This window comes from Mustela putorius, unplaced genomic scaffold (assembly GCF_011764305.1).
Source record: "Mustela putorius furo isolate JIRA1106 unplaced genomic scaffold, ASM1176430v1.1 tig00003983_pilon_pilon_pilon, whole genome shotgun sequence".
NCBI classification, from domain to species: domain Eukaryota; kingdom Metazoa; phylum Chordata; class Mammalia; order Carnivora; family Mustelidae; genus Mustela; species Mustela putorius.
Window position 1 is genome coordinate 7,305,441 of NW_025422123.1, and position 71,252 is coordinate 7,376,692.

Sequence of the window (71,252 nt, forward strand, 5' to 3'; positions counted from 1 at the left end):
GTCCTGGTCGTGGTCGCCTCTTTGTAAGAGACAGGCCCGGCTGGTCAGTTTTATTTTCGATGCTTGGCGTGAAATAAAGCTTTGCTTGACTTTCTCTTTGTGTCAATCTCGTTCCTTTGATCAAGGATCCTAACACAAGCAGCTGAACTAGAAAAGCTCATACTTCATGTAGAATTGTGTAGAGTACTCATAAGGATCTTGCCTCAAAGGTGGGGGATAATTAGACCTAGACTAAACACTGCTTTGGCTCTATCTAACAAATATTTATTGTAAAACCTGAAAGGACTGAACTCTTTCCAAGTAACCTAACTGTATCTCAGAACAAAGCCCAGGGACAAATACGCATTTAAATTCATAATGTCTGGCATCCAATGAAAAATTATCTGGCATGTAAAAAAGCAAGAAAATGTAACCTATAATGAGGAGGAAAGTCAATTAATTAAAACCAACCAGAACTGGACACAAAAGTTGGACTTAGCGGAGACATTAAGACAGTTATTATAACTGTAACCCATATGTTCAAAAAGTTAGTATATTGACAAAGAAGATGCAAAAAAGACCCAAATTGAATACCTACAGAGGAAAACTACAATGCTTGATGTGAAAGACTCACTGGATGGGACTAAGAACTCAGATAAGCATTGGAGAGGAAAAGATTAGTAAATTTAAGACACAGCAATAGAAACTAACCAAAGTGAAATATACGGGAAAAAAATAATAAAAAAGAAAATGAAAAGAACATCAGTGAGCAGTAGGACAACTTCATGCTGCCTATTATTCCTATAATTGGAGTCGCCAGAAGAGAGGATAGAAAAGGGAGATATTTTTTAAAAATTTGAAGAAATATTGGCTTAAAATACTTGAAACATGATAAAAGCTATTAGGTCACAGACTCAAAAAGATTAACAAACCCCAGGCACAGGAAACACAAAGAAAACCACTCTAAGCCAAATAATAAAATTACTGAAAACTAGTGATAAAGAGAAAACCATAAAAGCAGCCAATGGAAAAGACACCTTACATAAAGAAAAAAAAAAAAAAGACTAGGGCACTAGCAGATTTCTAGTCAGAAACAATGCAAGGAAGAAGATAGTGAAGCAACATTTTTAAAGTACTGAAAAAAATAAGCTATCAACCTAGAATTCAATATCCAGTGAAAGTATCTTTCAAAAACTAATGCAAATAAATAATTTGTTTAGACATTCAAAAGCAAGAAAAATTCATGCCTGCAGAGCCACACTACAAGGTTTGTTGAAGAAATCTTTCAGGCAGAGGAAAATGATACCAGCTGGAAATATAAAATTTCACAAAAGAATAAAGAGCACTGAAAATGAGAGCTATATGGGTAAACATGTAAGATTTTATTGTTATTATTTAAATCTCTTTAAAAATAGTTATATTTAAGAGAAAAACTTTGCCATGTAAAGATTATAATATATGTGGAAGTGAAATGTATGGCAGAGATAGCATAAAGGCTACTAGGAATTAAATGAAATACACTATGGAGAGGTTGCTTCCTATAATATAATGATGTAGTATAAAATCACTTGAAAGTAAATTGTGATAATTTAGTGATGTATACTATAAGTCCTGAAACAAAAACCAAAATGGCAAAACAAAGAATTATAGTTCATAAGCCAATAAAAGAGAGAAAATGGAGAAAAATGTTCAATTAATTTAAAAGAAAGCAAGATGAAAAGGAAATAAAAGTCAAGAATATAAGGGATGAATAAAAATCAATCTGTAAGGTGGTATACTTATATCTAACTATATAAATAATCTCATTAATGTAAATGGTCTAAACACCCAATAAAAAGACAGGGATTGTTAAAATGGATTTTTTTTTTAAAAAGCAATCCCTACTATCACTGCCTACACAAAATTCACTTTAAATATACAGACACAAATGGATTAAGACAAAGAAATGGGAAAAGCTAAACTGCTATGACTAATCAAAAGAAAACTGGAGTGGCTATACCAATATGAAACTAAGTAGATTTCAGGGGTAAAGAATGTAATTTCATATGATAATCAATCAATTGAGAGGCTGTAGCATAATTTAGAATCAGAATATAGGCTGTTGATTAGGTAATAGTATGTATAGATGTTAACTTTCCTAACTGATAACTATTCCATGCTTATATAAGAGAATTTCCTTATTCTTTGAAAATAGCTAATTATGAAGAAGTAAACAGGCACAATTTTATACAACTTACTATCAAATAAGACAGAGATAAAGCAATATAACAAAACTTTAATCTGCTTAAGCATATTTAGAAAATCATGTACTATTATTACAACTTTTCTACAAAATTTGCAATCAACACAAATATAAATGTTAAAAAATTATATTCACATCACTCCCATAGTAGTCCCTATTCAAATTAAGCGTCTCAATGTCTTTATTTCAAAGTACTTCTTAAGTTTTAATATGAAATATTTATTAAAGTTTATTATGAATCTGCCTCCAAAAAAATACAAGCTCTCAAGAACAGAAATATGCTATTTTGTACAGTGAGATGATCCTGCATTTCTAGAACTATACCTAGCACTTAGTAGATGTCAGAATTAATTTACTTGAATGAGAGAATAAATATCCAATAAACAATTGGATAAAACAGGCTCTAGAGTCAGATGATCTGTGTCCAAATCCTCATTCTTAGTGTTACTGGATGCAACATGGGCAAGTAACTAAGCTTCTCAGAAACTTAGCTCCTAACGAGTAGTTACCTATAAGAGAAATAGAGAGTGTGAAATCAGCAAAAAAAGGTGGAGTATGGAACTCCAAAAGTCTGTTCTTCCACAAGAGCAATGAATAAACTGACCAAAAAAAGAAAAAAAAAAAAAAAGAAAAGAAACTGTGAGAATCAACATTTACAGGACTCTGGAATCTAATCAATATAATACAGCAAGCATAGGAATGATGAACTGAGAAAAACACATATGAGACTCAATGAAATGTGACATTTTAACCTACCTGGTACTATCTCCCACTCCCCAGCTCAGCAGTGGCCTGACAACAGCAGCTGGTATTTCCAGTACGTACCTGGCACCAGAGGGAACAGAACAGACCCAGTTCCAAACAACTGTAGTTTTTGTTTTGACCTGTCTGGTGGCTTCTTGAAGAACTGTCTCAAAAAGCTTGTTCTATTTCACCTAACTCAGAACTATCCCAGGGTTGAAGTAGTACCCAGGGAGAATTTGTCAAAAATACTTAAAATCAAGTGTGTTAGCTGCTGCTTCCTCAGGCAAAGACTAACAGCTAGGAGAAACAATAGTCTAAACTAAAAAGCCTGGGAAGGAAAGGTTGGAAAATGAAATTCTTTAAAGAAAGAAATAGGAATTCTTTTAAGAATAAGGATTTTGGAATGCTGCCACATATCTCTGGGAATCTAGAAGGCAATACACATACTCAGGGCTGGGAACATGCTCAGAAAACACTTGAGGAAGCCCCAAGCTCTTGTCCCTGGCTGATCTCTGGGCTCTGCACAAGCAGGAAGTGAAGGCTAAAGTAAAGTTGTAAAATGTCTAGCTGAGTATTGAATGCATGTCCCAATGTGCGTGCACGCACACGTAGACACACACCACCCAGTAAAACTAGGAGGGTTTTTTATTTTGTTTTTGTTTTTGTTCTGTTTTAGTTCCAAGTATCTAAGGAAATTCCTGTGAAATCACTAGCTGACCATAAATCTAACAGAACAGAATTTAATGATCACACATTACGAAGGATACAAACTATACAAAACCAGTCGAAAAAAGTAGTGAAATAAACAACAAGGAAAATGCAAATCAAAACCACAATGCGATACCACATCACATCTACTAGAATGGCTATAACCTTTTTATTTTTAAAGATGAAAATAACAAGCATTGATAAGGAGAAACCAGAATCTTCATATGTTGTTGGTAGGAATGTAAAATGGTATAGCCACTGTGGAAAGCATTTTGGCTATTCCTCAAAAAGTTAAACACAGAACTGCCACATGACCCAACAATTCCATTCCTAGGTATATATCCAAAAAAAAAAAAAAATTAGAAACAAAAATTCAAACAAAAATGTGCCCACAAAGGTTGATAGTGGAATTATTCATAATAACCGAAAAGTAGAAACAACCCAAATGTCCACCAATGTGAATGGATGAACAAAATAAGGTATATGTATGCAATGGAATGTTATTTGGCCTTAAAAAGAATGAAGCACTGATACATGCTCCAGCATGGAGAAACCCTGAAAAAATTATGTTAGGTAAAAGAAGCCAGACACAAAAAAACACATGTTGTGTGATCTCATTTACACAAAGTGTCCAGAATAGATGAATCCATCAAAATGGAAAACAGATTAGTGTGTTGCTCTAGGCTAAAGAAAAGAATAGTGACGGTTTAGTATGTATGGGACTTCTTTTAAGGGCGTGGGGTGACAAAATGGTCTGGAAACCAGTAGTGGTAATGGTTGCACAAAGGTCATGAATATAGTAAAAGCCATCGAATTGTACACTTTAAAGTGGTTAAGATGGTGAACTTTACGTTATGTGCACTTTTGAAAGAGGCATGTGGGATGCTCAGATATGATGATGCATTCTGAATTTTCCAGGAGGGAGTCTTTCAAAATAAGTGCCCAGTAAATATTAACACCCGAGCCGCCTCCAACTAGCCTCTAAGGCATTGTCCTCCTCTCATCGGTCAGGGGCATTCTCATCAGCTCAGCAACCCTTTCCCCTTGGCTGGACTTGCTGCTAAGGGTCTGAGTGAGAACCCGGTTCCCCAGGCCCTGAAGCACGGGAGAAAGGAAACGGGGGAGGGGGGGGATGGCCAAGCTTTCTTTAGAGGTCTGGGGCCCCAGGAGCTGGGTGAGGCTGGTCAAGCATTTCTCTTTAATGAGAGGTTTTCGGTTAGCTGGAAAATGCGTGAAATGGACGTTAGGAGGGTGGGAATTGCAGCTCTGCCCCTAACTCTTGTGAGACGTCAGGCCAAGTGCCTTCTGGATGGTGCTTTCCTCCGAGGCAGGATGAAAAGGCAGCGAGGACTCTGGGAGCACACAGCCTGGTAACTATACAGCAAAGGACACTGCCCTCGGAGACTAGACCCAGGCGGACCCCCGTTCCGGCGTGCCTGGGGCTCCGTCCCCTCCCACCCGGTCACCCCCTTCACGAGAGCAGCGTTCCTCGGAAGCCCGCAGACCCCTCTGGAGTCAGCGATCGTGACTCAGGATGGTCGGCGGGGGCGCGCCGGGGGAGGAGCGCGGCCTCTGATTGGAAGAGGGACGCGGGGGCGGGGAGATGGGCGTGGCCAACGGCAGCAGCGCGAGCCGTTGGCGGTTACTTTTCGGCAGCGCCTTGCTTAGTATCTTCGAGATGGCTGTGAGTTGACTTCGTAGCTGACAGACCTGTTTAGGAGCACCCCCCCACCCCCCAAGGAAGATCAGAACTCCTTTAAGGATGCAGGAAACTCCCCGAGGCCCAGATGGTGGGGAACTGGGATCCCCCTCGCTTACCCCAGGTTAGTTGCAGATGTTGCAGCCTTTGTCCCCAAGGCCACCTCTGTCCTCCTGGGGACGCGGCCCCGGGCTGCCTGGCTGCCGGCCGGGGGGGCCGCTGGAAGCCCGTGCTGAGCCCCTCCCCTTGCCGCGGGCTCCCCCCCCCCCCCCACGTCGCATTTCCGTTTACCTGTGTATTCTGTCTCCCGTGGAAGGATGCTGTCCCCCCTTCCCGAGGGGTCGCCGCCTGCAGGTGGGGGGACAGCGCAGGACTTGGAGAAGCCAGAGGAGCCTGGCGGGGCTGCTGCCTGCCCGGCCCCCAGCCTGAGGCGCTGGGGTGGGGGTTTGCGGGACGTTCCTCCTCCTGCTTTTCGTCTCCCCTCCCTTCCCGCCTCGAGGGGAGGGGGCGTGGGTTGGACGGAAGCGCAGACCTGAGGCCAGGAGATCTCCTTTGCAAGGCCAGGGTCTCCCTCCTACGCTGAAGGGCGGGGGGCAGTGGCGTGGGGAAGACACCACCCCGTTGCCAGCGTGCCCTCTCACCTGAAACAGGACAGGATGGAAACACCGCCGAGGTCAGAGTCTCGGTAAGAAGGGGGATGAGGGGATGTCTTTTGAAAAAAAGTGGAATACAGATTGCCTTTGGTTTTAACTTGTGGTTTTAACGGTGTGGGCTTTGTCCCCACTGCGGTCTTTCCGTGTATTGAGTTTCTCCTGATGTCCTTTTACTTTCACAGGACGGGCCCCTGCCCATGATCGTCGGTCAAGCCATAACCAAGAGCATGGTGGCTGTTCGTGCACGTGGTCATCTTCTAGGAACTAGGAAGCCACCCTTCAGGAGTCCCCTCATAGCAGGACCATGCCTGGCTCCTCCTTTTGCAGACTTTACTGAAGTGTCTGTAAAAGATCCTCCGGAAAAGGATCTGCTAGTGGGACCTGGGGCTTTTGTTCTCTGTGCCACACTCCCCCTTCCCCCTCAAGATATCCAGTACTCTCTCTCCCTTCATGGAGGAGGTTTGAGCTTCCTTCAGGCAGCAGGAGAAGACCTAGCCCTCACGGGTCAGGGTTCCTTCAAAGGTCAGGGCTCACAGGACTCCTCAGTAGAGAGGGCTGGGCATGAGCAGGAGCCCCACTGTAGGCTTTGGTATCAGTACAGAGGGTGGGTCCCTTCCCCTCTTTCCCCCCTTTGTTCCAGAACTCCGCTCAGACCCAAAGACTCTTCCATTTACCATCAACATGGAAACTTGGCTCTTCACCGGGGTATATTCTCCCTCTTCTGTGCATTATCTTGTTCCTCAGAACTGTCCTTCCACGGAGGAGACCTGTAGAGTCAAGGGGCCTGGCCAGACACCCAGAGGTGACTGAGCCCCTCAGACCTCAGTTGCTTGGGTAGACCAACTTAATAAAGGCTTTGTGTCCTTGACTGCTGGGACTTGTGATTGGTGTCCTGAATCAGAAGACTGAATAGTCCTTTTCTTTCCATCCAAAACCAGTGGACAGTGTTCGTGCCACAGAGGGGGACACTGAGGGAAGGCAGGGAGGGCTGTTAATAAAGGGTATCCCTGGCTCTCCCCATCTCCCTCTTTAAACAATGCTTGTCACTATGAAAGACCAGACACCAGTTAGTTTGCTAGACACCTGACAGGGTTTTCTTTGAGCATCTGCCTTGTGATAAGGCAAGAACCAAAGGAACAAATTTCTCCATTGGAATGTCAGGTCACTGGGAAGGATGTAAAAGGGGGTAAATAGTGATTCATACTGAGGTCCTGGAATTTTATTAGTTACTATTTTTTAACTTAGTTCTCCAGGTCCTTGATTAAGGATAAAGGGAGAATTAATAAGGAAGCAATTCCTGGTGGGACAGGGTTGTTGATCAAAGAGTACAGGTACCCCATCAATGGACCTGTGCTGTGCACCTGGCAGGTGGTGGGCAGCTTTCCTGGGTCTCACAGTTGGTAATAAAAGTCCTCTCAGAAAACAAAGCGTTCACTCACTGGGGCTTCAGAGGTTGCCCAGTGCCCTGCCCCCCTCTTCCTTTCTTGTTTTGCCTGTGTGCCATGAAGACCAGAGCTGATTTGGCAAGAGAACAGATCTCCCTAAGACTGCCCACCTTGGGGGCCCTTGCTCTGTGTTTTTCCACTCCAGTGAGGACCATGGAATATTCTGTAATGACTCTGGGGTCTCCTAAGGAGCAGGAATGGTACAAAGCTGGAGCCACAGTCTTCAAGCATAGAGCTCATTGGAGCATAGGGAATGAGTAAATGCATTCTCTACCTTGGGGAACTTATAAAAATATAGAATCAATTGTAATCAGAATAATACCACCTGACAGGGATATTGATGAGCAGAGGTGAGTTTATTTGGAGATCTCTGATCTTTCCAGCCCTGAGACTCTGGGCTTAATACCCATATAATACTCATTAGTGTTCTGTAATTTATAACAATGTTATCATTGATCCATGATAATCATCATGAATTGGTGACTTCTCAAATGTTATGGGTTATTTGTGTAGCTATAAAGAGGTCTGTGATTTACAAACCAGGGATTCCTTGGAGGTAGAGGAATACCATGGCCATTTTACAGATGAGGATACTGAAAACAGGAAAAAGATTCAGCTCCCTTGAAGGAGAGGGTCTGCAGTGCACTTGACCTGTTGGGCCTACAGGCTTATTCCTCCTACCCCCACATTTTAGAAAACAAAAGCAAAAAAGCAAATACGGACTTGGGGCTTGTTAAATCCTCAGTTTTTCGGGATATTTAAGGCTTTTGGGGCAGTCTCTCACAGGCACTACTAGGACAGGCACAAAGAAGTCATTAAATATTTGTTCAATAGATCTCTCCATGTCTTCCAAATTTTAATGTTATATTTTTGTTTTTAACTCGCATCACTCACATGATTCTTTCCAGGTGATTCACGGGGAGTCCTTCACTGTTCTTAGGTAAACTTGGGGCAACTCCAATTATCAGGTGACTAATTACCCAGCTCTTCCCTGGGTAATTATATGACCTGCAGCAAGTTGTGTATCCTTTTCGTGTCTCAGTTTTCTCAGTGGTAAAATGGGTGCTCTAACCCTTGTGTCATAATCCTTGTAGGATTATAAGTAATAGCACATGAACTATGCAAGATGCTTACTGCACTGTTCACAAAATCACATGAGTTCCTCTTCCCTGCTTGGACAGCCCTTTGTATAACGGACTCCTCAACAAAGAGCTTTACTATTCATGTTGCCTCACAACCAAGAGAGGAGAGTCCTAAGTGTCCCCTTCCCTAGCTGCTTTATGGCCAACCCAGATTCCACAAAACTTTCTGAAAGACATATACTCTTCTGTGCAACAGCTCTCCCTCAATAAATTTACCCTGGAATAATCTGGAAGGTCAAGGGCTCATCACCCTCAGTCACTCTCCACTCATGTGGTGTCCAATCATGCCTTCATGGAGACCTAGAAGAGACAAGTGGATTTAATGGTGGGGCCATGCCCTAGAGCCTCCAGTATTCATGGAAAAGCCAGCCCTTTCCTCCTTTACTAAACCTTGATGTCCAGGTAGAGACATAGCCATGATTTCCCAATGAGCGTCTCTTCTTATATGGGGTCAGGAGTCTTTGCCTTCCCACAGGGAAGAAGAAGAGCCTCAAGACATATACAGTACAAACACCCAAATCCTGAAAACGACCTCGGTTTCTTGGTGGACCCACTTGTCTCCTGGCTTCACTATGTAGAGGGCCCACAAGGATGCTCCAGATGGAGCCCCATTGCAGACCTCTGCTTTCTTGCCCTCTTCTGGATGTAGGTGGCAGATGGGCTAGACCTATACCCTGGATTCACACAGCTGTCTCTTCCCAATTGTTCCTCTGATTCTACCTCTTACCTCTTGCCTGATCCCTCTCACCTCCCCCCTTCTTAACCAACAGTAGACCATGGTCTCTGACCCTGTTCCAGCTGACCTGGCACTGAAGGGCTGAGAGAACCTTATGCCATGGGGAATTCCTGGCAGAGTCACCCTTTTCAGCCCTATGCTGCAGCTATCCAGGGCCCCATATCCTTTTTCACCTCTTCCAGGCTTGATTGCCCTTCCACGATGTGGATATTTTCTTTCCTTCTTCTGGTTGCCTTGTGCGCCTTACTTGTATTTTGCTGTAGCAGTACAGCCATCACTGCAGTGGCTGGGGGCAGTGGGGGGTGTATGGGGGTTGGGAGTGTTGGGAACACATGTTCTGGGGTCTGAAGATTTCATTTGAGACCATCTTCTGCTCCATAAACTCTATAAGAACTTGGAAAATACAACTTGCTTTCTCATTGGTGGCAGCATTTAGGTCATTCCAGAGCCCAGCTGTTAGACTTTGGTTATTATGCCAGACCTGGAATGAGCTTAAAGGGTGAGCAGGGATGAGGGAAGTGATAAGCAAGGGAGCCCAGGGGTGCACTCAGGGATTTTCCAGGTCCTCCTTGCTGCTACTGGGACTGTAGATCTTGCAACATGAAGGAACATCAGGGACTGCAGAGGCTACCATGTGCTTTATGCCCCTTTCTGGCCTCCTTCCTTTTCTCAGTGTCATGGAGACCAACAGTGATTTGTCAAGGGAGCAGCGTCCTCCCCCATGGAGATTTTCTCAGCCAAGGTCCTGGCTCTGTACCTAGTTTCCCATCATGATTTTGGCCACAGCACTCTGAGAGCTGTTTTTTGTCTGGCCTCTAGATTTCTTGTGAAGGCAGAAATGATGGCTCCACATGGGCCCACCAGGAATATGGTGTTATAACCATCAGGCCTTGATCTGATTGGAGTACGGGGAGCCACTTCCTGCCTGGGATGAACTCTGAAATTCATCATGCACAATCTTGCTTGTAATAAGATTAATGACAGTTTTCATGGATATTGAACAGAAGATTCTAATCCCCATTGAGGGAGGCTAGAGGGGATGGCCCCTGATAGCTCAGGCAGCCCTAAGATTCTCTGAGTCTGAGATACCTAATATTGTCACTAATTCCCTGTAATTTATAATAATGTTTTCAATGATGCATATCATTAATAATAATGACTGTCATCACTCTGCCTTTTCCAGTCTGATGTGTGATCTATTGAACTACATGGTACTTCTCAGGCATACTTACCAAAGCTGATACTTACCGTTGATACTTTACCAGGAAGGAAAGCAGGGCCAAGAGATGACTCTGTACCCAGCTCTTCCCACTAAAGGGCCCCTCACCCATGGGAACAATTGTATTTGCCTTGGGTTACTCGGGACCACCCCCCCACACACACCAAGTTCTCTGCAACTGCCCTTCTTCCAGGACTCCTTGGCTCTCTCCTTCCTCCTTCCCACCACTCCTCCTCAAAAACTCCTGGGACAGCTAGTTGCCGCCATCTACCCCTGCTTGCCCAGGTGCAGGATTCCAGTCCTGCCTGGTTCCTGTTTGGCACAAACCTCATCAGTCCCCATGCCAGTTTCCTTTGGAACTTAAAATCTAGTGAATTCTTCCAACCAGAGGTGCCACCTGGGGCTTGTGGCCCTGACCAGTCCATCCATCCAGCCATCTCCTCCGGGATAGTAGGTTCCCCAGAGCTATACATTATCTTGAAATAAAAAACGAACCCATCTTTGCAAAATCAGAGATACAGAAACTAGCTCATGTCCCTGGCCATCCGGGAAACATGTAAGGCCCTCAAGGGCATGCACAGTGTCCTTCACTTTTATTTTGATTTCTTTTTAAAACCAGGCACAGTGTGGGGCACACAGCAGGTCAGCAAGTGCATGTTGAATGCCTACGGCGCTGATTTCTTCACCTCTCTCACTTTTTCTACTGGGCTGGGTCTTCTCAAATTCAAGGTTCACACACCAGGATTCAGGCCTTTGACATGAAACCCAGCAAACTGTTTCTATTCGCCTTTGCAGCTCTGCAGGTAACTCAGTGCAAATCCATTTATTGAATGTTTATCCAACTCTGCCACTCACTCACTGTGTGATGTGGGGCAAGTTATTTAACCCCTCTCTACCTTAGCTTCCCCAACGGGAATGTTAATAATACCTAGTCCATTGTGTTGTTTTGATAATAAAGTGAGATTACACCAAGCTCTTAGAATAGCGCGTGGCACATAGGAAAATTCTCAATAATGTCAGCTATTATTAGCAATTTAATTTTGAAGTTCAATGTCCACTGGAAAATGTTAATTTCATGTCAACCTAATGAGGGGATAAAACTTTCCCCGTATTGGTCTGGGTAAATAAGGCAACTAGCCCATCCTGGGTAGACAGGCAGAATCGTATCCTCGAGAGATCCCCGGAGGAATGGGTGGAATGTGATAGGGAACCCAGGAGGGAAACATTCAGAATTAGTAGGTATAACCCAAGTCTTCACTCTCTTCTTCTTCATAACATTCCTTTTCCAATAGCGAACGAGATACCTGCCTCTTGTCAGGATGTGCCGAGTCTGTGATGGGGGCGTGAGGCTCTGTGGTTTTTTCTTTGCGAGAAAGTGGGAACCATGTCAGGAAGTTCAGCTAACAGAGGTAAGTACAGTTTGGGGAACAGGAGACACCTCAAATACAGCATAAGAGGTGTCAAGGGAAAGCGAACTCACCCCTGGTCAAGCCGCTGCTGGGTGGCCAGGGAGCACCAATGAACACATGGTACAGAGGAGGTGGTGAAAGAAGAGGGGGTGTGCTCATCATCACTTAAGCAGATGGGCAGCTGGACAGAGCGACCTGAGGCCGTGGGAGGCTGGTCAGTGGGCTGATTGGCTGCAGACCAGATGGGTTTGGGGATCCCATGGAGATGGGTGCAATTCCAGTTTCACCCCCTCATCACTAAGAAACCAAGCGGGTGTCTGCAGGATGCACTGACATCTCAGAAAGGGATGAGATAATGAGATCTTCCTTGCCGCAGTCCCCCAGACACCAGTGCAAGATGCTGGGGGAGAATAGTGGCTCTCATTCACCGGCTGTTGGCTAAAAGAGCTAGAATCTCAAGGACCCCAACAAGAAGAGGAAAATAACCAGGCAAGAGCCTGTAGTCTGGGCCCATTCGCTTGGAGTCAGTGAGCTGAAGGAAGATGCCAAGAATCCAAAACGAGGACACCGGCAAGATGACTGGGTCCATCAGAAGATGCTATGTGGCTATGATGGGCATCACAGAATAGCTTGAGATGCAAGGGCCAGCTCCCCTCTTCGGTCTATTGGAGAGCATAGCAATTCCCTCTGCTAGAGACTGTAGGGAAGGGAAATCCTGAGCCCTGTAGTAAACACTGACTGGCTGTGATGTGGGAGACTTTAAATGAGATCGTGAAAGATCAGAAACGAAGATCTTGGGTTTAAAGCCTGAAAGCAAAAAAAAAAAAAAAAAAAAAAAAGTTATCTTTAAACTGTAAAGGCAGCAGTGTTCCATGTAGATGTTGGGAGAGCAACCTGGGTGGGTCCAATTCTATTCTGCAAAGGTAGAAACCTAAGGTATTTACCTGGGAGAAGCCTTGTCACAACAAGTTTCCTGCTGCCAACTGCATCACGGGAGTGGCTGGGTTTGAGAATTTAGGTGTGCTATTTAAAACTGTGTGGTAGGGATTTGACTGCTGACTGCCAAATCTTGTCTTTTGAGTAAGTGTGTCGATTTCAGCAGCAGCAGTTTGCAGAGACGGCAGTGGCTGTAAGAACAGAGGAAGTCCCGCCTCGCTGGCTCAAGCCCTGAAACCCTCACTGCAGACACACAGAGAACAGAAAATAGAAGACACGCAAATACCCAGGCTGTGCTTCAGAAAATCAGTACCCTAGATACCTGGGGAGAAAAAGGTACTACTTCTCTTGGGAGGGGGGAAGCCTGAAACAATGACCTTCCTTTTAACCACCTGGAAATTATATCCCTTAAAAAATGTGCATAAATTCTTTTGGACTTTCAGCAGTGTTATGATGGCAAAATGAAAAGCATCTCCTTTGAGGAGAAACTGAGGAATCTCATTATCAAGAATTTGGGGAAAGGGCGCTGGAGTATTTGTCAGGAAGCTTAATAATTTGGTTGGGCTCAGAGTGTATCAGCTACCTCTTCTCTGCAAAAGAGCAGAGAACGGAAGCTTCTCTCAATCGGGAGAGAGGATCTGGGTGGGCGAATGCTTCTCCTGATAGGGACGAGAGTTTAGGGACAGGAAGTGGTGGGAAGATGGGGTTGGTCATTGGAGGGAGCTGGCGTGAGGCTTTCTATCCTACAGGGATGAAGTTGCAGGCTTTCAGGGCACGGGGGACCAGATGAGGCTGGGCGTGAAAGGCTATTAAGCAAGGGATCTTCTAGAAGTCTCCAGGCCAGGAGAAGGGCTGATCACAAGGGTGGTCTGAACAGGACCTTCTGAAGCCTGGGGAAGTCTTTCCTGTCAGGGGAGGGAATGTGTTACACAGGCCAAGAAGGGCCAGAAAGGCCGGTGTTAGGTCAGAGGAAACCACTCAACCAAGGGGCCTTTACCTGGAGTCAACACTTGAGAATTTTACCAGACCTTCAGGCCAAACCAAGAGCTTCCAGATCGGGCTATAAATCTGAGGACTTCCACCAGTCTAAAATACAATCCATAGTGGGGTGAAGGGAGGAAGAAAGAATAGGGGGTGATGTTATGGAAAGAGCTGAGGCTCTGTGGCCAGACTTATTGCGTGACCTTGGGCTAGTTACTTAAGTTCTCTTGGGCCTCAGGCTCTTCGTCTGTGAAATCAGCATGAGAATATCTACTTTGAGAGGCTGCAGTGAGAAATGTCTAATTAATAGCAGCGCAGGACCTGGAAACTGTAGGTGCTCAGTAACTGTCAGCCTCCTTCCCCTTCCACAGGGTGTGCTGGCAAGTCAATCACTCTCTGTCTAGAGTTGCTCTGTCCCATACAGTGACCAGTAATGGCCACATGTGACTCTCAAGCACTTTCAACATAGCTAGTCTGGATTGAGAGCACACACTCGATTTCCAAAACTTAAGGAGGCAATAAAACTCCCCCTCCCTACCCCAAACTTAAAGTTCTTATTAACAATTTTATAGTAATCACACATTAAAATAATACTCTTTTGTATATATTGGATCAGATAAAATATATTATTAAAATTAATTCCACCCGTTTCTTCATACTTGATTTAATGCAGCCACTGGAAAATTTAAAATGACCATGTGGGTCACACTTTATTCCAGTTGGACAGTGCTAATCTAGCCACTAGATGTAGCTAGGGTTGGGAAGCTGTTTCTAGAGAAATTTATTCGTTTCTATGCCTTGGGTTTATGCTTTGGTTTGCTGTCCCAAGTATCCCCATGAAATAATCTTTTTGAAAAACTGTCATCCAAGGCTCAACCAAGATGGGAGGGAGGTGTCCGTGCGCCCCTAGTGGTTAAGTGTGGTGGTGGCCACAATACAGGAAAAAGGAAGCAGGGCAGGTCTGAGATACCAGGTGGGACAGGCAGGGCTGAGGATGGACGATTCCTTCTTCGCCTGGAGCTTCCCTCCAGATCCCTCTACTGTTCTTTATTTCAGAAGGACGACCCCATTCTCTCTTATTTCAGACGATTCCCATCTTATATATGAACTTGGCAGGAAGCAGGCTCCCACTGGGCAGTAACAAACACAGGTGCAAGAGAAAATGCCACTTCAAAGCCACCTTCAGAAAACCGCAGTTTCCAGAGAAATGAACAGCAGACATTCACAGATAGGAGAATGTTCTTTTTTTCTCTCTCCCAAGGAGTGTGGTTGGTTTTGTTTTTTAAACTGTACATTTTACTGTACATTTCTTTTTTAGCAAAGAAAGTTGGCATTTATATTCTGACCACATGGATGCTGCTTTCCAAAACTCCGAGTCAGAAACATGACAAACACAAGTGCAAGTACATATCATGTCATGACAGAGCTCGGGGCCACTGACTGAAATATATGGTCGGTTCTTCCCCTTCCGGTGTCCACCATTACCTTCTGGGTGTCCAAACCCAAAAGCAAAAAGAAAGGTGGTATCCCGGGTCACTTCTTAAATGGCTACATTTAGAAATACTGAACAAGAGAAGTTCAGGGAGGAAAAGGAGAGAAGAGAAACTTGGGCAGGGAAAGAGGGAGGGAGAGAGAGATCTCTGTTCAAGTCACCTAATTCCGTAGTTGCCACCGTGACTGGGGAAGGCCTATGCTCTGGCCCCAGGACTGGCCTAGAAAACTAATGTGTCTCAGGAAGCGACTGTCCTGGGCTACTAATGACCATCAGGACCAGAAAGGGACTGGGGAAGGCAGAGGGTCAACCGAAAGAACAAGAATGAAGAGAGGAGAGTGGAGGGAAGGTGAGAGAAGGCAGGAGGGGTAGAAGAGAGGAGGACAAAGATAAGGGATTTGGAGGCTCCTGGCCTGAAGCCAGAAGGCAATCTGCATAGACAGTTCCCCACCAGCTTCTTGTGTGTTCCAAGTGGGACTGGAGGCTGCCAGCTCAGTGCCAGGTCTGAGCCCATCAGAACCCTTCAGCAGAAGGAGACTCACCTAGACATTGTATGCAGTGTGGTTGGCAAGTGGAAGGAGGGAGAAGAACAGGAGAGAAGCTAGATCAATGGCAGAGACTCAGAAGAGCAGGGAATGGTTTGGGGAGACCGAGGGAGAGGTAGTATGTTGGCAGTGAGGAGAGATCTGGAAGAGACGGAGACCAGGAGAGACAGAGATGTAGGAGAAAGTCCTCCAGATGCTTCTAGAATAGTTACTCCCTGGCTACATGTCCTCTGCCCCCTCTTGACATGGTCTGGGGTGTGGGGGTTCATCCCGTGGTAGAAAGAAACCTGGGTGCACCTGCCCATCACCCTCTGTCATTTCCATGGATGGATGGATCTTCCTCAAAGCTGGCATCCAGGAAAGTTGTCCCCTATGTCCCACCGTGGGCCACCTTCCTCAGGAACAAACAAAGGATGGACTTTAGACACAGAAATGCCTGAGCCAGGGTGAAGACAGCATAATGGATTCCAAACAGCATCCTAGGAGGTGGCCTTGGTACCTGCACTGACTTAGTCACTAACTCACTGTGTGACCTTGGGCAAGTCCTGTATACTCTGAGGTGGGTGGGGGAGGGAGAGAGGGTTAAGGATGAGATGATTACAAACACCTCTTCAAACTTCAAAACTCTACCACAGATTCCGATTTCGCCCTCCCAAACCTCTAGAATTCTCCCTCTGTGTCAAGTAGGAAAAATAGGGATGCTCTACCAGCTTGTGCTGCTCATGCTGCTGATCTGGAAGCCATTACATCTAGAGTCACGGAAGATTTCATTAGTCCTTAGAACTTGAGGGGCATCAAAGACTGGGTACAATCCAGTAGTTTGGGAGTTAAGAGACTGAGGTCCAAAAAGAAAAGGGTCTTGCCCAAGGTGTTCAGCTGGTTACTCAGTGGTGGCTCTGGAACCCAAACTGAGAGCTTTGGACTCCAAGTCCAGTGCTCCTTTTGCCACTCCACTTTGCTTTCCTCAAGAGAAGCCTTCTTGACACGCCATAAGCTCATGGGGAGTTTTGGTTCCAGCTTCCCCCCCAAAAGAGGTAAAAATCTTACAGCAACTCCAGAAGTTTATGTCCTTTATACCCTCATGGCTCATAAAACCCTTCTCTCTTTCCTACACATAAGAAGTTCTGGAAGTTACCCTTCTGGCTTAGCCTGCTGTCATGGGTGTGGGTCATGATAACTGAGCAGAGGGAGCTGGATCAAATATGGGGGTGGTTGTCCATCTCCCCCAAGCATGTGGACAGTTGGGAAGCAGGAGTCTGGGCAGAAGATGCCACAGTCTTCCCTCCAAACAAGTGTGGAGTCAGACCCTTTCCCTTCTCTTGTCAAAAGACAAAAATCTCCCACTACCAGGTCTGCTGGAAATGCACCCTCACATGAAAAGTAAATTCTCCATGATCTGTGTGAATGAAGAGGAGGAGTCTGGGAAGTGGGAAAAATAAATTAAGAAATAAAAACCATAAGCAATCCAAAGCCGCTTGCTTACACACTACATTCGTGATCAGAAAGGAGGGAGTCTGCCTTTCCAAACACTCAGGGCTCAGTCTGACATTTTAGCGATCGAATCCGCTTTCCCTGAGCACACCCCAGCTGGGTGGTGGGGGACAGGCTAGAAGGTGGTGTGGGTTGGGGGGGGGCGTTGACAGGGAGATGAAACTGTCCCTAGATGTAAACATCACCATGGAAACTCCACAAAGACTTGCCAGTACAGATTCTTTCCCCTTCATCCACTCTGCAAGGGTGAGCGGGAGAAGGCCCCCCCAGGCCTACACCGTGCTCTCCATCACCCACTCGGAGCTGCCAAAAGTCCCCCGGGCCCCCACCAGGTCACTCTCCTCAAAGGGCAAGAGCATGCCATTGACAGAGAGGCTGCGCTTTGTCCAGATGTTCGAGACCCTCCGAGGTGGGCTGTAGCCACCGGGGGCGACCCCTCCAGCTGCCGCAGCTGCAGCAGCAAAGTCCCCCATGTCGAAGGAATGGCTGCGCTTGGTCTTGCCCTCCAGGGGCAAGGGGAGCAGGCTCCTGGCCCGGGCTGCAGGCGGCCCCAGCAGTGGCTCTCGGTCCGAGTGGTGGCCCCTGGCCGATGTCCCAGACCCTCTCCCGCCTGGAGTCCTGGAGTCCAGCAGCTCCTCCTTTCTCTGACTCTTGAGGTCCAGGGAGGCGAAGGCCCCCATCAGGCGGTCAAGGTTAGGCTTGGGGCGGGGGGCAGGGGGTGGAAGCCTCCAGGGGCCCCGTCCCAGCCCTGCAGCTTCCCCGCTGCCCAGGGAGCTGGAGGAAGAGGAGTCGCTGCCCCGGGCCAGGCTGGCACTGAACTGCACAAGTTCATTGCGTACCACCACCTTGGGTGGACCCTGGGTGGGGGCCCCACCGGGCGTGCCAGCCAGAGCAGGTGGCGGGGCTCCGTTGGTTTGTGAGTGCACATTGCTGACAGCAGCGGCTGCCAGCTTGCCCGGGGCCTCCTGGTTGCAGACATTGTACCGCACCATGAGGATAACGATGAAGACCAGTAGTGTAGCCACGATGATGCCACCGATGACCAGGATCATTGTGCCACCCAGGATTTGGCTGTGCACCGACTGGCACTGTGGGTAGTCAGCCTTGGTGAAGAACTGGGCGCAGCCCACGATGTTGGTGGCCGTGAGGGTCGTGGCTGTGTCGTCCCACATGGCCAGCACACAGAGGTCGTAGCCGGTTCCTGACACCAGGTTGTTGACCACGAAGGCCTTGTTGGAGGCTGGGATCATCCTGGAGTGGGTGGACACAGAGGGGAAAGACAGGGAGGATCGGCAGAGACAGAAAGAAAGAGAGTGACAGAGACAGGAGGGGTTGGCGGTAGGGAGACAGACACAGGGACACAGAGGGAATGAGGTGGAGCAGGAGAGAGAGAGATGAGCCAAGAGATAGGAAAAGGAGCCAAGGAGATGGGTGGGGGTGGGGGATAGGAGGAGGAAGCAAAGGCACAAAGGGAAGGCAGGGGACAGGAACAGGGCATGGGAAGTGGTGAAGTTGTCCCAGAGAGAGGAGGAGAGGGACCCAGGTAAGAAGTCAGAGAAGGACAGGTGGGAGTAAAAAGGGCAGCAAGAGACAGATTCAGGGATGGAAGCGTCAGTGAGAGTTGCACACGCAGACCAGGTGCCCAAGGGCCCAGAAGAGGCAGAAACACAGACGCCAGGAGTGTGAAGATGAAGGGAACGAGGAGGCGGGAGTGGAGAGCAGGTCAGAAGAAGGAGGTACAGAGAAGAAGGGAGGGCCTCAGGCAGAGACAGAGGAGGGACCACAGGAGGGGCAGAGGGAGAGACACGGAGAGGCAGAGAGGTTAAAGCCTGCAGAAGCCCAGTCTGAACAAAGGGACCCCAGCGTGAGTCCCGAACTCTCTCCCTCAGACTCTGGGAGGTGGTGGGAGCCGGGCCTGCCAGGGCCCCCACTCCAGATACCCCAGATCCCATCCACCCCTGTTGCGTCCTGGAGATTTGTGGATATCGCTTGAGCCCTTCCCTGGGCCTGTGCCCTGGGGAGTCACAGTCAAGGCCCTGCTCTCGGAGCCCACGCCATCCTCCTCTGCAAATGGTTTTCTCAGGCCTGGCAGGAGAACGTTTGTTGCTGCAAACCGGGTTGGCGGGGTCTAAGAAGAAGACAGCTGGAGGCAAGGAAGGGAAGCGGACAGGCAATTTGAAGACAGGAAGGCGGTTCTGCTTCCTAGAGGGAAGTGATGATTCTTCCCTCTCGGGCATAGCAGGCCAACCTCATCCAGAGAGGCCTGGGGAAAGAGAGTCTCTGCTTGGGGCGGCATCAACTGGTCCCTACCTACACCTTAGGGGAAGGTATGGTGGGGCCTCAGTCTCCCAAACTGGAGACTGTCTACTGTCTACTGTCCTGGGCCTCTCTTGCTGGGACCCTCAGGAAGCCTGGGCACAATCCCTGATCTCTAAGGCCCTATCCACGTATCCTGCCTGTGATATCTCCAGAGACAATGCCCATGTCACCCCATAAACACTCCTGCAGAGATAGTCACCATGTCCTAAAGGGACCACGGCCCTCTGCGCCCCTCCCACTGCCCCTCCATTCTCCAATCCCCGACTACTCAAGGGCTCTATCGCCACCCATCAGCCCCGAAAACCCAGAGCCATGCAGCTTAATTGAGATCTCAAATATGAAATACCGGAGCCTGGAAACTTCCACCCAGGAACTCCTCGCTCAGGATCGAGCTGACAGGCATCTATTGACATCCCGTCAGTGCACAGCACGAGAGGCTGTTGCCTCCCTCCTCACGTTCCCAGCCTGCTCTGCAGATGGGGAAGCCACAGTGGAGGAAACTTTGTCGCCAACCCCACCCCCAGCCCATAGCTATAAGAGGTGGGGAGGTGGGGTGGTGAGGCTGGGGCGGGTACAGTGTGGGGAGGGGTCGGTCCACAAGGGCCTATGGGCCAGCCCCTTAGGTCTATCTCTTTCACCCGGGCATCGTGGCAATCCTGAGAAGATAGGGACTAGTCCTCTCATGGCACAAAAGAGGAATGGCCAAGATTCAGAGAGGTTAAGTGATTTGCCTAAAATCACACAGCTGGGACTGCTAAGAGGGGCCACTGGCCTTTAACACTGGTTTCCAGGCCCATAGTCTGGGTTTGCTCCTTACATGTGACAAACACAGGGCATGTTTCCTCATCTCACTGAAAAGCTTGCCCCAGCCTGTAGCCTGTCACCTGCCCCTTCCCTGGAGCAGGGCTCAGAGCCCACTGCAGCTCACATGTCTCCACCAGCAGGCTCTCTGGCCTGCAGGGCCATCCACTGGGCAGAGCCTACTTCATTCCCCCTTGGAGCTGATGACAGAAGTCGGAGTGGCAGGAGCTATCTGCACCCAGAACAGTGACGACAGGAGGAGCAAACCCTGAGGGTCACTTGTGTGCCAGGCGCCCTTTTCAGGGCCCTGTGGCTGTCAGCTCATTTGGTCCTACAGCGACTCTCTGAGGCAGCCCCTACCATGATCCTTACTCTGCAGGCGGGGAGGCAGAGGGAGGAAACAAACCTACACAGCTGGGATTTGAGCCCAAACCTCTGCCTCCCAGCACCTCGCTGGGGCATGTGCAATGTCAGAGCACACCCATCTGAGGAGGGGATGGGCCAGCTTGCTTATGGAACACCTGTGATGTGATGGGGTTTTCACATCTCGTGTTGCACTTAACCTTTGCACCAATCCTAGGGAATGGATCTTGAGCCCGGAACTCCTATCTGTGTTTAGCTGTCTTCTCCTGGAAAGCACACACCACCACTACCACTAATTAAAAATATAGAAGAGGGGTGAAGGTCAAATGAGGGCTTCCTGTGGGCCAGGCACCCTTCCGAGGTCTTTAAGGGGATTAATACTCCCAATAGCAACGGTCATCTTCATTTTATAGACAAGAACCAGAGGCACAGAAAGGTGAAGCTGGCTGCCCAGGAACACCCAGATAGTACTCGGCAGAGCTGGGATCTGAACTAGGCAGTCGGGGCCTCAGGGGACCACAGTGCTATCCTGCCTCTCAGACACTGTCCTGTTTTCTTGAGGCCTTAGGATGACTCTGTGTGGGACCCTGCCTGGCCTCTCTCCCCCCTTGCTTCCCAAGTAAGGGCAGCTCAGAATAGGATCAAGCCACAGTGGGTGCGCTGCCGACAGGGTGCAATAGGGCAGGCTGATCCTTAGCGCCAGGATGAGAGGAGCAGGCTGGGAAAAGCTTCCCACTGTAACCGGTGCGTCAGAAACATGGCCAGAGGAAAGGGCCCGCTTCCCAGGATTAAGAGCAGGGAAACAGCTCCGGGATCCTGGGTGTGTATGTGTGTGTATGTGTGTACGTACGTGAGCCAGAGCCAGCTGGCTCCAGACAGCCTTGGCAGTCAAGTCCACCTTTGGCAAGAACAGTAACAACCAGCGTTCACCGAGCCCTCATCTTGTGCCTGGAAGTTTGTGTACATTATCTCACTTAACCCCCCTGGCTCCCCCTGAAGGAAGTCATTAACATCATTCCTATTTAGGGAAGGAGGAAGCTAAGCAGTTTCACTTTCCCTCGGGAGGGGGGGAGCCGAGACCAGATCTGGATCCTCGGGGATTCAGAGCCCACACTTCCAGCCATAAGCAAGGCTGCTTCCTGCCCCAGGCAACCAAAAACACAACCTGCATGAGAAAGTAGTGTGAAATGGACTCTATCTAAAGTCAACTCGGCCTGTGTGGGCCTGTCTACCCATTCACGGCCCCCAGAACAACCGCTGACCCTCCAGGCTAGATCTGGAGAGCGCAGGTCCCCTCTTCGCTCCTACCCATGTCCCACGTTCGACCTTCTGCACTTCTGGCTGCCTTCCATCTCCATACTCACAGTTTTGCTTAGGCCTGGCCATTTTTGGTGTCGATGAGTACAGCAGCCTCCAAACAGGCCTCCCTGTCTCTTCCTGTGCTCCCTTCATGTCCATGTTCAGCACAACCAACCCCAGAGCGCACCATCTGAAACAACTCTGGCCGCGCCCCTTGCCACACGGAAACACTCAAGGGCTGACTGTGACCTACAGGAGACAGTCCAAGCTCCCAAACCAGGTCGCCCATTGCATTCTTGTCCCTGCACCCACGCACCCTCTGACTTTGCCCATAGTCTTTAGGAAAACACTTCGGAAACAGCTGGGCCCATTCGTGGTGGAAGGTGTACTGACAGAGGGGAAATTAAAGCCTTCACTTACAAAGGACCTTGTTACAGAAGGGTAGATTCAGGGATGGTGGACCATGAGGGAACACGCCATCACCCAGGGTTGTAGCAGCCAAGCTGTTCCCCAGTCTAGCCCTGAGTATACCAGGGGAAGTCACCAGACCCTGACTTCACTCTCTTCCGAACTCTTCCGAATCTTCTGCTGTTGCTCTCCATGGCTGAACCCCACTGAAAGCCGGGATTCCTGGGGGCACACTGGTCAGCCTTCCAGGGTACACAGCAGCACAGAGGAGTGGATCTGGAGAGGCAACGGGCCATATCTAGCACAAGCATTGGTCACAGCCCTCCTCGGGAAAGACATCCTGAAATCCTGATAGGTTTCTTCCTATCACATACAACGGCGACATCTCCGCTAGCAGAAAACACGAGTTGCTATTTTAAGTTCAGTTGCTCCAACATGTTAAATTTAATTAAGCTCACGTGCTCTAAAGCACAATTTAAAGCTGCAACCCCAAGCACTTACCCAGGAAAAACAAAACAAACGTAAGTGGCTGCTTCTGAGCTGTTTTTCTTTTTCCCCTATTAATATTCATTGGGCATTCGTTCATTCAGCGTAATCCTATCAGACAAATCTACAGCTGATGTCTACAGCTGATGCTGGAGGTTTGGGAAGGAATCGGGAGCGTACTGGTTACCCGACTATTTCCTCACTTGTCTGCCTTCCCTTTCACCTGTCCCCTCTCCGTGTGCCAAGGAACTACATTTCCCAGTCTCCCTTGCCTGTTCCCAGGCTCCTTAGCCTCTGGCTTCCAGGAAGAGTTGGCCAATGGGGGCCTGGAAGAAGGCTGGAGGGCCAGAGGTGGGGCAGAAGCCAGATAATTCTTCCTCTTTTTCTGCTTCTTGTGGTGGTTTTCTATCAGCTCCCGGGGCCCCTCTGTAATCTCAGCTCCTGGGATTCTGGTTCCTGCCAGATAGATTTGGATCTTTGGTTCTGGTCCTGTCATCTCCTGTGCTCCCCACCTCTGGGTGGGGTGGGGTGGGGGGCTATGGCTTCCCGCTGTTGCTCATCTCTGCGATGCCTCCCTACCCCTGGCTGAAGCCCCAGCGATTCCATCCCCTGTGTAGCCCAACCCCTGCACTGAATTCCCTCTTAGATCTAGAGCGGATTTTTATGTTTCCTGACTGAGTCCTGAGTGGCGTGGGAGGTAGTCTTCCCAGGACGATAATGTTCTACCTGTTTTCATTTCCCCCCTGGCATTTCAGGAAAAGACTCTCCTGGCTTCACATCAGCAGCAGCACATCTTGGCCCTTCCTCATGAAACTCCAGCTTCAGGAAGCACTTGGTCACCTTCTCTGAGTCTCTCCCCACTTCTATATAAGCCACCCGAACCCTTTGCCTCCAGCAGCCCCTGTTCCTGGAAGCCTCCTGTCTCTTTCTCCACCGGGTGACTGTGTCCTTTGGGGCCTAACCCCAAGGTCATGTCTGACTCCACTGACCCCACAGGGAGCTGCCCCCACCCTCGTCCTGCCTGCCTTAGAGCCCTTCTTGGTTCATGAGCTGCCACCGACTCCCTTGAGGACAGTGGCCTTGTCTTATTCATTCCGTATCTCCACTGCCAATCATGGTATCTGGCCCAGAGTTACCACTGAGTAAATATTTACTTTACGGTTGAGTGAATGAAAGAGTGCTTTGTTAAATGTTAAAGCCTATACAAATGGGAGAGAATCTTCTTTAAATATGATGACTGGCTAATGGTGACTCCCAGACACTGGCTGGTCCCCAGGAGATCTTTCCGGAGAGGCATTTTTCTATATGCCTGAGGCTCACCACTTGGCCTCCTGACCACCTTTATGGGTGTACATGTAGATACGTATCTGGGGCATGTGAGCCTGGGCGTGAAGGTGTGTGTGTGGGGGGGGGGGGAGGTGGCAGTGCTTCACACAGATGGTGTTCAGAGGGGCCCGGTTCCCCCCAGTGTTAGTCACTGCTCTGTTCCACTTATGCTGAGCCTCAACCCTCCCAGACCCTCTTATGTGTCCCCTGCTTCTTCTGAGGAGAATCCCATGTGCCCTGTCCCAGAGACACTTGCAGGCCAGGCCCAATCCTTCCTAATAGCTACCACTAAAGGTATCGGGGCATCAGAGAATGGGAACAGGAGAGACCCTGAGTCTCTGCTCAGGGCCTCAGGGCAAAGCCTGGGAACTGACTACCAGAGTCCACGTCCCCCTCCCTGGGCTCACTCCCGACTACATTCACCCCCCTCCCTTGTAGATAGGTGATACGTTCTGGCAAATGGAATGTGGGCCATACCTGGGCCAGGCCTTAAAAGAGAGGCACTGCCAGCCCCACGTTCTCCCTCCCTCCTGCAGCCAGACACGGGGTATGGCGACCTGTTTGGACCACACAGTTGATAGAGAGACCTGAGGAGGTGGCAAAAGCCAGAGGTGCCTGCGTATCTAGTAAAGAAGACATCCTGACTAACCCCACCTCTGCTGCCTCCCGTCCATGGTGCACCATGGCTGCCAGCCGGGCCCCTGCACTCGCCTGGAGAAGCCAGGTCAAGCTGCCCCACTCCACTTCCCTGGCTCTGCATCCTCATTACTAGCTCTTCTCAGAACCACCAGCCTGCCAACCTCTCTGGATGGCTGTGGGATCTCAGGGCACAGGAAAGAGCCTCCTTAAACCATAGTGAGTGGCCCTGGATCCTCAGCCTCTCTCTCCTGCCACAAGCCCCCAGAGGGGCCTGTTTGCTTCCCTGCACAAGCTGCTTCTCTCTGGCACACAACGTATTGAGTCCTTCCCGTGTGCTGGGCACTGGACCAGCATGCTCTCTTTGATTCTGTGCACTGCCTGTGTAAGTGGGAATAATTATCCCCGCACCAGAGATGAAGAGACTGAGGCTCAGGCATATGGGTCACCTGCTCAAGGGCAGGGGACTGGATGGTGGCTGAGCTGGTGTTGCAACCCAGGCCTGCCAGGCCCCTGAGCATGATCCGGCCTCTACTGAATCACCTGGAATGGAACTGAGAAGAGTCAGATTTTAGCAGCAAGCAGGTCTTGTCAGGCTGATAACAATCCAAATAAATAAATAAATGAAATCATGTATTACTATAATGACAGCTGATATTTCCTGAACACTTACCATATGTCGAGCAGTCTTCTGAGTATGCTACACGTATTAAACTAATGTAATCCTAATGGCAACCCTGTGAGGGAGATATACTATGATGATCCTCATTTTACGGATAAATAAATTGAAGCTCGGAGAAGTGTTTTGCCCAATATCTACTAGAACATTTGTGCCTAGACAAGATTTGAATCCAGCACTCTCACAACATCTCCATCAATGCTCGCCATAACCCTCAAAAGTACTTTTCATAATTAGGCTCCCATTTTAGAGGGAGTAACTGAAGTGCCCCGAGGTTGCATAGCTAATTAGAATTAGAGACAGGATTTCAGTGAGCCATCAGTGTTGTCTGGCTGCTTCCTGAAGCTCAAGCGAGGTCTGAAGATGATGAGGGAGCCACGTGGATATTTGCAGGCAGTTTCCTCACAGATGGAACTGCCAGTACAAAGGCCCTGAGGCAGGAAGAGTGAGGAAGCTGGTATGATCAAATAGAGTGACGAGAAGGAAGAATGGTAGAAGATGAGGTCACCAAAGTAGTCGCCATGAGCCAGGTTCTGGAAGGCTTGTAAATATGTTGAGTTGGGTTACGACTCAGAGTATTTGCTGGGCACCAGGGTTGAGAAGGGTTCTGAGGCTGTGTTCAAATTCAGTAGGAAAGAGTGTTATGGGTCTGGAAGAACCTGTGTCCTGTATTTGTTGTTTCTGGTCTAGGGATCAGAGAATAGTTAGAAATACTGGAATTATTAGTACAAGCCGTGAGACTCCCTCTTCTGATGTCTCGTGCCAGATGCTGGCCTTCCCTAAACACATGGCCCTGAGTGATAATAGGGAAAGACACACGGCTGTTCTTTTGAATGGAATTAGCATGGAGCTGGCATGACTGAGTGAGGGCTTGAAGAATCAGAAACCTCTTATCAACTTCTGACCAGGGCCAGGGGCCAGGGACCAGGCTCTGTCTCTGCCTTTCTGCCTTTGCCTCTCCTGAGAACATAGGTTCCCCTGGGTTTCCAGAGGTCCTCTGTCTTCTTGACAGTTACTTCACCCCATCAGCAAGTAAAGAAGCCATATTCAAGATTATTGAAGCAAAGCCCCTCATTCTCCATTTCACAGCTTCAGGAGAGCAGACCAGTGGGAATCAGAGACCTTGTTGAACTGGCCTCTGGGTAAACCCTCTTGCTCTCCTTCCCTCTGCCTCTCCTGCCCCAGTAGCCAGAGGAACTTTTTAAAAGCCAGTCAGATAAGGTCCTTCCTTTGCTCTACGACCCCAGTGAGGCCTGTCTCACTTGTCAAAGTCCTCGCATGGCCCACAGGCTCCATGTGATCTGTACCTCACCTCTCTTATTTCCTCTCTTCCTCCTTACCCAGATTACTCTGCACCAGCATCTGTCTTCCCTGCCAGTTCTCAACCTGCCAAGGGTGCTCCTGCCTCAGGACCTTTGCACTGGTGGTTGCCCTAACCTCAGTGTTCTTCATCCAGATGTCCCTACGCTCACTACTTTGCCTCCTTCAATTCTGCTCCAATGTTACCTCCTCTGACCTCCTATTTAACATGGTGGGCTTCCTCTCATCTCTCATCTCTCTCTTGGCTCCTTACTTCTTACTCTCCCATGTCCCTTACTCTGCTCTACTTTCCCCCCATTCCATGGTTATTGCCTGAAAGATGCTATCATTTGCTTATTTACTTTGCTTACTTTAATGATCTTTCTCTCCTTGCAGTAGAGTCAATCTCAGCTCTCCGTCTGGGGATCAGGGTTTTTTGCCTGTTTTGTTCGCTGATATTTCCCCAGCCTTGAGAACAACACTTGGTGTAAAGGAGGCCCTTAAAAACATTTGTTGGGCAGGTGAAGGAAATGCATGTTCTATATTTGCGCCACTGAACACAGTAGCTACATGTGGCTATTTAAATTTAACTTCAAATTAATTAAAATGGAATCAAACTAAACATTCAGCTCCCCAGTCACGCTAGTCACATGTGGCTGGAGGCTACCACACGGGATAGGGTGGCCGCCGAGTATCCTCCAACCCATCCCAGAGCTCCATCAGACGGTGCTCTCCTAGGTCATCCTGAGCACTCCAGAAGGAGGTAGGCCCTTTCCTGTGTGAGCCCCAGCACCCCAAACGGATGGGGCCAGGCCAGGGAACACCAACCAACTCGACCACTCCTAGAGGTTTCCATAAGGCCTCTGAGTTCTCTTTATCCCACAAGTTCTCTCAGTGACTTTAGGCAGCTTCATCCCTTCCTTTCGGTCCTTCCAGCTTCTTCTGGCTCCTCAAATCTCAGATTCAGTGGGGTCTTTTGGGGTTCCCCTGGGCCTGGCTCAAGCTCACATGCCCCTGGAGTGCTCTGTCTGCCTTGGCAATTGGAGGCTCTGGGCAGCCCTCTGGTTTTCTGTTTCTAAATCCTCATTCCTGCCTTTCCACTGCCCGTCTATTAGTTACACTTCCATTGCATAAGTCTCTATTAAGAAAAGTCCCTGATAAATCCAATCCCAGAGATAAACGTCACGCCTCCCAGGAATACCTTCCGCTAGAAAGAAAGAGAAGGTGCAGAGGCAGCAGAGTGCCAGGGTGGTGAGCAGACCCCAGTGCCAGTCTGGGGGTTCAAATGCTGGCCCCACCGCTTCCCAGCTGTAAGAGTATACCACAGGCAATCTCTTAATCTGCCTGTGCCTCAGTGGCCTAAAAGTACCCGATTGCTGTAGAATGGGGGCTTATAGGGTTATTACAAGGTTTACATGAGTCATGATTCACAAAGAACCTAGGTCAGTATCTGGCACAGAATAAGCTCCTCCTGAGTAGCTATTATGTAAGGGAGCTGGCAATGCCGAACCAAAAGAAACAGATCTCTTAGGGTGGAAACGCAGGCCTCAGGATTTGTGGCTGGCAAACCTCACACCAGCTGGAGAGTGGGAGACCTGGCTGTGCCTGGGTCCTGGCTGGGCCAGCCTGGTGCCTGGGACACTCACTGCAGTGACATGTGTCTGCCAGCTTCCACGGGACTCTAAGAGTCTTTTTCAGAAGACACGTGGTGACTGCATTAGTTAAACCCTGGATGAGTGATTGCAGAGATGTCTGGAAATCAGGCCAAAGTGAGGCAAGCCCCTGCAGGCTACCTCAGCATTCACCTCCCCAGAGTGAGGGCTTACCCGGGAATAGGTGAGGTTCCGACCCGGGGAGACCGTTCCTTTGCTCCCTGACTCAGGAAGCATGGCACATCCAGCTGCCCAGCGAGGGGGCAGAAAATCTCCAGGCCCCGTGTTTGGCTAGTACTGCCATGCCAGTGTGGGAGTTTTGCTCTGCTCCACGGTGCTCCCTCATGGAGAGGATGAGCCAGGAGGACAGGGTGAGAGTGCTGGTCCTGGGTCATCAGGGTTCAAAACCAGCACCATCACTTACTGGCTGTGTGACCTTGGGTAAGCCACTCAACCTCCCTGGAAAGGGGGACAGAAGACAGGGCCTCCCTCACAGGATCATGAGGAGGACTAAATGAGTCAGCACCTGTTTTGTGAACAGTGCTGGGTCCCTGGTGAACACTCAACATATGCTAGCTGGTGATCAAGGATGTCATCTGGTCCCAAGGCAGGCAGAGCGATGAACCCAGTAGGCGTGAGGTTAGACTCAGTTCCGACTGGGGGGCAAGCACTTAGCCCCACCCAGGGGCAGCCATCTGAGACCTGGTGGTCTGTCGTGGTGCCCTCACTGGCCCAGCCTACCCTCCGGTCCAAGTGCTTGTCTGGCGACTCCCAGATGTCTGCTGGTCTGTCCCCCCTCCCCTGCCATCTCCAAACACAGACCTCAGGAAGGCCACTTGAGATGGGTGTGAGTCCCTCTGAAACAGGCTCTTCTGGCTTCAGCACTGCACTCCCACGGGTCAGGGACAGGTCAGGAAGTCCATCCAGCTCTGCACAACCTCAAGCAGAGGGAATTGCAGCTCATGTCTCTGTCCTGATAGCTGCTGCTTCTCCCACGGACCCCAAGGCAACCCCATGGGGACATGCAGAGCAAGGTGGTGTTTGTTTATTTGCTTGTTTTTGGACACATGGGAGCTTCTTTCACATCATGCAGGGACTCCCATCCCACCTGGAGTTTCCGCTTTTCCAGAATTAACACCCCCATTCCTTCCGACATCTTCTCGGGCCCCAGCGTCCTCTTGCCTCTTGGCGGCTCACCTCTGGTCACATGGTAGTCTGAGGTCAGCCCTCCTCTCTGGGGCATTCTGAACACAGACCCCACCATCCGTCCCCCTCTCCCCTCCCACGTCAGACTTCAGACTTCTCCTGAGCCTTCCCTACTCCCCCCCAACACTGCACTGGACTTTCTGGAAGCAGCAGCCTTCCAGGTGTCTCCCCTTGAGCACACGGTCAGTGGGAACACTCTGTGATTAGCCTGGGGTGGCCTTGAGGCCCCATTGTACCCATTCTGTTCCCCTAAAGCAGCATTTCTACCATTGCTGGAGCTTTTTTTTTTTTTGCCACTGCAGCTGACCCAGGCAAGCTCCCCAGCCCAGAGCAGGCCTCTCTCTCTCTCTCTCTCTCTCTCTCTCTCTGTGTGTGTGTGTCTTTAACTTTCTTCCTGCCTCCCTTCATCCAAATCTGGACAGATGTGAACCTTCTCTCTGTATTTATTTGTCCTTAGCTCCCAGCCCCCAAGGACATGTTTCAGAGGAAAAAGTGTGGGTTTTGGAATCAGACAGAAATCTCTCTTTGAAGGCCGGTTCCGCCCCCAACCGTGTGACTCTGGATCATTTTCTGTCTCTGAACCTCTTTGCTCCCGTGTGAGATGGGGACAGCAGTGCCAGCCTCCTCTGTGAGTGTAAAAAATTAAAGGCAGCGGGGATAAGCACCACTGCCCCTTCCACTCCTTGCCCAGGGCCACTCGGTACCCCCCAGCTGAAGAAGAGGACCATGAGGATGATAGTTGTCTTTTATCTCCTTGAGGAGCTGAGAAACGCTTCCTCACTAACAATTCATTACTTACGGAAAAAAAAAACACACACACACACACAGAAGGTGTCAGACCAATTATACCTCATTGTAAACACAGGAGTGTTTGAAATCAAGATTCCCTACCAGCCGCATTCAAAATGCATCCAGACAACTGCCAGACCTCAGCTCAGTGCCGCCCAATGAAGTACCTGATCCAACAAGTCCCCCAGTTGGCAGATCCATCATTTCATGGGGGAAGCCGCCCAGGGGCAAAGTCACCTGTGGCACCAACCTCCTTAAAAATGTTATCACAGCACTTGCTTTCAGCGGCCCATGTACAAAAACTGGGATGATAGAGAGATGAGTATGGCCCTTGCACACAGATGACATGAAAATTCATGGAGCATTGCATACTTTTATGAAATTCTGACACAGGCTACAACACGGGTGAACCTCGAGGACATTCCGCTAAGTGCAAAAGCCAGATGTTAAACGACAACGACGGCACAATGCCACTTACACAAGTACTGAGAGTGGTTAGGTTCACAGAGACGGCAGGTAGAAAAGAGGGTGGCTGCCAGGGGCTGGGGGGCGGGGAAAGGGGAGTTGGTGTGTGACGGATGCGGAGTCTGAGTGTGGGACAATGGAAAGTTGGTGGGGGCGCAACCGTGTGAAAGTACTTTGTGACCCTGAACTGCACACTCAGAAATGCCTAAAATGGTCAACTTCATGTTCCGTATATTTTCTCCCCCCTCCCCCTCTCTCACACACACGCACACACACACAATACCCCCCTTGCAAAATGCCATCACTAAGCAAATTCTTCCAAGAGGATGGGGCAAAAAGAGGTTGTTAGAAACAGATTTGCCATGTTCGTGTGGCTGATGCACACTCGGGGGGCAGATTCCACCAGCAGGGCCTTCCTGGCTCTATTGTCCACGAGCTCAGTGGGCCCTGTCAGATCAGGGATGGGCAGCATGTGGGGAGGGGCCTGGGTGAAACAGGATGACCCCTGGCCTTGTGTCTGCGCTTCTCCATCTGTCCTGAAGGCTGAAGAACTGGGCAGCTCCATCTGTATCTTTGTGGTAAATACCCAGTAGTGCAATTGCAGGGTCATAGGGAAGCTCTATTTTTAATTTCTTGAGGAATCTCCACACTGTTTTCCAAAGTGGCTGCACCAACTTGCATTCCCACCAACAGTGTAAGAGGGTTCCCCTTTCTCCACATCCTCTCCAACACTTGTTTCCTATCCATCTGTATCCCAGTGTTTATAGAAGCAATGGCCACGGTTGCCAAACTATGGAAAGAACCAAGATGCCCTTCAATGGACGAATGGATAAGGAAGATGTGGTTCATATACATGAGGGAGTATTATGCCTCCATCAGAAAGACGAATACCCAACTTTTGTAGCAACATGGACAGGACTGGAAGAGATTATGCTGAGTGAAATAAGTCAAGCAGAGAGAGTCAATTATCATATGGTTTCATTTATTTGTGGAGCATAACAAATAGCATGGAGGACAAGGGGAGATGGAGAGGAGAAGGGAGTTGAGGGAAATTGGAAGGGGAGGTGAACCATGAGAGACTATGGACTCTGAAAAACAACCTGAGTGTTTTGAAGGGGCGGGGGGTGGGAGGTTGGGGGAACCAGGTGGTGGGTATTAGAGAATGCAGGGATTGCATGGAGCACTGGGTGTGGTGCAAAAACAATGAATACTGTTACGCTGAAAAGAAATTAAAAAAAAAAAAGAAAGAAAGAAAGAACTGGGCAGCTCCAGAACAGAACATGGCATAAATCGAATGGTGCAAAGAGGTTGGGGAAGAAAACCACATGGTGATTCATGGTGTCTGCTGTGGTGTCCGCAGGGCCTGGATTAAATTCCCCGCCCTGCCACTGGTTCACTGAGACTCCAGGTGGATTACATCACCCTCTCGGCCTGAATTGAATAGCAATGCTAGTACCTGCTTTGTAGGAACACCATCAGGAGGAAATGAGGTAAAGTATGTGAAACCCTTGGCAGGAGGCCTGAACAGGAAACACGAGGTTGTGTTTTGACGACGTTGGGGAAGTCAGCGCTGACTCTTGATGGAAGAAATCAAGGTGAAATGAAGTGTTCAGTCATTTCATGGCTGAGTTTGGGGATCCTGCCTTTCCCTCCCTTGTTACAATCCCCTTTCTCCGTCAGATGAGAAAGGGAATTGGCTCAATCCCGAGGTGGAATTTGTGCTGTGAGGAAAAAATTCATTGACCGTAATGCAGGTAGGTTACTTCACATCACAGCTCTGAGCCTTACTCAGTGTTCTTGCCTGCAAAATGGGTTCATAATATTGATCATCTGGTATCGCCGTGAACATTAAATATGGTATTTGCTGAGTACTGGATTCCGTGCTTAGAATGCGTAGGTGCAGTCTGAAGCAGCCGTGATGATACCAGGGTTCGGTGTCTGAAGATCAGGGTCCATTCCTGCCCACCGCCCTCGGCTAGCCGAGCAATCCCCAACAAGGAGCTCTCACTCTTCTAAATCTCAGCTTTGTTGTTTGTCCCACAGAGTGCTGATCCTGCTACCTGCCCCACAGGACTCTTGGGTAAACCTAGGAAGATGGGAGTCTCCTGGGATGCAGCACGTAAGTATCACAAATGTGAGGGACTGTTCAGCACCCGTGCATGAACCAGAGATGGAGAAACTGCCCAGGGTGTCCTTGAGGGTTTCTCCAAGCTGCATGGCTGGAGGCAGGCCCCCATGTCTGAGTAGCCTGCTGGACATCCAGCTGGCCAGGTGGCAGCATCACTCTGCTGCTTCTCCCCTAGCAGAGAGACCCCCTTTCCACGCGATGGGCTGGAGGAGCCTGCTGAGCCCTTCTCTGGGCTGCGTTCCTGCTGATCCTTCCCAGAACATCTCTACCTCTCACAAGCAGGCTGGCTGGGAAGGAATCAGTCAGGGGTAGGAGAGAACGACCTCTAGAGGGAGACCTCCCCACAGTGGGGAGGCTGCTGTGCTCAGCCATGTGGGAGGGTGGATGGAGGAACAGAGCTGTCCCCACCCATTAATTACCCTCAGGTTCAGGCTGGATGGACTGGGGTCTAACTCTGGCTTTGTCAGAGTTATCTGTGTGGACTTGGGCAGGTTACTTCTCTTCGATGTGCTTCAACATCCGATTCTGACATTCTAGAATTCTATAAGAACATCACCAGAAGAGGGGTGACAGGAGCCAGGGGGAGGCAGAAGGAGGGCAGGTAGGAACAGCCAGCAAAGGGCCAGATTCCCAGTCCTGACAGTGGATAGGATCTGGCACCCGAGTGACCCGAGCTGTGAGCTCAAATCTTGACTCACAACTTACTGGCTGCCTCATCTTTACCCTTTGCTTAACTTCCCACAACTTCATTCTTCTTGTTTGTAAATGCTGTTTGCAAATCTAAATTACAAGGTCATAGGAGGATTAAAAATAATGTATGCAAAAATACTGGCATACAGTATATACTCAATAGGTAAGCTGAATGCTTACCTGCTTTATAAAGTCTGTCATCTCTATCTCTCCATCTATCTCTGTGTGTCTGTCTGGCTACGGATCTTCATCAGCACTATTCTCTTTTTCAGAGAGAACACTAACACCATCCCACCTGTCCATCCCCCAGGAGGATGTCTTGCAGAACAGAAGGTGAGCTGTCTGGGGGCACGGGTAGGTCGTCTGGGGGGTCAGGGACTCAGTGTTGAGAAGATGAACCTTCCTATGGGACTTATTCATTGTCTGGGAGCTCTCAGGTGAGGCCGGCCTGGTCTGGAGGTGCCCCATCCTGGTTCTACTTAAGACTAGCTTAAAGCAGCAGGATTACCATCCTCTCCCTCCCGAGCCCTCCCCAGGCCTGGGCAGCAGAGCCTATGGGGACAATGAGCACTGAAGAGAGCCACTAAATGCACTTTGGTGTCCCTGGAGGATGGCATGTGGGTCTGTGATCTTCTTACATGGGAGTAATCATGTGAGTGAATCCTATGTGAGTACATCACAGACTTGGGTCTATAATTTTCTGGGCGTCTCTCCAGCACTGTAATTGGGGTATATGGGTCTGAAGCCCCTGGAATTGGCCTGCTTTCCTCCACAGTGTGTACGTTCATTGGCCAGTGTGAGCATATTGAGTGTGTGTCCACTGGCTGGTGTGTGTGTGTGTCCCTGGCCAGTATGTGCATGAGAGTGGGTCTATCGGGTGGTAGAGACGCATCCTGGGAGTGTGAGCAGAGAGGAGGTTGTGGGTTTGAGGCTGTGAGCTCATGTGAGCATTTGAACGAGTCAGAGCATTTAAGAAGATGTCCCTGAGTGGGCGCTGCAAGGTTCCCAGGATCTGGCCCCTCTCCCCCCTTCCCCATCTCCTAGACTCTGCCTCTCGCTCTTCCACTATAGTCATCCAGGCCCCTCACTGTTCCTCAGACCTGCTCAGGTCCTAGGGCCTGGCCCTGGCTGTTCCCTCTGCCAGGAATGTCCTTCCTGCAGACCTCAGCTTGGCTCGCCTCCTTCAAGACTCAACCAGGCTTCACCTTCTCTGGGAGGTCCATGTTGGCCGCCCTGTGTAAGCCTGCACCTCTCCACCGCGCCGAACCTCTTACCCTGCTCCGCTCTCCCCTGCATTGCACTCACTGCCTCCCCACACCCAGATAATTTACCCATTTATTGTGCTTGTTGCCTGCTTCCCCCATGAGGATGAGGATCCTTCGTTGTTTTATTCACCGATGCATCCCAAGCACCCAGAATGGAAGCATTTATATGCTGGCATATTTGCCTCCGGTTTCTCATTTGTAACATGGGGACGATAATAGAAGCTCTCCACTTCATAGAGTTGTCAGGCAGATTAAATGAATGAATACCTAAAAGCACTGAGAACAGGGCTTGGCACATAGTTCAATAAATGTTGGCTATTATTATTATGCTCCATCACAGCCAGGAGTCGGAAGGAGATGAGTGATCCCTGTGAAGGGCCCGGCAGAGGGGGAGGGGCTCACAGCCCTCCCACCCATCTTTTAAAAATTCCCTGACCTCCCACAGTCCCAGAACCCATATTATTTTACCCCCTTTGGCTTAGGGAGTTAGTTATCAGTCTGTTCGTTACTTTTTTTGTTTTTTGTTTTTTGTTTTTTTTTTAATCAAGACAGGAAGCCAGGAAGCCCCAGCCTGCCTACCGCAGGCTGCCAGCTCCAAATTCCATAGGTGGTTAGCAGATCTGTTAGCAGATCCTATAGGTGGTTAGCAAATCTGTTAGCAGATCCTATAGGTGGTTAGCAGAATGTGACCAGCAAGCACATCCACACATCCTCGATGGCTATGGTTGCCAATCATACCACTAGAACCCCAGCTCTGGCCCAGGAGTTGGATGCCTGGGTTCGTCTCCCAGCCCGGAGACTCCTAACAGGCTTTAGGACCCTGGACAAGTCCCGTGCCTCCTGTCTGGATCTCTGCTCTTGGGCACAGGGAAGGGTTGGGATTAGATCAATTGTGAGGTCTTTCCAGGCTGGTCCATTCATCCAAGAAATGTTCCCAGAGCACCTGTTATAGGCCTGTGCATATCCCCAGGCACTGGGGATATGGTAGTGAGCACTAGACACAAGCCCCTGCCTTGTGGAGTTGACATTCTCAGCATTGAGAGCAGGGGGCAGGCAGAAAGTAAAGAATAAACATAATTGGTAAATGAGTGAATATGTCATAAAATGGAACATGCTGTGGGAAAAAAAAAGGAAAAGTGTAGCAGGTTAAAAGGAGGTAAAGTGTTGGTAGAGGGAAGACAGGCTCAGCAATAAGTGGGAGGGGCCAGGAAAACTTCCTTGAAAAGGTCACATTTGCAATGAGGGACATCTTATGTTCCAGGAACCTATGAATCTCAGCGATTCTTGGCGTTTCTCTGTTCCAGGGAGAGCACCATTTGGGGTCCCCTGGAGTCCGCCATCTCCGAGCACACTGATCCTCAGCTTGCCCAGTGGGTGATGGGGCCAGAAGACAGATCAGCCAAGTTCCCAAGAGTGATGAGTGATTCACCACTTTCTTTAGCCACACTCCAATATTTTATAGCTCCTGTGGCTCTGATGGAATAAATATGACCTTTTCCCCTCACTTTGCTTAAGACTCAAGGTCAACAGCCCAGCTATGATCCATCGGCGGCTCCCTGTGCCAGACGTCCACAAGCCCAGGAGCCCCGTGGCTGTCAGAGATTCATGGCATCATCCTCCAGCCCTACACAACCTCCTGCCCCTCAGCACTGGTTCTGGGCTTCACCCGGCCAGCAAGGCAGTGGCCACAGTGACTCTGGGGGATGATGACTCATTAAGGGCAGAGACCAAGCCATAAATCTTCTCTCTTTCTCGAGTACACCCCATCACTAGGGTTGAACCCATGACCCATGTTTCATTTCGGTCCTTGGAGGAGGTAGTGATGGGGAGGCCAAAAATCCATGGTTCAAATGGCAAGTTTTAAATGAGAATGCCCCAGGGCCCAACCATTACTTTCCTCAGTGTGCAGAAGGGTCAAAAGGCATGCATCAGCTTGCTGGCCTCCCATGGAACCTTCCAGGCCCTTTATGCAGCCAGGCCCTCCTTCTGCTTTCAAAGAAGCAAAGGTTTTTCTTTGTTGTTGTTGTTAGACATTACCAGCACTGCCCAGATGTTCTTCCTCTCTGGCTGAGATCCCTCCCTATAACACCCACCTGTTTCCCCTTGTTTCCTTCGTTCCATGGGGGTGGGAGGGATGTGTTCATGTTTCCCCTTTCTCCTCATGGTGGTTCTGAGTGACAGCAGGCTGACGGTTCTGGGTTTGTGAAAAGATTAGGTGGCTGGGTAGGGGATGATCTAGAAGGGAAATGGGGTCACTTGTCTCTATTTTCTTTTCTTTTTTCTCTCCTCTCCTTTCCTTTCCTTTCTCTAAGCTCTACGCCCAACCTCAGGCTTGAACTCATGACACGGAGATCAAGAATCACATGCTCCACTCACTGTACCAGCCACAGATTGTTCAAAGCCCTGGCAGAATACCCCAGAGAAGCTACTTAACCTCTTTGAGCCTCAGTTTTCTCATTCGTAAAAGCAAGATAATAACAGGACCTTCGTCATTGAGATGTTGGAAGAACTGAATAAGCTAATAAATGGAAACCACTAGAATAGAATCTGGCACGTCATAATTTCTCCAAAAGGTTGGTTCTTATTATCATCATCATTACTGGAGAAGAAAAAAAAATCTGCATTTACTTGGCACTTTTGACCTAATTTCCATCAGTTGGTTTTGTGATTTATAATCCACTTACTTCTAACCAAAGATGTAAGATGACTTGCCACATGAAAACATAGGAGACAGGTACATTAAAAAAAAACAACAACAACTATTTTATGGCAGATTAGAGATCAGCAAGGAGGTTTGAGTTAAAGGCCCTGGACCCCAGAATGGTTAGTTGTGCCAGGTAAGTAAGGCATGCCTACAGAGCCGCTGGGCAACCCTGTGTCATTCTGTCCTGGGAAGAGCATGGGGGTATGTGATGGCCTCAGAACAAAGTGAGAGGGACAGCTTACTTGGGGGCATCCAGCCTGGGTGGGCCTGGGACCACAGGAGAAGAAAGGGCTGATCATACTCCAGATGAGGGGTACCCCCAGCCCAGGAGGGGTGGTGCAGTCCACTTGGGGATGGCCAGACGACATCCAGCATACTGCCCACTGGACCCCACCCGTGCAGAGGGAGGGCACAGCTGGAGGCACTACCAGAGAATGTACCCACCGCTCCCTTCCTGCTCCAGAGACAACCAGACCACCACCCTGTACCTGAAATGCCTCCTGTGTCTCTTCACTGACCGAGCTCTTATTTGACCTTCTGGGTCACCTCCTCCAGAAAGACCTCCCTGACCTTTCCAGGACCTGACTTTTGCTTGCACAGCACTTATATTAGCCATAGTAACTGAGTAACTGAGTCAGGTATTCCTTAAGTACCGAGTCCTTTAGGTCCGCCTCCATGGGAAATGAGAGCTGCAGGAGGGCAGGTGTGTCCTGATAAGCGGCCATTTCCTCTGTGAGTGGCCCAGACCTGACATTAGCTGCATAAAATAAAGACTGCTTTAATGACTAAAGGTGAGAGGCAAGAATGGAAGAAGGCAGTGAAGGAGGATATTGAAGCCGGGGGATGGGGGGGTGGGGAAGCATTCGGCAAGCCATGAGAATTATCTGCAAACATTAAATGGACCTATTTTGAAATCAGAATACATTTTACTTCTGATGAGGATGAAGGCAGAATGGAAGGGCAGGAAGTAAAGGCAGATGGAGTTGGGGGCTTGTAATAAGGAAAATCTTCTCAGCTAGAGCATCCAACGGTAGTTGGGGCTCTTGGGGGGGGGGGGTGGACAGGGTAGTTTCTTGTATATGCAAGCTATTCCCAAATGGGGCCAGTTAACATCCTAAGGGTGTGGAGGGGAGGGGAGGTGGGGTGATAGATGGGAGAAGTAGTGGGCATCATAAAGATTCACAAAGAAAGGAGAGAGCTGGCCTGGATGACCTTGAACTGTCCCTTTCTAACTCTGGACCTTCTTCAGACTGTGCAAGTAGCAAGAACTAGGCCCATTTAAAGACAGAAGAACAGAATCCAAGAGAGTTGTGCCAAATATATAGCTGGACGAGTCCCAAGACCTTGGCTTTCCCTCCTTCTCCCTGAGCTCTCTCAAGTCCTTGGCAATATGTCCATGCAGGGGAACTGGGCTTTGAGGTCACTTTGTGACCTCTCCCTGACCCCCTCCCACCTCCTGCTGCTGGGACCTCCACTGTGACCCCGCCTCTGGTCCATATCCTCTGTTGACCAGTCCTGGAGGAAACCACTGCAGCATCACCTAGGTTATGCCTATGATAAGTGCAAAGAAGTGCATTTCTAATGGTGGAATTTCAGGCCCTTTGAAGGAAATATTTTTGGGTGGGGTCCTACTCGTAGGCCCATCTTAGACAGAATGTGTGTGTGGGGGGAGGGTGGATTGGGTCTAAATCTTGGCACCCATGCTTTCCTGGCAGCTCCCACCCACTCACTTTTGTTAGAGTAGAGCAGCTTTCTTCCAGCCCCTGCCAGAGGGAAAGGACTGCTGGGCACAAGCCTAGCCGACCCGGGAATTTTCAAAGTCTCGCTGTTTCACTCAGACCTTCTTTTGAGCGACAATCAAAGGCTGGGGGAGGAGCGCAAAGCAGCCTTGGGAAGCAGCCCTTGGCACCGGCTCACACACGGTGGCATTTTGACGGGTGGTAAAAATATCTCTCTGGCGTTCGGTGCCGGCTGCTGCCACCGCCTCAGCTTCCAAGATCCTGTCTCCTTGCCCAGGGCCTCCGCAGCCTCCCCACCTGGCCACACGCCCCGCAGGGGACAGAACCCAGGTCACCGAGCCCCAACCACCAGCTAGCCTCACATCTGCAACAGCCGCCTCCATCACTGCGGCCTGGCTCCAGCAAAAACACGCTGAAGAGCCACTAGAGGAGGAGATTTATTATCAGAAATACTGCAGCACATGCCTAATGAGCTAATTAAACAAGAACATAAATAATTACTCCCTATCAGAGTGAGAGGGCTGGGGGTGGAGAGGGTGGGGGACGCTGACGGAGCTGGGACAGTGATGCTGGAGATGTCTGCTCTGCGGGTGGTGGGGGCAGATGGGGACTCCTCTCCTCTCCAGGCTGCTGCTGGGCCTCCACGAGCCTCCCCAGCCCAGTAGAGGCAAGCTCATGAATTCTGCCAGAAGAAGAACCATGGGGTTCTAAATCTTGGCACCCATAACAGAGGGCTGCTTTGTTCCCTACCAGAGTATTTCTACTCACTCACTTGCCCACACCCTGATCTCCTTTCCCCATCGAAGGACACTGAGGACACCCATTTTATGGATGTGAACCTTAAGGAGCAGGGGGAGTCTTAAGACATAACTAAGACCCCTGAGACCATCTTGTAACTGATCTTCCTACTTCCTCCCCTGCCCCCTTGAGGTCTATTCTTCATCTAGCAGCCAGAATCTTCTTTCTTAATCACATGATGCCACTCTTCTGTATTCACCCCTCGACCTCCCCACCAGTGGCTCCCATCTCTTTCAACATAAAATCCAAGGCCTCACCATGGCCTAGAGGGCCCTACATGATCCAGCCCTCTCCAGTCTTGTAATCTCATTTACTGTCACTCTTCCTCCAGATACCCTGGAGTCCTTTCTGCTTCTCTAACAAGACTCCCAGGGCCTTTGCACATGCTATTTCCCCTGGCTGAGCTCTTTTTCTCATTCCATTCAGGTTTCTTTTCCAATGTCACTCCTTAGTGGGATCATCCCTGACTACCCATATAAAGCAGTAACCCCTCATTCTGTGTCCCTTTATACTAATTATTTTTCTTCCAAATGCACATGTTAATTTTTTTCTCCATCTCTTTCATAAGAATTTAAGGAATTTGCCTACTTTGTTCTAACCCTAGGTTCTTGATAGTTTACTCCAGAACAGATCTAGCTACACCAAAATCTAGTTACTGCAAGTCAAAGCATGGTTTGTGCCTAGACCATCCTGTTCCAAATCCAGAACTTTCTCTACCACAGGTCATTCCTTCCCAGCGAACTTGACCTGGTTCCCCACTGTCAAAAGGAGGAAGCCTGACTTTCAGGACAGGACAGAGCAGTGGCTACAAGCTCCAGCTCCACCCCCTCCAAGCTGGGGGGCCTCATAAGTCACATCACCTGCTATGGCTCTATAGTCCTTGTCTGTCAAATGGCAATGTCATACCTCCAGGGTTCATATGCCAATGAAAATGCTTTTATAATAGTTAACTGGAGGTAACTGAAGGTAGTAAGGATTCAGTAAATACAGCTCTTTTGTGTGACGTTCAAGGACACCAACAGGCTGACCCCTCCCATCCTCTTTAAACAAACCTATTATTTTCCTAGACCAGAGCATCTTGAAATGTTGTCCCCAAAGTGATAGTATCAGCATCCCCGGGAGAATGTATTAGAACAGCGGATTGTCAGACTCTGCTCCAGACCAACTGAGTCAGAAACTCAGTAGGGTCCAGCATCCCTGTGCTAACAAGTGTGCCAGATGACTCGGATTCATGCTTAAGTGAGAACCTGCCCTAGAGACAGTTCCTCTTTTAGGTAGGCTCTGTGTGCCAGATTGAGTTGTTGGTCCTGTTTCTTCACTTTCCCAAAAGAAAATACCTCCACAGCCTTGCTGATGGTGGATGAAGTACATGTCTTGCCCTCTGACTTTGGGCTTGGCCATCTAACTTGCTTTGGCCAATGGGATTTAAGTACATGTGATGCCACCACAAGCTTGGCATTTGGTTCTTTTGTTGGGCTTGCTCTCCCAGAGTGGGAGAAGAACACACTCTGAATAGCCATCGCCCCTAGCTGGGGATATGAGATATGTAGGGAGGACCTAAACCACAGCCCAGCCCACTCTGTCCTGCCCAGCCCTGCCCAGTCCAGCCCAGCCCAGGCTACCCAAAACCAGTTGAACCCCAGCAAACCTGCAGACCCACAAATAAGAAAATGGAATGTTAGTGGTTGTAAGCTGCCTAGATTTTGAGATTGCTTGTCACACAGCGTTACTGTGGCAGCAGCTGATTAATACACCAGCAGCCCTTTTAAGTCCTTGACCAGGACTGAACAATCTTGCCTCTGCCTCTGTCTTTACCGATTCCACCTAAAGCAGCTACACCTTCCCCTCTTCCCTCCAAATCCTACCTATTCCCCAGGACATGCCTTGCACTCCACTCCACCCATTTCCAGAAGCCCCACCTCCTAGAACACCACCCCCACCCCGCCATACCCAGGCGTGTGAATTCACTTCAGTTAGCTCATGAAAAAGCTCAAGTAGATAAAGCTCACCAAGCAATTCATTTAGAGTTTAACCTTTTAGGTGGCTAATTACCACACAGAAAGGCCCCTAAACTTAGTACCATCACTAACTAATTACCATGTTACAAGGTTAAGTGTTTCATAGCTCCCCATGATGTTTAATTTCCAAACACTTATCTCTTTTACAACGCAATACACATCAGTTCCCACATCTGGATCAGGACTTCCACCCATAGCCTCAGCCCCACAGCCACAGACTGAGTCGGAGCCCATCTTTGGAGCCCACCCCAGCTAGAAATAGCTCCCCTTTGTAAATAGTTAATGAGCTGTTCATCCATATTGCACTTCTCCGTGGCCCTGCCTTCACCCTGGGCTGGCACACTGCAGTTTGTGGTTTGCGTGATTCTGCCCGCTCCCTCTCTGCCCCCACCACCTCAGCGACTTAGAAGATGATGGGCATTAATTTGACTTCATGTCCTGAACCCTTCTGTCCCCCATGGGGTGCCCACTTCCGTCACACATGCTCATGGCAGACCGTAGCCCTAATTGGCAAGAACTAAGACATCCCTCTTTGCTTTTCTCTGTCTCACTGTCTCCAGAGATGAGAAAAGAGCACTCAGAGAGAGGCAGAAAAACAGCCTGGATCATCTTTCCCGGGCTGGCCTCAGCTCCATGTTGGCTACTGGTTTCTGGGATTGTGTGGGCAGGCGCCAAGAAGAGTTAATGACACCAAAGCTTTCCTCCATACAACTCTGCAGTAGCTGTGTGCCTCCCTGTCTTCCTTGCCCCTCCCAGCTTCCCCGCAGAGCCCTGGTTTTATTTGGGGCAGTGATATGCCTAACAGACGACTACCTTTGTCAGCCTCTGGCAGAGTCATGGGGTGGGACTTCTGGGGGGTAACCCATCCAGGAGGTGGTGCCTAATGATGTTCCATTTCCCCAGAAGCAGACCAAGAGACAAGGATTCTAATACCAGTAGTTTATCTGGGAGGTGGGCCCAGAACTGTCCAGTCAGGAGACCGGGAAGGATGTCCTTACAGGGGGCCCACTAAGTAGGGTTCCACGGTGGGCAATAGGGGCTCAATCCCACTTGGGCCTTCTTGGAGGCCGCACAGAACAAGCCTCAGTTATCCTCCTCCCCCATCATCCAAGGAAGAGGAAACTGGCGTATGAATCCTCCAACTCCCAGTTTCGGAGGCTTGGTGAGGTTCCTAGGGATGGCAGGTTCCCTACACATCCACCTGTGCTGCTGGAGAGTCCCCAGGCAGAAGCGTCAGTGAGAACAGAAGACATGAGCCATGTGGTAAGGATTTTGCCATTGACCTTCAGAAGGAGCCTCAGTCCTTGAAGGCCATGGAACTCCCGTACCAGCCTTGAACTACCTCCAGCTGGGATTCTGCTACATGACAGAAAAACAGAACAAAAAAACAACCCTCTAAATTTGATGGATTAACTATAGTCCGATCTCTGCCACTAGAAGCACTTGGCGTTCTATGAAGATGCTCTTTGTCACACTGATATCTCCTTCCATTTCACTGCCACCTAGTAAGTTAGGTAGGACCCTTACTATCCCCATTCTGTAGAGAGGAAGCCTGAGGCTCAGAGCAGGAAAGATAAGAGCTCATGTCTGGGGTCCCTGAGTCCGTCCTTCTATTCATCACTCAGGCTCAAACAAGGGGCAAGAACAAATGACTCCAGCACCTGCAGTGTGCAAGGTGCTTTACTTGCCTGTGCGTACTTTATCTTTTGGGAGATAACCCCATTCTAAGGGATTTTTATTTCAATGTTAAGGTGGAAGCAAAGTCTCCAAGAGGTGAGATGAGCAGGTCTGGCTTCTCCCTGTACCGGAAGTTCAGAGACCAGCCCGCGCTCCTCCTGCGCCGTGGGATGCACAGCGGCTCGGCCCACTAGGGCCACCCACACATCTGATTTCACTGGCATGTGGCATGATGCTGAATGCACGTCAGAGTCACTGGGGGAGCTTTAAAAACACTGACGCTTGGGCGCCACCCCAAGCTGACTCAGAATCCCTCCGAGGGAAGATACAACTCCCCAAAAGATTTCAGCGTGCAGCCAGGATCGGGGAGCACTGGGGAGGTGGAAAACTGGGGCTTAGGGTCAGGGTGCCTGGGTGTCACACCTTCCGCACCCCTGGTGCTTCTTGAAAGGAGGTGGCTGCTGTGAACCGACCTGGGCAAGTTGTCAGATAAGGGTTTGATGGCATTATGATGACTGTCCCCACCTGCACTGACCCCAGCACCACGCATTCCTCCCAGCTGAGGCCCTCCCTCTGGGAACCTTCTTTAGTGTTTTCCTGGTGTGAAATAAATGATATCCCCACTTCCACCCACGGACTAACCAAAGGTATAATAAAATTAACAAGGGGCTGGTTCTCAGTTCTTCCTTACCAACAGGGGGAAAAGTCACATTTCAGAAGCAAGGCAGACCAGATATACACTATAATCCCTTTACTCCTGCTAATTATTTCTATCTTCGGAGATGTCTCCAGCCAGAGCTTTTTGAAAATGAAGAGGGAATGACAAGTAGAGAAATTAGTCACCTCTGAGCAGATGCCCTGGAGGTTTTTGAATTTGAGCAGTGTCATCTTCTTGTGTAGAGAAGGAAAGGAAGGATGAGAAAGGTAGTGATATGATTTGAAATGCTCTTGGAAGGCACCCCTGAAAAATGTCTTCCCTATGCAGAAGTGTGTTGGGAGATTTGAAATTCCACCATTAGAGATTCATTCTTTTGGGTCTTCCCAATTGAACTATAAAAATTTCTGAAAGGGTTTGCATCTTGTGCCTTGATCTCTTAAAACCCTATTAGATCATTTTCCAAGTTTATAGCTCTCTTGGAATATGGCTTTAAAGACTGGAGCCATAAGAGGCAGTTTGAAGAAGAGGGCCAAGAAGAGGGGCAAGACGGGAAAGCAGGCAGGCTCCTAGTAACAGTAAATACTTATATGTGTTCAGCATCGCACACTTGACTATGAAAGATGTGTTTTCAAATACATGACTTCATTTAGTCTGCACCACGATCCCAGGAAATATGCAGAGAGGAATCTCTGCTCCCATTTACAGAGGAGAGCATGGAGACCAAGAGCAATCAAATGAGTTGCTCATGGTCCCTGGACTAGCACATGGTAGAGGTGGAGTGAAAACTGAGGTTCTGGAAGTGCTAGCTTCTTCCCTATCTTTTCTATATTAATGGGTGTACATTGTACTTAGCTTTAAAAAACAAACAAATAAATATTTCCCAGCCTCCCTTAGAGAAAGGTATGGTCAGTGAGATGTGCGCAGATATTATTGGCCGGGGCTTCTGGGAACTTCCTTTTGCCCTGTTGGTCTCTACCTTTCATCTTTCCTGTTGTGTATAGATGGGAGATGTGATAGCTAGAGCTTCAGCAGCCATTTTGCACCATCAGGTGACCTTAAGGACAGAAACTGTGCTGAGGATGGCTGGGTAGCAAGCTTGAAGGAGCTAGGCCCCTGGTGGCTATGCTGTCCAGAAAACCAGACCTAAACTCTCTTCCAATGTACTTCTTTTACATGAGAGATGTATAAACACTAATGAGATTAAGTCATTGAGTTTTCTGTTCATCCTAATTGCCACTCTGGACTTCTTACTCCAGACTTGTTTTCCTCTGGGATGCCTCTAACAACTAAGTTATTTCACAATGGCTTACCTGGTACCACACAGAAATCCTCATCTTGCCTTGATTTTTGGCTAGCTGGTCCCAGGAGGCTATTTCTGAGTGGGATCCAAGGTTCTCACTGGCCCTCTTGTTCCACTCTCCCTCAACACTGCTAGGCCCTAGAAATGCAGGAAACAACTAAAGCTGCGAGAAACAATCCAGCAGACTCCCAGTGATTTACCCCACCCTTCTCAGAAGGAGAAGTTACAGCTGGTGCTCCTTGTCCCAAGTCTATAGCCTTAGCCAAAAGTCCATGGGCCGTTAGTGAGATGTGCGCCACAGCATGGTACCTGGCACTGAACATAGGAGACCTCTGTATTTTTGGGAATCCTGGGAAATCTACTCAATTCGTGGGATAATTAGTTTCATCATCTATAAAATGAGCCTTATATTTGTCCTGTCCATCCCTCCCTTGTGGATATCAGGTTTCAGTAATTTAATAGTGTGAAAGAAATTTAGAAATATATAAAATCCAAGGCAGGCTGATTTTGATTTTGGCTCTAACCAGCAAGCTGCTGGGGAAACTTCCCTTGACCCATCCACCCGTTTCCTCCTTCACATCTTTTTCTTCCTTTACCTGTGGGAGCTCAATCAACACTTTCAGTAGAAGACGGAGTGTCTGGGGAAGTGTCCCCAGGACAGTGGGTCCTGTACCTGGGCTCCCCCTCCCTCTAGGAAACAGTTGTCCCTACCAATTTCTCTCCATATCCATGAAGTCTCAGGTTCATTAGTAAATTCCCCTCCATTCCATGGTGGAGATGGCTGTCTTTTCATGATAAGAGATAGAGCTCCACTTAAGTGTTGACTGATAAGATCCTGATGGGGCGGGACCTGACCAAACTGTCCCTCTTATCCTTTCCTGAGATGGAAGGCAGAGCAACAGCCGAAGGTGCCCCCTCCTTAGCACTTCACAATTCAGTGGGGTCGTCCAGTCTCCCCAGGATGGGAGATGCTGTGATGTCTGACATTCATGAAGAAGACACCATGGAAAGGGGGGCCTACAGACAGAGCAGGAGTGGGACATAGAATGGCTGCTATCATCCCCCAACTTCATTGTGTCTCCTCATAATCCATCACTTGCCCTACTTATGGACGACCACAGCATAATAAGCAAGGGAAAGGCAAGACTGCATCCTGGCTAATTCCACACTGTGCTTTAGAAGCACGCTTACTGTTCCCCTAGCCCTCCTGGGGACGGTTCCAACATCATGCCTGGTGACAGATGTTCTTGATGACTCTTGGAGACAAGTGTTTGTGAATGTCACTTGGGCTGATAATGACATGCAGGTCACTTAACTTTCCATGTCACACCAGGGATGAGCCTGAGCCGGGACGGGTTGCTGTCTTCTCCAGGCGGAAGGGAGGCCCCCCGTTTTCTGACTCCTCTTCTCCCACCCTCCCTCTTCCCCTTGTGACCCCTCCTTGCTCTGACACTGTCCTCATTAATGCCGGCCACTTACTGAAAGGACAGGCTCTGGGGCAGAGAGATGGGAGAGTTGGCCCTCACCAGTCACGTGGGAAACATGCCAGGCCACTGCAGGGCTCAGCCATGTGTAAGCAGGGAGGACAAATGCCTTGGAGGTCAGCAAGTACCATTAGATGATTAGGAGGTAATTATCTCATAAAAGAGCAAGACCCTATTTCATAGTCAAATTCAAATCCTGAGTTATCCATGATTTGGGGTTACCTATGGCTGCTTTCCCCTTCCTGGTATGTGAAATAGAACCTGATGTTTTCAGAAACTGCTCACAGCTCCCATGGCCCCAGATGTAGATCAATGATGACCTCTTGATGATTCATGTCCTGTTCTGGTTGGACAATCTGAGCCCCTTCCAAAGTCCCTGTCTGTGACCTTAGGGCCCTGGAGCTCAAACCTCTATGACAGAGGGCACCCTAACTCTGGGAGGTAAGATGTTAGATTATCAGACCCAGCTGGTAAAAGCAGGTGGATTTAGCAAGAGTAATAACTGTATTGCCTCAATCATGAGATTATAAAGGTCTTGCACAGAATAAGAGACCATCAGGGCTGGGATCATGTAAGCCAAATGTTTCCATATCTGCCTAAAGTCAGGCTGCCCCCTCAGTGTCCCTGTTCAACCAAGTTCTGCTTCAACCTTTCCGGCATGAGCAACTCACTACTTTGTGGAAGCTCTTACTTATTCTGCTGTTGGGCAGCCCTGATGCTCATTTCCATTCTGTTAAGTACATCGAGCATTGACCCAGTAGCTGTGGTGGGCCAGGACTTACTAGGAGCTGGGAGTACAAAGATGAGTACTCATGGAAAGCACATGCTGGAGAGAAAGAAAGATACAAAACCAAATTTCACGGCCACATGGAAAATAATGACAGAGGTATGTAAGGCTGTTGCTGTTGGACCTTTCCCTTGTAATGAGCTGATGCCCACTTTCATATGTGCATGTGTTTATGTGTTTTCCGCTCTTCTGCTCCTAAACTTTTTGAATAAGTTAAGGGAGGTAGGTCTTCTTTTCTGAGTCACCTCATCTCCAAGGTAACCTTCCTCCATCTCCCATGAGCTTCCAGAATCCCATTCTCATCAGTTGATCTCTGGACACACTGCAGTTAGTAAAATGACTCTTAAGACCACGCTGTCCTGTATCAAACATTCCACGGCTCTGCTCCAGCTGGCTTGAATGAGTCAGTGGTTAGAATCAGAATCTCACACGAGCTGAGCATTTTCCTCCTGTTAACACAACCAAAAACCATCGGAGTCTCAGCAGTTCCATCACTTCGTAGGTGTAATGGCCTTGAGATCAATGAAAACTCAGAGCCTAGGCCACACAAAACTCCAGTCAAGCCGGATTTCCCCCACCTTGTGCTTGTTCAGTTGAGTCCTTGAACCAGAGGGAAGGGAATACACATTTTCTGTGTCATTATCCACGACAATAGGAAAATGAATCGAGCAGCACAGAAACGGGGACAGAAGCAGAGGAAGCACAAGGCAGAGGCTTCCTTGTGCGTTCACATCAGTCTATCAGTCTGGTTCCATGACCAGTTTCAAGTGCATTTCACCAGCACGCATTTCTCCATTTTGTCCCAAACACAAAGTGAGATTTTGTCAAATGTCCTGTAAAATTGTAATAAGCTCTGTTTATGGTAGTGAGTCACAGCCAGTGGAAACTCCTAGGACATTTTCCAAGGGTACTTAGCATCCCCCAAGATTCAGATCCTCTTCCCCATGGGGACCCATGGCGGTGGGATCCAGTGGAGAATCGCTGTAGGAGGAGGATGCCCACAGAGAGGTGCTGCCCTCAAGAATGATGGGGAGGCATGCCTGTCTGAGCCGCGGTGTCCACAGTGTCTCCTGAAGACAGATCAGCAATGGGGCAGGATTTTCTCCTTGTGAACCCATGCTGGGCCCTGGCAATCAGCATTCTTTTCTGAGGGCTTACCACCATCTGTTGTGAAATCCTTTCTAGAATTTGGCAGGGAATCCATGCCCAGCCTAGCATCCTATGCTTTACTCAGTCTATTCTTGGAAAAGCAGAATATCCGCCCTTTTCCCATCTGAGGCGCTTCTCTTTCTGTCCGTGCTGCCTCAGGACCACGCCCACAGCTCGGGAACCTCATCTACCCCTTCCTTTACTCTGGGACTGGACCCTGGGGGCCTGGGGACCAGGACCCACCCACATTCTTCTATTCCTTCTCAGTAGTATAGGTCTTGCCCTTCCTGGATTGCTTGGATCCTAACTCTGTCTCCGCTCCTTGCCCCTGTAACACACCCTGGACAAGCTTCTTAAATGGAAAGTGGAATAATCATAGCTCTCCCTTCTCGGGCATAGTAAACACTAAATGAGTTGGTCCGCATAAAGCCCTTGCTATAATAGTGCCCAGCTCGAGGAAGCTCTTAGCGCAAATACGCGCCCTCCCTGCTGTCCCTGCGCTCCCAGCCCCGAGGGCGGGGGCCCATCCGAAATGGCCAGGCGGGCCTGTTGGTTCCCGTCTAGTCTCACTGCGAACTCCTTCCCATCCAGCAGGCTGTTGTCATTTTTCCTTTTTGCTACCAACACGGATTAAAAAGCCCCGTTGGGCTGCCTTTGGCTCACTGCGCACAGCGCACACGCCTCCTCCTCTTCCGCTCTGGGCCTTTCTTCCCTTCTTGTGTACACTTTCAGGCTCAACTCTGCGCATGTCAGAAGCACTGTGCAGCCCCAGTTCATTTTCTAAAAGTTCCGTTGCCTCTTTCGGTGCCCTGTATGTCTAGAGCCAGAGTCGCTGTCGGGGCGCTGGGCGGCTCCACCACAGAGCTGAGTCTAGACGCGGACTCCAGAAGGCCTGGGTTCAAATCCCGCCTGCTTCTTTCTGGGGGAGAGCTTTCTGGTTCTCTGGGCCATTTCTACTTCAGACTCTGCGCTTGAGCGACGGGTCAGACGCAGTAAGCCGGCAAAGACGGTGACCCGCCATCGCCGTTCCTGTCATCTGCCTAGTCTCACTCTGAACGTTTTCTCTAAGATTTTGGAACTCAGACTGAATTGTGTATTTAACCCTCCTCTTCCGTTTCCTCCCCCAAGCTCGGCAGGCAAGATAATGGTCTTCCTCTCACCATCACTATTACTTTTACTAATAATAATGATAATGATGGGTGTACCTCCAACAGGAGCTGCGCACTCACAATATTGAGCTTCTGAGCTCTGTCTCCTACTGTCCCTGTGACGGCCCTCAGAGGAAGTCAGCAGGGTTTGCTTTTGGTTTTGTTTTTGAATTATTATTATTTTTTTTAATTCCAAGGTTTCTGATCCTCTCATTTCATTTACTTTCATGAACCTAGTGTCTCCAGGTTCTGAACCACCGAATGTAAGTCGCTCGAATTCTGTCTTGAGAGACATCAGGAGCCAAACTCCAGCCCCTCCTATGCCCCAGGCTGGGTTTCTGGGGCCCCCAGGGAGGGGCACCATTTAGGCATGCTGCTATCTGAACACCAACAGCCCTGCTTCCCCCATCACCCACTGCACTGTCTTCCCTCCGCCCTTTGCCTGTGCGAGCCTCAGAACAGGTAGCATTTCACTTTTACACTTTTTATCAAAGTCAAGACCATATAATAAATTCACAATTGAAGAAATATACTTATTTCCCAAAGGTCAACCTCACAAGTTATCAGAGAAATACAAATTAAAACAAGTTCCATTTCTCACCTATAAAATTGGCAGAGATGAACTTGATTATATATTCAGTCAATGGGAAAGGTGTGGTCGAAATGGGCGCTGTCGCCTTCCACCAGTGTGGGGGGGGGTCAGTAAATATTTACATGCAATGTATAAAGATTATAATTTACTCATTAAACCAGTAATTCAACCCTTAGAAAAATAAGCTAAGGAAATCACTGAACTTGCACAGATATATTTAGGTACAATGATCCATCGAGGCGTTACTTCCAATGTTCAAAATGAGAAACAACCTAAATGTTCAACAGTAGAAGATTGGTACAGAAATTGTGGTGCAGAGAAGTGAAAAACATTTTACTACCATGGGAACTAAGCAAGCTATAATGTGCAAAGAATTAAGAAATACAGACTAGACTGACCATAAATATTGTTCTGAATTGAAATAAAACTGAGAAGCCAAATGCCTCTGATAAACTTTGGTGGGGTTACAGATAATTCTTATTTCTCTCTTTGTCATTTTCTTTCCTTTTTTTTTTTTTTTTTAAGATTTATTTATTTGTTGGCCAAAGCAGAGGGAGAAGTAGAGAGAATCCCAAGTAGACTCTGCTCTGAGCACAAAGCTGGACACAGGGCTCAATCTCACGACCCTGAAATCATGACCTGAGCCAATACCAAGAGCTGGACACTTAACAAACTGAGCCACCTAGATGCCCCTCTCTTTGTCATTTTCTTTACTTTCCAAATTTTCTACAGTGACTATTACTTTTATAATTAGAAAAATACATACATGTATATTTAGGCTTAATGATATATCTATAGATCTCTTTATATGTGTGTGTGTGTGCAAACATTTAATTTAGGTTTTAATGCTGCTTTCTGTACATTTGGAGAGGCGAAGCTGCTCTCCAGACAAACCAAACGTATGCCAGACCAGGAAAGTGCCCTGGTTTCCACCGATTTCCATGACGCACCCCAGTCTCAGGGACTCCATTTGTGGAATGAATGCCTTCCTTATAAGCTCTTCTCCCTCACACATTTCCACCCAGAGACTCATCAGCTGAGATCAGAGCCAGAAGAACTCTCAATGCTCTTGACCGCTCCTGCACCAGGGACCCTTTGTGTGTCTATGAAGCCTATGGGATCACTTCTCAGAATAATCATTTTGAGTGCATAAAAAAGGGGCACTTGGGTGCTCAATCGGCTAAGCGTCTGACTCTGGATTTCAGCTCAGGTCATGATCTCAGGATCATTAGCTCAAACCCTGCATCAGACCCCGCATGGAGCTGGCCTAAGATTCTCTCTCTCCCTCTCTCTGGACCCAACTTACTCTCCAGTACTCTCTCTCTCCCTCTGAAAAAATAAAATAAAATAAATAAAATAAAAGCATAAAAGAAAACAGAGGATTTCCAAAGAAACCAGGCATTTCTTGAGCAGTGAGATTCTTGGCCATGTGCTTCATGTTTACCGCAAACTGAAGCTGGCTGAGACAGGAACTCATCGGTGGTGGGAGCCTGGACCCTGGGGCCTGGAGCTATCACTCTGGGAGCTCCTCCCTCTGAACGACGTAGGTGATTCTGGGGCTGCTTTTTAGTCTTAACCTCCCTCTCTACCAGGCCCAGGAAATGATCCCTTGGTCCTCACCATAAATTTACAAGGTCAACATTATTATCTCTGTTTTCAGATAAAGGAGACTGGTGCCCAGAGATGCCAGCACGGGGTTGGGGGGGTTGGACAGGATGACCCCACCTGTAATATCCAGGCTTCTGTGACTTGCTTTTGCCAATCAGAGCTCATCCAGGCTCCTGTGGCACCAGCTGGGAGTAGAACAAAAGGATGCTCTCCTCCCTCGAGGGCTGCTCAGACGGAAGAGACTGTGTGTGTGTGGGGGGGGGCGGTGAGGCCAACCAGAAGAAAGTAGAGCTTAGGGAAGGTAAGAAAGTCTAAAAACACAGGATGTTGTGGGAAGGCCTTTGATCTGGCTGAGCTTGGAGCAGCTTCCTGACTTTAATACTACATGAGCCAACACCCTACCTCTCCCTTTTCCCTTTCTCTTTCTTCAGTCAGTTTGGATTGGGTTCCATCACCTGCAATCAAGTGTCCAGACTAAGGTACACATTGTCTCCATTTTACGGGTGGGGACAAACAGGCAGGCCGGGAGAATTAAATGACTATTAAGTGGCGGGGCTGTAATCCGAATTCTACTCTTCCTGACCTTAAGCTTGAAGCATGGCTACATGCATGTCCAGGTGAAGGCCAGATCCACTCTTCGCAGGCTCATAGCCACATGCCCACCTGCCAGAGCCACGCCCTGGGGGGCTTGGTCCTCCTATATACACATCTGTTGGGGCTACCCACGGAGTTCCTTTCTTCCTACACTTGAGTCGATGTGCTTTCCATGTCCTCTTACCTGCACCGTGGGCACAGCTCACCCTACGACTCCCCCAGGCACCTCTGGGAGAAGGGGCATGGGTGGGAAAAGTTCAAAACCCTCCCTAGTGCCTCCTCCTTCCCCAGCCATACAGTTCCCTGCCCCGCTGCCACCCCGGCTCACCTGTAGATCAGTACCTCATCATCAGAGCAATTGTACTGGAGCTGGTACATCTTCACGCGGGGCGCTGACTTGCTGACTGACCACTTGACCAGGGCCGAGGTGGTCGTCACATCGGACACAAGCACAGCACGTTCCGGGGGGCTTTTGGGAGGCTCCCCGCCCCCACTGCCTCCACCTCCCCGGCTGGTCTTGCTGGAGCCCGTGATGTCCGAGAGGCGGGACTTAGGGGGAGCGGTACGGCTGGTGCTGTTGCTGAGGTGTGGCAGCTGGACGATGGAGACCTCTACCATGGCTGTGGCCTCCCCGGCAGCGTTGGCTGCGATGCAGGTGAAGGTGCCGCTGTCCTGAGACGTGGTGATAAAGATGTCCAGGGTACCGTTGTCATACACAGCGGTCCTTGAGGAGTTCCCCACCAGGCGGTCATCGGGGGCAACCCAGTGGATGAGGGGGCTGGGGTCCCCAATGGCCTTGCACTTGAGTGTGGCCGCTTGACCCTCCAGAACCAGCAGCTTGTGTGTGTGCTGGGTGATGAGAGGTGGCTCGCACACAAACTCCTCCTCACGCACATGCCAGAAGTAGCGGCCCTTGAGGCCCCCCGGGGAGCCGCAGGTCTCCAGGTCATCGTCCCGTTCCAGCCTCCGCAGCCAGAGCAGCTCACAATTGCAGTGCAGCGGGTTCCCCCCAAAACTGAAGGACAAGGGTGGAGCAAAGGGCGTGGCGGTCAAGGCGGAGGCCTGGGAGCGGGCAAAGATGGGGTCTGGGGGCAGCTTCTGCAGCCGGTTGGAGGTGAGGTCGAGGCGAGCCAGCTTCTGCAGGTCGGCAAAGGTGCCCTCGGCGATGTGGTCCAGCAGGTTGTGGTCCAGGCTCAGCTGGTGGAGGTTGACCATGCGCCGCACGGAGCCCCAGGGCAGGCCATGGAGGTTGTTGTAGGAGAGGTCCAGGTCTTCCAGTGTGAGCAGGAAGTCCTCGAAGGCCTCGTCGGCAATGCCACCCAGCTGGTTGTTGTTCACAATGAGGTGCTGCAGGTTGACCAGGCCCCGCAGGGTGTCCTCCCCAAGGCTGGGCAGCCGGTTGCTGTCAAGGTGCAGAGAACGGAGGCTCTCGAGGTCCAGGAAGGAGAAGGGCTGGATGTGGCTGATGGTGTTCCTTGACAGGGTCAGGTCCACCAGCCCCGTCATGTTGGCGAAGTCCTGGCGGCCGATGTGGATGATGAAGTTGCCACCCAGACGCAGCTCCACTGTCCGCCGGTCAATGTCAGGAGGCACGAAGAGCAGCCCCTTGGAAGGGCAGAGGGTCCCCAGTGACTCAGACAGGTTCTGGCAGACGCAGTACTTGGGGCAGGCGTCGACCACGGCAAACGCCATGCCAAACGCTAGCAGGCCACCAAGCAGGGTCTCCATGGTCTGGTCACTCAGGCTGTGGTGCCTGGAAGGGAGGGACACAGGGTCAGGGTTAAGAGGCAACTTTCTAATGCCCTACCAGGGCTTCACCTGTCACCCTAACCCCTGCCTTTTGGAGGAGCAGAGAAGGGCCTGTGCTCCTGTAAGGTCTTATCTCTTCTGTCAATCGATCCCGCTAATATAGTTCTATTTCTTTTTCTTTTTCTTTTTGTCTTAGCTCTTATCACCTTCTAACAGACTATGTAATTTGCTTATTAACTATGTTTATGGAATATTTCCTATCTCCCCCACTGGAATGTCAGCTCTACAATGGAAGGTTCTTTTGTCTGTTTTGTTAATTGCTATATCCCACACATCTAGCACAGTGCCCAGAACACAGTAGGTGCTCCATAAATGTGTTGAACGAATGGAGGGATGGTTCCATACCAGTGGTTCATCTGATAATCATCAGATTCGAAAAGTGTGTTCTGAATGTATTTTGAAGCACTTTGACTTGGCCTGAAGTCAAACTGGACCAACATTCATAAGGAACAAGGACATGGACAAGGAGAGAGCTGGCCCCCTGGAGATGCCAGCGTTATTGGGGAAGTAGGTAAGTTTCCGCATGGAGAATCTACATGGTGGATAAAGCTTCGGGAGTTCAGGGAAGTGGAGAAGGGGGTGAGGCTGGAAGCAAAGGCATGAACTTCTTCTGAGCACCCTGTATGTGCCGGGTCCTCTGCCCAGACCTCCATGCACATCATCTCATTTGGGCTTTGGGAACGGCTTTCACAAGGAAGGGCTTATCTGTGTATATAGATGAAGACTCGTCCACCCTGAACCGTCTCCTTCCAGTGTTCACTCAAAAATCACCTTCTCCCTGAGGCCCCACCCCAATGGTGCATGTCCCTCTTTCCTGCTTTGTGTTCACTTCTGGGAACTCATCGTGATCTACCTTACTGTATATTTGTTTCATCTTGTGTATTGCTTGTCTTCTATACTGGCAACAAAGCCCCAGGATGAGGGGACTTGTTTTTATTCACCACCACATACTCAGGGCATGAGGCTCTGGCTTGTACCTAGTTGGTGCTTTTGCATGAATGGATATCTAGGGAAGGGAGGAATGGACTCTGGCTCAGGTCTTTGTGCCTCCGAATCTTACAGTTTTCTCACTATTCCATGTTGTACTAACTTAGTTCTATTTATGTGGTGCTAAAAACATCAATGGGGTTGGACGTTTGAGAATCCTGCACACCGGTTGGGTGGCTTCTCTCAGAACAACGTGCTGCCGAGGAAGGCCTTCTGAGGCCACGGAGTTGGGGACGCGCTGCCTGCTTTTTCTTGCTGTTGCAAAAGCTCTGTATGCATTAGCAAGTACAGAAGGGTTGAGGAATTCTGCCGCAGTAAAGAAAATGGATTAGTGTTTAATTCTGCATTGCTTCCCTCCTTTTAAGCTAAAGATATTCCTTTTTAGAAGCAGCCATCGTTAATATCTGGAGGAAGTAGGGCTCCGGAGCTCCCAGTTTGAGAAGCACAAGTGCAGAAAAAAAACACCTGGCAGATTTAAAAGGATATAAAGCAAATTTAAAAACTTATTCCAATCAGATACGACTTTATGGTGAAGATACGAATTGCATTATTGCATCTTTCAGGGTAAATCCCCCACCTAAGACCCCTTACTGTCAGAGACTAAATCTGTGTTGCATCTGGATAAAGCGTTGTTTCTGATCAGCCCTGTCCGATAGAAAGATGATTACTAGCCATTAAATGTAGCTTAAAATTTTCTCATGGGCATATAAAAAGGGAAAGAAGTGAAATAAATTTTAATGTATTTTATTCAAACCACTATATTCAAAATATTGCTTTCACATGTAAGCAATACATACAATTATCAATGAGATATTTAACATTCTTTTATTCATACTAAGTCTTCAAAATTGGGTATGTCTTTAATACTGAGAGCACATTTCAAGTGCTCCTTGGTCATATGTGGCCATCGGGTATCCTATTGGACAGCACTGTTGGAGCAGGTGGTGGCTAATTACAGTGGATGGCCAAGTCTAGCCTGCCACCTGTTTTTGGAAATAAAGTTTTATTAGAACACGGCCGTGCTCATTTATTTGCATATTGTCTACAGATATGGCGTGTATGTGTGTGTTTGTGTGTGTGTGCACGCTACAGTGGCAAAAGGGAGTAGTTACAGCAGATATCATGTGACTGCCAAAGCCAAAAGTATTTACTGTCTTGCCCTTTCTGGAAAAAGTTTACTAACCTCTGTTGTGGTGGATTTTTTTTCCCCTCTTTATCTTCATTACAATCACCGTCATTAAAAGCCCTTGCCAATGTGCCTAATTCTACACAGTAATGCTCTGGGCTCTTCTGAGCCACAACCCACCCTGCCAATCCTTGTTCTCACAGCCCGGAGGCGTCCTGGCCACCCTGACCTAGGTCCTACCAGGAATATCCAACCCAGAGGTGTCCACATGTGGAAGCTTTCTGCCTGCCACTGTCTCTGTGCTCAAAGGCGCTCAGGTCTTTCAGGTCCTTACTTTGCTGGGACCCTGGCAAAACAAACAGGAATCTTCTCCATCTGCATTGACCCTCTTCTTATTTTTATTTTTTTTTTTTAGCATAAGGGCACATTTTTGCAAGGGGCTGGCCATGCCACTACTCAGGTTTATTTATCTCTTACCACTCTCCGTTCCGTTGCTTTTCACTTCCCAGCGAGGCTCAGCATCTCTCACTTATAAACGCAATGCTCAATCTTCCTCCAAGACTGCCAACACACTCTGGTCTCTTGCTGGCCTCGCTCCCTCCCTCCACTCCTGCCTGGCCAAGTTCCTCTTCTCCCTCCACATCTTGATGGCTTCCACATCACCTACTCCAGGAAGCCTCCGCACAACCTGGACCAAATTCAGCTCTGCTGCTGTTTTGTCCCTTATTCTATACTTGTCCTACAGAGTGCTCACTGTGCTTTTAATTATAATGCCTTCCTTTTGTATCTCTCTGCCTTCCTAGACTGTAAACGCCAAAAGGCAGAGAACTTAGCTACCTTGTCCGCCCCTCACTGTATCCCCAGGGCCTAGCACCACACCCAACTTCTAGCAAGTGCCCAGTAAATATCAATTAAATGAAAATGAAGTAGTAACTGAGCCAAGGGAGTTTCTGGCATTGTCACTGAGTTTCTGAGGCCTGTATTAACCCTGTTCAGGGTTCATTTGGTTGATCAGCTGAGAAAACCACTTTATGGAGAGGTGTGGTCACAGCAAAAAAACTTCAGAAGCATCTTCTGTCAAGCATCAGCTGCCCTTCCCAGCATGACTCACTCTGGTCCTACAGTCAGGGAGTCCCTGTTCCTCTGGCTACTGCATCTTCTTAAGTAGAAGTGAACGGTGTTCCCTCTGCCTACTGGGGATCAAGGGATGTCCCTCCCTAGTTAAGTGGGAGGCAGCCGTGCGTGTGCATATGTGTGTGTGGTGCGTATGTGTCGGGGGTGGGGGGTACTATGCTGAAAGCCTAGGGCCCGGAGAGAAAGTCATCCTCTTTACAACTCTCGCCTAAACACTGAAGTGACCAAAGGCCAAGACGCACGTCCAGCATTTTCACATCATGCTGCGCAAGGAAATGGGAGGACTTATCAAGTTCCTAGGAGCCCAAGGCCAAACGTGCTTGTGGCCTGAGCGAGCTCTCTGTGGTTTGTCCCTCCAGATCCTCCCCCAGCCTCTCCCGCTGGGAATGCTAGCCGTCTGGGCTGCATCAGCACGCGGTGGGCAGACTGCCCCATCCTACAGTATCCTCTGGGGCTGGCTGTCCTCCGTCCAGTCACCCGCCCTCTGCTCGAGGGCAGCAGCGACAGCAAGCAGGGAAGCCTGGGACACTCCAGGGTGCGCACCCTGCGCGGGGCTCATTGTTTCAAACAGTTTTGTCCTTGGAAATTGCTTTTTTAAAGTTTGTTAAGGATTAACAGACGTCTAATGAATTCAAAGCTGTGACATAATAGAACTGGGTAAATATATTTTAAGTCATCAGCATGGAAGATTACTGACAGAGAAGTGACTATTGAATCTTAATTAAAATTGTATTCTGAGAACTGTCACTTAATATATGACTCTCACAACCAAACAAAAAGCAGCTTAAAGCCTAGGTTGGGAGGGAGGCAAGGGGAACGTGTAGGTGCGCATAATTAGTGCACGCCCAGAGTGGGGGCTCCCTCTCCTGAGCAGGGAGTTGAGCTGGAAGGGGCAACTCGGTTCTCCTAAATATGTCTGATGGGGGAGGTGGCAGAGGGGAGCAAGGAGAGGTGGAGATTAGGAATAGAGGTCCAGTCTCAGGAACAAAGGAGTGGATGAAAGCAGGCAGGAGGGGCTCCGGGATTATTTGTGGGCAAAGCTGAGAGAGGTCCATAGGGATCAGAAGTGAGGCTGTGAAATGGATGCTGGTATCAAATGTCAACATCAGCCTTCATGCAAAGGAATCCATCTGCAGAGGAGTAAGAGCTCGTCTGCTCAGAATGTCTATGAGCCTGGGCTAGGGGAAGGGAAGGGAGGGGGCTGCCTGGAGAGGCAGGCAGAGGATCCCGGAGAGGAGGATAAACACTCTTTCCTGGATCTGCGGTGCTCGCAAGAACCTGCGTGTCTCTAAGCAGAAACAGTGTCTCTTCCCTCCCTGGGTTTCTTCGGGTGATTTCCCAGATGCTCTGCGAGGTGATAGCTGCCCCTGGTCCATAAGGTACTCGTGTGCAGTTAGGAAAAGGTGCCCCTGCAGGGCATTTGTAGGGCCCCTTCGTTGGACAGCCTTGCACAGTAAACAACCTACCCTCCCATACCTTGTGGCCTTGAGCATTGTTATCCCCATTTCAACCACCAGAAAATGAAGTTCAAAGAGGTTTGGGCCAGCCCAAGTTCTCCCAATTACCCAGAGAACTATGACTCTCTGGCTCTAGGCTGTCCTTGGAGGAAAGCAGACACCCCTCCCCCCCACCCAACCCCACAGCCCAGAGGCTTCCATGTGCGTGGTGTACAGGGAGGAAGTGGCTGCCGCCACCATGGGATTCTTCATAACCTGTGACGGCCAAGCTGTTTGACTAAATTTGGGCACTTGAATTTCCTGCTTAGGGATGTTGTTCTCAGAAGCAGGGGCCTAACTGGCTCAGAAAGACCCACCTGTCAGGCCTCATGGTGGTGATCCACACACACACACACACACACACACACACACACACACACATACAAACACACACAAGCACACGTGCACACACACACACACGCATGCACACACACACTTAAATATAACTGGCAATAAATATAGCGTGTGGAACTAGGGCTGATGGTTTGTAATCAGAGTCTCCAGATGGGATTTTATATTTAAAACAAAGGGGAAAAAGAAAGGCAAGGACCGAAAGCGGAAAACTAATGGACATGGCGGCAGAAAAGGAAAGTTCCCGTTCGTTGCCTCCATGGTGAGACCACAGACTTTCCTCCCCACTCCCTCAGCCCCTGGGCCCTGTCTCCCTGTCAGAAGCACCTCGAGCTGTTCCAGACAGAAGAGGCAACATTCAGCAGATGGCTGGCACGATATATGTGATATCTCTCCACCCTGATTTCCATTTAAAAGATACCTTAGCAACCAGCCAAGGAGCCACCCGCCCCTAGAGCCTGTAAATCAAGTAAGATGCCTGTCTCGGCTTCAGGTAAAAAGAAATGGCCCCTCCAGGGTGCTCCCAGCCAGGAAAGTGTGAATTAATAAAAGTGGGAGGGGTTCAGATCTGTCAGGAGAGGCGGCTGCCTGCGCCTTCTTTCCAGACTTGCCCTCCTGGAGCCCTTGCTGCTCCCCATAAGTCAGACCACTCAAGGCGAGCCCTGGAGGGACCGGTTCTGGAGCCAGGGGATAGGGAAAGGAAACTTCCAGACAAGAGCTGAGGGGGCTGCTTTTCTGGTCTTGGAGTTGGCAGGTGGGGGCCCTGCCCCCAGCCCCGTGTTTGGCTCCAGGGCGAGGCTTCTGGCCCTTTCAGCCCCATCTCCAGCACCTCCACCAACCAGGTCCCCTCAGGATGTAACAGACTGGGGCTCCTTCTAGGGATAAGAAAATGAATTAACACAAGACAGCTGATTTCTCCAGCTCCCTGTCAGATGGTGCCCTGTAGGCAGATCCTTCTAGAACCTTCAGAAAAAAGAAGGGAGCAACCCTCATGAGTCTGTGCTGGAGAGAGAGAGAGCCTGAGACCTCAGTGTTCCCAGTCTGATGGGAGAGGCCCAGCCTCTTGACCTCAAGTATCTCCTATGTTGATGTTGGAGTCACAACTTCTCCTTTGAAGGGGGTAGCAAAAGAGAGGGAGGTGAGAGAGAAAGAGAGAGAGAGGGGAAGCTGAATCCCCAAGGGAGCTCCTTCTCCTCCGAGAGTTTCTTGGCTATAGAAGACACTCACACAGAGCAGGCAAGAACATTCTCTGTGCCAGCACACAGAACAAAACCGTGGAGGCAGAGGCCACATCCTGAATCCCTAAACTTTGGCATAAACTTGTTTAAAACAGGGGTCTAAGACAGCATGGGCAACAGGTTAAAAAAAAAAAAGGGGTGGGTGGGTGGGGGGATAATGCCAAAAACATCAAAAGGGCAGAATGAGCCCATTTACGCTCTGTTTAAACTTCTATTGTGCAAGATAAGCAGTTGTTATTGTAAGTAAGTTATTAAGCTCAGAACTGCTTCCTCTCTGTTCTCAGTGACAGCATTAGGCCTCTGTGTTAATGCATCCATGATAGGTTTTATTGTGTTGCAGTGTAATTATGTGTTTTGCTCTCTCCTACCCCCATTCACCTGGGAACCCCTTCTTGGCAGGGACTATATTTTGTTCAGCTCTGAATCCCCAGTAGCAAACTCGGTACCTGGCACTGAGGAGGCATCGGAGACACGTCTGATGAGAAAACGAATGAGCAACTGACAGAAAATGAGTGCTCTCGTGTGACCAGTTGTAGCCCTTGGCACCTTTGCCACCCTGCGCATGCTGACTTGTAGCGGGAACACGCTCGCCCTTGTCTGGGGCAGGCCAGGCATGCTGGAGAAGCAGTGCCCTAGACAGCAGGCCCAACCAGAGCTTCCCTAGGAGAGGGGATGGAGGATAAGTACCTCAACTCCCTCCCCCAACTGGTGAGATGACTCTGAGGCACGGTCTTCAGTCTCCTGGAGGTCTCCGGTGACAGTGAGCCCAGTGGCCTTTGCAGTCCTCTGCTTCTCACACCCCATATTGGCTTGGCTGTCTTCCCTTCCCCACCCTCACTCCTCTTCCCGCGTGACCTACAATCACCCGCCAAATAAACCACTTCCACTCAGATCCTTGTTTCAAGTCCACTTCTAGGGAATCCAGCTCAAGGCCCACTTCTTCATTATAACTTTCATTGTGTGAGGTACCCCCCGAGGTTGGGCCACTGTGGAAATGCCCCACATGTGGAAATAAAAAAATGATATGAAAATCACACACATTCTCGTCAGTGACAAAAACAAAACAAAACAAAACAAAACCTAGCAGCTCTGGGAAGGAAGGAGACCTGAGTTCCCACACAAAGGATTGGTTGCAAGAGTTGAGTGGCAATTGTTTTCCATACAATGTATTCACCACCAGGGCCGTGGAGCACTCCCCCTCTTGTCTCAAGACAGCTGTGAGCCAGTGTGTGAGTGAGTATGACTGAGGGAGACCCATGGGCACACACATGTGGAGTGCCGATACCAGGGTTGCAAAGTGAATGGAAAGGTGTGTGTGTGAAGAAGCAGGCATGTCTGACTGATCACGCGCCTGGAGGCGCCTCCTGTGTCAGTGAGGGGGTGTTTTGTGAATGGAGGTGAGTGAGCAAGTGAGTGAGTGAGTGAACGGGTTGTGTTGGCCTGAATGGAGGGCTGTGAGGGAGAAGGGGGCCTGGTTTTACGAATGGGGGCCTGGATGTGAATGAGGCTGCCCGTGAGCTGATGGTGTGTGAGGGGGGAGAGGGAACAAGCTTGTTTGTTCGGCTTTGATGGAAACAAATGCTGTTTTGCTGCCGTGTTGTCAACTACAGATGCATTAATCTCCATGGTTGCCTGTGATCTGTCCCTGCTTAGGGGACACAGCCCACGGGACTGGCAGCTCTCAGCATCAGTTTAAGCCTTGACCTTCCTCCCTGTCTCTGTCTGTTAGCCTCTATTCCAGCCCATAGGTGAGTGTGTGGGAGCTCTGGTTTCACACAGAGAGATCTTTGCTTTGATTTAGTCACAACTTTCAAGATTCCTTCTCTAAAATGCCCCCTGCCCCCATTTCGAGCACCTTTTGGATGCTATCACCTGGAGCCTCAAGCAAGCATCCTGCTCCAGAAGCTAGGTGGACCACTCCATTAGTACCTCAGAGGGAGAATGTGGAGGGTATGGATACATAGGGAGGCATTTCCAGTCACCAGGACCTCTCCAGTCCCTTCTCCCTTGTCCAAAGTCTCCCCCAACACCCACAACAGATTCATGTCGAAGGACTCAGTTCTTGCCATCTGAACCCTTCCCTGCTCGAAATCACAGAGCACCCCTGGGTTCACTGACTCAAAAGCACCCTGCCTCCAAGCACCCTGACTGTTCCTTGGGCCCCACGTTCAGGGGGTAACCTCAGTGTGTGGTCCTCTCTGGGACTGGGCTAATGAAAGGAGCAGTGGGGTGGATAATTCAAAACGGCAGATAATCCAAAACTCATTTCCATTTGGCTAGGGAAGGTTCACACTATGATTTACTCTCCTCATTATGTTTGGCTCAGGCTAAAATTAAAATTGGCTTTTCTTCTTCAAGCCATCCAGGCTACAGGGTAGGCATGACTAGAGAGCATTAAAGTTTACTCCAGCTGGAGAACATAATATAGGGTCGATATCTCACTAGGATATCAGACTTGAAGGTCACTGGAGATAGGAGTTAAATCTCTCTCCTCAGACTGGGGCTCCCTGAGGGCAGGGCTGTGTCTCCCCCTTCAAACTGGGGCTCCCTGAGGGTAAAACTGTGTCTCCCTCAAACTGGGGCTCCCCGAGGACAGGACTATGTCTCCCCCTCAGACCGGGGTTCCCTGAGGCCAGGGCTATGTCTCCCCTTTAGACTGGAGCTCCCTGAGGGTAGGGCTGTGTCTTTCCTCAGAATGGGGCTCCCTGAGGCAGGGCTGTGTCTCCCCTCAGACTGGGGTTCCCTGAGGCAAGACTGTATCTCCTCCCTGAGACTGGGGTTCTCTAAGGGCAGGGCTTTATCTCCCCCCTCCAAGCAGGGCTCCATGTGGACAGGGCTGTGTCTAATCCCTATATGGCCAGCATCTGCCCGCAGTACTCCCTCTGGAACTGGGAGCTAGCGTTACCAGTGTCCTGCTCCCTCTCCTCACCCCACTCTTAGGGTCCCTACGAGGGCCGGTCCTCCCAGAAGCAGCCCGTCCAGCAGGCAGGCAGAGGGTTTCAGCTGAGCAGCCCGGGGTGGGATACCATTAAAGTTCCCAGGCTGCTCTGGGAAGGAGGAGGTCTCATTACAAAGGCCTGCAGTTATTATCCTGCCCTGTTATTATGTGTTTGCTAGGACATCAAGCATGGCATATTTAATCTTGGGCTCCTAATAACACCTCTGATTATTAAAACAGAAAGAATTTAGACAATCAAATTGGCTTCTTGATGGGAGTTATTTTTGCCTGTTTCATCTCGCCTGTTTGTGGTTGTGGGCCTAGGGCTGCTCACCGCAAGGCGGGACGTGGGCATAAAGACCCCCATGTTGCACCTCCAAGGTCTGTCTGGTCTTTCCTTGGCCCTGGAACAGAATCCTCCTCAGCTAATGGCCAACCTCGACTTACAAGGTGACATACAAAAGCAAGAGGACTAATCAGTCATTGCTACGTTTGCTGTTTGATAACCCTCACAGATTCCCTAGCAGACATAAGGCATAAGAAAAAGCCATAAAAGAAAAAAAAAGGCTTCCTCCCACTTTGTAATAAGCAAATGAACAAGGCCCTCCTGTTGTTCCCTCGCTGTGTCACCCTCCCGTGTCCTCCCAGTTCTGAGGACCAGGGATGGAGACGCATTATCACTCGGGGTCCTCGGAGGAAACAGGTGACAGAGTGGAAAAGTTGCCTGAAGGAAGTTTAGGGAAGGGACAGTGTACATGGATGTGGCTAGGGTTGGGCAGTTCTAGTGCCTGGGAACTGGTAACAGAGGAGAGGCCTTTACCCTTTTGCTCCCAGGCCCGGAGGGGCCAAGGCAGAGGGCAGTTTCAGGAACCCGGGCCTGTCACAGCCACAGGAGCAGAGCAGCCCAACAGGAGTTGTGACCCTGAGTAGAGGCCACAGCCGTGGACCAACTGCCCTCTGGGAGGGAGCAGGCCGAGGAAGTAAGCACCTCTCTCTCAGACTGCCCTCTCTCCTCCCGCTGGGACCTTCCAGCAGCCAAACCCAGGAAGCCAGAGGACAAGGGGGCCTGCATGGCACTGTCCACACCGGTCGGCCTCCTAGGCCACCACGGCAGGGCTGTGGAGAGTTTACTTGGAAAAGAGTCTGCACTCAGAGAGAGCGCCCTTCACTGCTGTCAACTTTCCCAAGGAGTTGGCAGATAATAAGGCCACTTGGAAGTGCAAGAAAAACAAGAAGGAAGAGGGAGGGGGAGCGAAGAGAAGGAAGAGGAGAAAGAGAAGGGATAGATTAATCCATTGAAAGCAGTAAGCCCCACAGACTCCAGGGCAGTAAATATGAATTCAATTTAGTTTTGCCATTTACAGAGCTGGCCTTCTTAAGCTCTGACAGGCTGATCAGATAAAAGTCACTGTCACCACCAGGACGGCACATTTAAATTTTTATTGCAAACACCAGGCTCCATTACCCTGGGATTTGCTCTCTGCATCTCTAATATTGTCTTTCTTCATGTTGGAATGTGAGCGTCCTGACTCACAGGCACAGACTAGCAGAGCAGGAAGAGCATGTGCGAGCCTTCTGGGCCCTCCGTCCCCATCCTGGCCCTGTCCTGGTCCTCAGCAAGCCACTTGTCTGCTTTGTGCCTCAGTTTCCACATCTGGGCAATTAGGATCTGTGTGCGGTTGCGGGGGACAGTCATCTATTCAGGTCTATTTCCAGCCCATTGAATGAGATTGGTGGGGGGGGGCATGGAGACTCGGGCCCCATGAGCACCCTAACACTAGTCCACTCTCACCCTAGCCCCTCGACTGTGGGGTATGTCTCTGTCTTCAAGTCTGAAAACCTCACAGGGTTTCTCTTTCTCCTCTTTTTTTTTTTTTTTTTTTTCAGTTTTCAGACTCATCTCTCCCCTTTATCTCGTTTTCCCCCCTGTCCCCCTTCCTTCCCATGACCTTCCACACTTCCCCCTCTCCCTCTGCCTCTGCCTATCTTCTTTGTCTTCTCCTTCTTTGCTCGTTTGTCCTCTGCCCTGGAGACTGTCTGGAGATCTGGAACACTGCAGCCAATTCCTCCCTCCTACGACTCTCCCTACTAACCCCCACAGCCTCCACCCCTCTCAGATATGGGACCTGCTGAACTCAGCAGCCGGGACTCAGCTGGGCTTCTGCTGAGCACACACTGGCTCATGGGCATGCAGACATGGGGATGGAGAGAACTGGACAGGACATTCCGCCTCTTCTGGGGAGGAGCTTACATTTACCTGACTAACTGGAATCCAGCAGGGGTGGCGGGTAGTGTCCACAGTATGTCTGGCCCCTTTTGCACGTTATCTCACCTACACCATTTGATAGTGTAATACTATTTGCCCATTTTAGCGGTGGGGAAACTGAGGTAGAGAGAGGAATGGCCAAATGCTATGAGGAGTCTTCAGAACACATTCCTCCTAACTAGAGCACTTCTTGAAGGGGGTAGCACTAATTGTGGCCTTAAATGGTAGGGGGTAGGGTTTCAGCATCTAGGGTTGGTGAGCTTACTGAGAACATTCTAGAAAGACAAAGATTCAAGGTATTGTGGGAGTCAAAGCAGTATTTAACAAAGCTGAGTAATTATAGAAACCTTTCAAAGGAAGACCCTTTCAGAAGTCCCAGTTGGAGAAGTGCTGTTCTAAGAAGCCTGACTTCGAGAGAAGGGGTCTAGTGGGAAGCACACAGACTGTGGAGTCCAGCCACCACACGCACTCGAATCCTGGCTGTTGCAAGTGTGTGATCATGGGCAAGCTGCTTGACCTCTCAGTGCCTGGGTTTCCTTGCCTGTGAAACTGGATAATTTCATAGAGTTGTGAAGATTAACTAGGTCACTCCATGAAAAAAACACTTAGGCAGAGCTGAGCACATAGTGAAATCGCCAAACAGCGTCACCCCTTATAATTCTTATTCTGTGACTGTCTTTAAGTCATAATCGGCTGTTCTCAAAAGAATCTTTGGTAAAGAATGGATCTGAGATTGCCACTGAAATAAAAAGGGAAAACGTAAAACGTATTCCAGAATTCAGCACCCCTGGGATCTCTGTCAGTAGCTGAAGAAATTCTGTTGTGGTAGGTCACGTGGGTAGAGGTAAATGCACTAAAGCTGGGGTCGGGAAGCAACACTTGAATCCTCCTCCAGTCCGGCTGCTCCCCTTCCAGGGTTAGGCCGGGGGAAGTTTGGGGATAGGATGCCTCAAGGCCCAAGGAAAAAGCAGAGATTTTTTTTTTTTTTTCTTTAGTGAAGGGGCTTCAAAGGCCAAAGTACCTAAGACCCAGAAAATCATAATGAAGACCTGCTTGGGATTCTGGGGTGCTTTCCGCTCACCCCCCGCCGTGCAGACCACAAAAAAGAAGGGTCCTCCAAGCCTCCTCTCTGACACTTCTGGTTCATTAGTAACTCCTTCACTCCCTGCTCCTTACCACCAGTGGCCGCCAGCACAGCTGCTGTGTGTCACGCTCATTACACTTCTGTCACTGAGGTTATGTGTACTTAGTGTGCTAAATCCTTAGCAGCTATAAATATTTATTGAGCACCTGCTGTGCTGGGCTCCATACAGAGTCTGAGTAAATAGACCCTCTCTGTTCTCTAGGAGGCTGCAATCTATGAAAGGCCAGACGGAGAGACCCAGCACTGAGGGAAGAGGGAGAGGGGTGGGGGGCATGAGTCTGAAGACAAAAGCAAAATCCACCCCACCTCCCTCCTCAAACCAAACTCACAAAGAAGCAGAGTTTGTGTCCGCTTGTTTAGGGGCTCCTTGAGGCAGGACCGTCTCCCCTCAAACTGGGGCTCCCTGAGGGCAGGGCTGTGTCTCCCGCCTCAGACTGGGGCTTCCTGAGGGCAGGCTGTGTTTCCCCCTCAGACTGGGGTCCCTAAGGGCAGGACTCTGTCTCCCCACTCAGACTGGGGATCCCTGACCGCGGGCTGTGTGTCCTCCTCAGACGAGGGTTCCTTAGTAACAAAGTCTTCCTTTTCTTCACCATGAGAGTAATTCTTCAGGAACACTCTATTTATACTTCCTCTTTGCAAGGGGTAAATACCCTCACGGAACTTCTCATTAACCTCAGGCTAAGCACATTTCCACCTTGTGTCTCAGTTTCCCCTAGGAAACTAATAGGGGCACTAATTAGCTTTATCATTGCAGTGATGTTGGGGCACCTGGGTGGCTCATTTGGTTGAGCATTGACTCTTCATTTCAGCTCAGGTCATGACGTCAGGTTCCTGAGATCCTGCCCCATGCTCATCTGGGAACTCTGCTTAAAGTCCCTGGCCCTCTCCGCATGTATATATGCTTGCTCTCAATCTCTCTCAAAAATAAATAAATCTTTAAAAAAAATTAAAAAATAAATAAAGTTGCAGTGATGTTAGGATGTGGAGTGAGACTCAGAAGTAAGCCTCAGCCCAGTCTCTCTTCTTCCCCCAAACATGGCTAACTTTTTCAACACCATAAAAAAACACACTATCACTAACTGGGGACCTGGGGTTAGAGAATATTTTATTTATTTTACTTTATTTTATTTTATTTCATTTCATTTCATCTTATTTTAAATTTAAAGATTTTATTTATTTACTTATTTATTTTAGAGGGAGAGAGAGAGCTCACCCCAGAGTTTCAGAGCGGGGAGACCCTACCTGACATGTCAAAGAGCAGGATGCTCCCAGTATTAGAGAATAAGCAGATGAGGGGTGAGTGGGGTGCCCCTGAGCAATGTCCTTCCCAGGGATCCCAGTGTGGGAGGGAGTGTGAATGACTTCTCTTATTCACAATATCATGGCCCTCAGGATTCAGGTGGCTTGCTGATTTGGAATAGGGTCTCATACTTCTCTGCTATCACTGGGAGAAAGAGGTTCAGGGATTTGTTGAGGCAGCGAGGGTTGTGTTTCTCCAGCAACTCCTGGGCTTTGGTGAACTCAGCAAGAAAGTGCTCCCCTCCAGACCCCACCTCAGGGAGCCTCCAGCCAGGAGTAGGGTGAAAAACTTATTATTATGGTAATCAGGAGAATAGAAGGAATTTGAAAGCAAAAGGGAGCTGCCCCTGACAGGGTATGACTGTATCTGTCCACAGTCTCCTACTCCCCTCAACTCCCTCAAATGTACAAAGGGAAGGGTGTTTGGGGGCAATGAGATCTCTGAATTCTCTTCCAGCTCTAACCTTTTGGAATTTTTAATTTGCCACAACACTCAAAAAGATCAAATAAATCAGTGGTTAAAATATTAACGTCTGATTAGGTGAAACAAGAATTCTGTACTACCTCAACCAAGGAACTAAGTCCCTAATGAAATTTTAGGCATTATCCTCTGACTCATGGGCGTGGTATTTGGAGATACTGTGAGGCTGAGAGAGTCTAATCATTTCTCCTAATTCACATTACCTAAGTGCCTCCTGCCATCCGACAGACAGCAGAACAAGGGAAAATGAATGCCTCTGGCTTAAATTCCCAAGAACTGCCGAGGAGATGGGGTGCTGTCTCAGTAGACCAAGGAAGGGGAACTGAGTCTATCTTGCTAAAGGGAAGAAATGAGGGAAACCTCTTGGTGTAATTGAGAGAGGTAATGGGGAAGTCAGGTTGGACAGTTGGGAAGGCAATCAAATCAATCATGTCTTCCTTAACACTCAGCACTGTGCTCTTCCTCCAAGTACAGAGACTCCTGGTTGTCCTCTCATATCCATTCTCTTCTTTCCCAGTAAGAATCCCCAGGTGTTATTTGCCCTAAAGGCCATGCAGAATAAAGACTACAGTTCCCAGCCTTCTTTGTACCCAGGTGTGATCATATGACCAAGTTCTAGCCAATAGGCTGTGAGTAAGCCACTAGAAGGTGATACCCTGGAGATTTCCTTAAAGAAAAAAAACACACTCTTCTTTGTCCTTTTCTCTTTACTAAGAGCTGGAATGTAGATGCACAGATAGAGCTTGAGTATGTATCTTGGTCCACTAATTGGTAGTCATGTGTTGAGGAGAGAAAACAACAAAATAGAAGAAGCCTGGGTACCATGGTATTACCACATAGCCCTGGATTCCCTGTAGTTTTGTTTTGTTTTAATTATATATTTTTTGAAATAGTTTAAGATACATAAGAAGTTTTAAAAAATGGTAAGAATTCCCATAGACTGTTCACCTCCATCTTGCTTACCCATAGTGCATAGTCAAAACAGGAAATCAACACTGGTGCAATGCTATTCACTCAAATATAGAACTTCCTCTGCACTTTTACACAAGAGAAAACTAAAAGTCATTCCCATTTAGGCCACTTTTATTGTTCTGTCCTGTTTTGTTTTATCACTCACCATGAAATATATTTCTAACCGATACGATTTCCAGAAAGTATAATAAGGTAGCCTCCCAGCTCCATCCTGAGAAATGTAGGTGGTAGGCAGAAGTCGAGCTGGCCTGGATGCAATAGGCCATGGGGAGAAGTCTTCTAGGACAGGGAGAGGCACAAGGCCATCAAGCCGTCTTTCCCTTTGATGGTGCTGGTAGAAGAACTGTCCTCTCCCACCTCCTTGCTCCACCACCCATCTCTGCAGGCATCTTCGCCTCCATTCCTAACTCTGGGCTCACCCTTCTCCTGCAGGAACCATCTCCACACCCACATCATCCCTACCCAGAGCTCTGCATCTCCCTTTTAGTTCATGGACACCCAAGATGCTAATTAGTGTTGCAAG

The 71,252-nt window shown here is 49.2% G+C and overlaps 1 protein-coding gene and 1 pseudogene across 1 annotated transcript; one reads left to right on the forward strand and one right to left on the reverse strand.

Moving 5' to 3' along the window:
* Positions 1-14,545: 14,545 nt before the first annotated feature.
* Positions 14,546-55,239, reverse strand: LRFN2 (leucine rich repeat and fibronectin type III domain containing 2). The gene is made up of 2 exons (XM_045071223.1): positions 53,817-55,239; positions 14,546-18,672 (listed from the first exon to the last, which is right to left on the reverse strand). The coding sequence occupies exons 1-2, from the start codon at positions 55,214-55,216 to the stop codon at positions 17,694-17,696; spliced, it is 2,379 nt and encodes a 792-aa protein (XP_044927158.1). The 5' UTR covers positions 55,217-55,239; the 3' UTR covers positions 14,546-17,693.
* On the forward strand, positions 30,960-31,060 carry LOC123389549 (annotated as a pseudogene).
* Positions 55,240-71,252: the final 16,013 nt, after the last annotated feature.

What these genes read in the sequence shown, in the direction of transcription:
- LRFN2 (XM_045071223.1), bottom strand. Translation starts at nt 55,216, where the DNA reads ATGGAGACCCTGCTTGGTGGCCTGCTAGCGTTTGGCATGGCGTTTGCC. An exon ending in GATGAGGTACTGATCTACAG is followed by an intron (nt 18,673 to 53,816) that starts GTGAGCCGGGGT and finishes CACCCACTCCAG; the next exon opens with GATGATCCCAGCCTCCAACA.